Source organism: Aspergillus mulundensis (genome assembly GCF_003369625.1).
Source record: "Aspergillus mulundensis strain DSM 5745 chromosome Unknown scaffold_0, whole genome shotgun sequence".
Taxonomy (NCBI): domain Eukaryota; kingdom Fungi; phylum Ascomycota; class Eurotiomycetes; order Eurotiales; family Aspergillaceae; genus Aspergillus; species Aspergillus mulundensis.
The window spans coordinates 2,306,035-2,374,244 of NW_020797888.1; the positions used below are offsets into that span (position 1 = coordinate 2,306,035).

The 68,210-nt window shown below is 44.3% G+C and overlaps 18 protein-coding genes across 18 annotated transcripts; 8 read left to right on the forward strand and 10 right to left on the reverse strand.

Moving 5' to 3' along the window:
- Window positions 1-11,105: 11,105 nt before the first annotated feature.
- Window positions 11,106-14,472, forward strand: DSM5745_00544 (rRNA-processing protein UTP21; the record flags this gene model as incomplete). The annotated part of the gene is made up of 5 exons (XM_026742560.1): window positions 11,106-11,234; window positions 11,293-12,801; window positions 12,856-13,122; window positions 13,186-13,824; window positions 13,894-14,472. 5 exons carry the CDS (start codon window positions 11,106-11,108, stop codon window positions 14,470-14,472), a joined length of 3,123 nt encoding a protein of 1,040 aa, XP_026608405.1.
- A 99-nt stretch (window positions 14,473-14,571) lies between these two features.
- Window positions 14,572-16,495, reverse strand: DSM5745_00545 (uncharacterized protein; the record flags this gene model as incomplete). Its single annotated transcript, XM_026742561.1, has 3 exons — window positions 14,572-15,290; window positions 15,375-16,183; window positions 16,236-16,495. The coding sequence occupies 3 exons, from the start codon at window positions 16,493-16,495 to the stop codon at window positions 14,572-14,574; spliced, it is 1,788 nt and encodes a 595-aa protein (XP_026608406.1).
- Window positions 16,496-17,081: 586 nt separating this feature from the next.
- Window positions 17,082-18,219, reverse strand: DSM5745_00546 (uncharacterized protein; the record flags this gene model as incomplete). The annotated part of the gene is made up of 3 exons (XM_026742562.1): window positions 17,082-17,303; window positions 17,375-17,785; window positions 17,836-18,219. The coding sequence occupies 3 exons, from the start codon at window positions 18,217-18,219 to the stop codon at window positions 17,082-17,084; spliced, it is 1,017 nt and encodes a 338-aa protein (XP_026608407.1).
- A 479-nt stretch (window positions 18,220-18,698) lies between these two features.
- DSM5745_00547 (putative AP-3 complex subunit delta) lies at window positions 18,699-21,851 on the forward strand (the record flags this gene model as incomplete). The annotated part of the gene is made up of 5 exons (XM_026742563.1): window positions 18,699-18,825; window positions 18,879-19,075; window positions 19,131-19,514; window positions 19,576-19,804; window positions 19,855-21,851. The coding sequence occupies 5 exons, from the start codon at window positions 18,699-18,701 to the stop codon at window positions 21,849-21,851; spliced, it is 2,934 nt and encodes a 977-aa protein (XP_026608408.1).
- A 2,421-nt stretch (window positions 21,852-24,272) lies between these two features.
- On the forward strand, window positions 24,273-26,318 carry DSM5745_00548 (uncharacterized protein; the record flags this gene model as incomplete). The annotated part of the gene is made up of 4 exons (XM_026742564.1): window positions 24,273-24,277; window positions 24,333-25,770; window positions 25,831-26,110; window positions 26,173-26,318. The coding sequence occupies 4 exons, from the start codon at window positions 24,273-24,275 to the stop codon at window positions 26,316-26,318; spliced, it is 1,869 nt and encodes a 622-aa protein (XP_026608409.1).
- Window positions 26,319-26,992: 674 nt separating this feature from the next.
- Window positions 26,993-30,656, reverse strand: DSM5745_00549 (SacI domain and endonuclease/exonuclease/phosphatase family protein; the record flags this gene model as incomplete). Its single annotated transcript, XM_026742565.1, has 7 exons — window positions 26,993-27,447; window positions 27,503-27,831; window positions 27,880-27,989; window positions 28,040-28,339; window positions 28,391-30,020; window positions 30,072-30,276; window positions 30,326-30,656. 7 exons carry the CDS (start codon window positions 30,654-30,656, stop codon window positions 26,993-26,995), a joined length of 3,360 nt encoding a protein of 1,119 aa, XP_026608410.1.
- Window positions 30,657-31,400: 744 nt separating this feature from the next.
- On the forward strand, window positions 31,401-32,451 carry pxr1 (telomerase inhibitor/ribosome biogenesis protein PXR1; the record flags this gene model as incomplete). Its single annotated transcript, XM_026742566.1, has 3 exons — window positions 31,401-31,423; window positions 31,478-32,378; window positions 32,431-32,451. The coding sequence occupies 3 exons, from the start codon at window positions 31,401-31,403 to the stop codon at window positions 32,449-32,451; spliced, it is 945 nt and encodes a 314-aa protein (XP_026608411.1).
- A 394-nt stretch (window positions 32,452-32,845) lies between these two features.
- On the forward strand, window positions 32,846-34,163 carry DSM5745_00551 (diacylglycerol acyltransferase type 2A; the record flags this gene model as incomplete). Its single annotated transcript, XM_026742567.1, has 2 exons — window positions 32,846-33,081; window positions 33,137-34,163. 2 exons carry the CDS (start codon window positions 32,846-32,848, stop codon window positions 34,161-34,163), a joined length of 1,263 nt encoding a protein of 420 aa, XP_026608412.1.
- Window positions 34,164-34,718: 555 nt separating this feature from the next.
- DSM5745_00552 (putative kinesin family protein (KipA)) lies at window positions 34,719-37,541 on the reverse strand (the record flags this gene model as incomplete). The annotated part of the gene is made up of 2 exons (XM_026742568.1): window positions 34,719-36,748; window positions 36,794-37,541. 2 exons carry the CDS (start codon window positions 37,539-37,541, stop codon window positions 34,719-34,721), a joined length of 2,778 nt encoding a protein of 925 aa, XP_026608413.1.
- A 1,675-nt stretch (window positions 37,542-39,216) lies between these two features.
- Window positions 39,217-40,397, reverse strand: kin28 (TFIIH complex serine/threonine-protein kinase subunit KIN28; the record flags this gene model as incomplete). The annotated part of the gene is made up of 2 exons (XM_026742569.1): window positions 39,217-40,235; window positions 40,283-40,397. The coding sequence occupies 2 exons, from the start codon at window positions 40,395-40,397 to the stop codon at window positions 39,217-39,219; spliced, it is 1,134 nt and encodes a 377-aa protein (XP_026608414.1).
- Window positions 40,398-40,828: 431 nt separating this feature from the next.
- Window positions 40,829-41,581, forward strand: DSM5745_00554 (mitochondrial 37S ribosomal protein mS41; the record flags this gene model as incomplete). The annotated part of the gene is made up of 1 exon (XM_026742570.1): window positions 40,829-41,581. One exon carries the CDS (start codon window positions 40,829-40,831, stop codon window positions 41,579-41,581), a length of 753 nt encoding a protein of 250 aa, XP_026608415.1.
- A 396-nt stretch (window positions 41,582-41,977) lies between these two features.
- On the reverse strand, window positions 41,978-43,700 carry DSM5745_00555 (cytochrome P450; the record flags this gene model as incomplete). Its single annotated transcript, XM_026742571.1, has 4 exons — window positions 41,978-42,049; window positions 42,102-43,166; window positions 43,211-43,408; window positions 43,455-43,700. 4 exons carry the CDS (start codon window positions 43,698-43,700, stop codon window positions 41,978-41,980), a joined length of 1,581 nt encoding a protein of 526 aa, XP_026608416.1.
- Window positions 43,701-44,322: 622 nt separating this feature from the next.
- DSM5745_00556 (CAMK family serine/threonine-protein kinase) lies at window positions 44,323-46,476 on the reverse strand (the record flags this gene model as incomplete). Its single annotated transcript, XM_026742572.1, has 6 exons — window positions 44,323-44,936; window positions 44,982-44,998; window positions 45,055-45,185; window positions 45,238-45,830; window positions 45,880-46,375; window positions 46,435-46,476. 6 exons carry the CDS (start codon window positions 46,474-46,476, stop codon window positions 44,323-44,325), a joined length of 1,893 nt encoding a protein of 630 aa, XP_026608417.1.
- Window positions 46,477-47,190: 714 nt separating this feature from the next.
- stt4 (1-phosphatidylinositol 4-kinase STT4) lies at window positions 47,191-53,615 on the forward strand (the record flags this gene model as incomplete). The annotated part of the gene is made up of 9 exons (XM_026742573.1): window positions 47,191-47,523; window positions 47,581-50,256; window positions 50,304-50,412; window positions 50,463-50,928; window positions 50,988-51,359; window positions 51,416-51,671; window positions 51,728-51,925; window positions 51,982-52,269; window positions 52,317-53,615. 9 exons carry the CDS (start codon window positions 47,191-47,193, stop codon window positions 53,613-53,615), a joined length of 5,997 nt encoding a protein of 1,998 aa, XP_026608418.1.
- Window positions 53,616-53,917: 302 nt separating this feature from the next.
- DSM5745_00558 (uncharacterized protein) lies at window positions 53,918-54,293 on the forward strand (the record flags this gene model as incomplete). The annotated part of the gene is made up of 2 exons (XM_026742574.1): window positions 53,918-54,120; window positions 54,182-54,293. The coding sequence occupies 2 exons, from the start codon at window positions 53,918-53,920 to the stop codon at window positions 54,291-54,293; spliced, it is 315 nt and encodes a 104-aa protein (XP_026608419.1).
- Window positions 54,294-55,311: 1,018 nt separating this feature from the next.
- Window positions 55,312-56,139, reverse strand: DSM5745_00559 (uncharacterized protein; the record flags this gene model as incomplete). The annotated part of the gene is made up of 1 exon (XM_026742575.1): window positions 55,312-56,139. One exon carries the CDS (start codon window positions 56,137-56,139, stop codon window positions 55,312-55,314), a length of 828 nt encoding a protein of 275 aa, XP_026608420.1.
- Window positions 56,140-57,204: 1,065 nt separating this feature from the next.
- Window positions 57,205-59,252, reverse strand: DSM5745_00560 (putative YT521-B-like splicing factor; the record flags this gene model as incomplete). Its single annotated transcript, XM_026742576.1, has 5 exons — window positions 57,205-57,729; window positions 57,802-57,878; window positions 57,939-58,343; window positions 58,403-59,053; window positions 59,135-59,252. The coding sequence occupies 5 exons, from the start codon at window positions 59,250-59,252 to the stop codon at window positions 57,205-57,207; spliced, it is 1,776 nt and encodes a 591-aa protein (XP_026608421.1).
- Window positions 59,253-64,523: 5,271 nt separating this feature from the next.
- Window positions 64,524-68,080, reverse strand: DSM5745_00561 (putative ARF GTPase activator (Csx2); the record flags this gene model as incomplete). The annotated part of the gene is made up of 5 exons (XM_026742577.1): window positions 64,524-65,886; window positions 65,941-66,031; window positions 66,095-67,766; window positions 67,829-67,959; window positions 68,017-68,080. 5 exons carry the CDS (start codon window positions 68,078-68,080, stop codon window positions 64,524-64,526), a joined length of 3,321 nt encoding a protein of 1,106 aa, XP_026608422.1.
- Between the last annotated feature and the right edge of the window lie 130 nt (window positions 68,081-68,210).

Below are 68,210 nucleotides of genomic sequence, written 5' to 3' on the forward strand. Positions count from 1 at the left end.
ATTTACCTTAAATACTTAAAAACAAGAGTTATCTGCCTTAAATATTTAGGAGTTATTAGGCTAACTATTATTATTATTTATAATATTTTTATTTTTAAAGTTATTATTAAAAATAAAGTTATTTTTTAAGTTTTTTGCGTCCATGTTGTTATTAAACTTTATTATAGTTAGTTTAGTTTTTTTAATTAATTTTAATTTATAATTATTAGCATGCTTTATTAGTGCACTTTTAGCTATTAATTTTAGTTTTTAATATTTTTTTATTTTTTTAGCTTTTAAGGCTAGTAAATTTTATTTTATTATTATTTACTATTAATAGGCCTTTATTCCTGCTATATTAAGTTTTTTAAAAACTAGTAATAAGTATGTTTTAAATAAAGGGTTTAGTAAATTTTAGCCTGTTATTTAATAAAAACTATAAATAGCTAAATTATTTAAAAGTAAAAGGTATAAATAGCTACCTCCCGTAGCTTAAGTAAATTTATTATAATTTATTTTTTTTATTATTTATATAACTAGGCCTTTTCCTAGGAAGATAATTTAAATAAAAAAGTTTAAAATATAATAACTTATTATAATAATTAAAAATAATAATTAAATATTATTAATTTTAATAATTTTTATAGGGTGTAATTTTAGCCCGGTAATAAAGTTAAATATAAAATTTAAGTTTAATAAGCCTAGTAAAACTATGTTTTTTAATCTTTATATTTTAATAAATACTAGGTTTTTATTATATAAGATTATTTACCCGCGATATACAAGAAACTAGTATTTATTATATATATAAATTTATATTATTAGGCTAATAAGCACTTTTTTTGCCTTAAAACTTTTATTAAAGTTAAAATTATATAGGTATTTTTTATACCTAGATAATTTATTTATTATATAAATAATAAAGAATACGCTAAGGTCTAAGACTTGCGTTTTTTTTAAAAAAAAAAGCTATAAATTTTAGGATTTTTAATTTATTTATTTAGTGTAATTACAAGCTTTTTCCCTACTTTTAAATTATTTAAATTTATCCTGTTATTAACTGCCCGTGTTTACAGGTAGTTATAATTATTATTATTATATATTTAATATATTAGGAAATAATTATAGTAATTATATTACTTTTAGCAGTGTTTTACGCAGCTTTTTTTTTTTTATTTTTTTTTTATTAATAATATTAATATAATCCTATTTTTAAGTTACCCTAAGTTTTTTTATGGCAAGAGCTTGTTTAAAAAAGGTTTGAAAGAGGTAATAAAAAAAGGTAATAACTTATGCTAAAGTAAGAAAAAAAGGGAGCTTAAAAAAATAAGAAAATTACTTAAAAAAAGTAGTTTTAATTATTAAAGTAAATGTAAAACTTGTTTAAAAAAAGCTTAAATAAATAAAAGAATTACTTAAAAAAGGTCTTAATTACTAAAATAAGCTACGTAAAAGATTTAATAACTTAAGCTCTTGCTTAAAAATAAGTTATGTTAAGTAAGGGAAAAGCTTGAAAAAAAAAGGTTTTAATTACTAAAATTAATAATATAAGAAATCTAACAACTTAAGCTCTTGCTTAAAAATAAATTATGTTAAGTAAGGGAAAAAAGAGCTTTAAAAAAGCTAAATTACTTGCTAAAGTTGCTTGGCGGGATAAAAAAAAAGAATAAATTAAAATAATAAAATAGGTAATAACTACTTGCTAAAAAAAATAAAAAAACTAAATAAATAAAAAAACTACAACATGGTGTTTTAAAAAAAGATGGTTTTTAAATAAAGTAAGGTAAGGAAATAACACAAGTAAATTAATAATAAAAATATTTACATAACCTTAAAATAAATATAATAAATTACTTTAAATAAGTTTTATTATATTTCTTAACTAGCTTTTTTATATTATTTAGTTTTAATCTTAATAGCCACTAGTTATTTTTTACTTTATAACCTATTTAATAAACTAGGTACTTTATTACTAGGGTTTATTTACGCCTAGTGTATACTATTTTTTTGCTAATAATCCTTTTAACCTTATAATAATTTTTATTTATTAGGAAGCTTTTATTAATTATTACGCCTGGCTTTGCTGGTTATTATTTAAAAAAGTCTTTTTTAAAATATTCCAGTATTTATATAAAAATAATAGGGTGGATTTACTATTTTTTAGGGAAATTTAACTTATAAGCTAATTAGCCTACTTTATATATAATATAAAAAGGACTAGTAAATTATTAACTAAGTTTTTTTAATATTTACTTATTCGCGGGGATATTATATTTTTTATAAAAATATAATAGTACCTTATTATTTATAGTAAAAAATGTTAATTAATATTTATAATTATAGTGTTTTTTATTTAAACTGCGGTAAATAATAAGGCTTTATAAGTATTTTACTATATTATAAAAAAGTGGTTAATAAGTTATTTTAATAGGTTTTATTTTTAATAAAGTGGGCGGTTATATAATAATTTATAAGGGCTATAACTAATAAAAAAATTTTTTAAACTATTTAGCGCGGCCTATATTAAAAATAAAAGGAATTTTTATATAGTTTATAACTTAGGGTATAATATTAACTAGTAATAAATTATAGTTTTTACTATTTAAATTACCTTTTTAAACTAGCTATTAATTTATAAATAATATACTATGCTATATAATTATTAAATATTAAGGGTTTTAAAAATTGCGCGCTAAAAATTTAAAATAAATTTTAATTTTTAATTTAAAATAATTTTTTATAAAATGCCCTAGTTTTTTAACTATATAAATAAAATAAAAGCTATATTTTAATTTTTAGCTTTTTACTAAAAGCAACCCGGGATTAGGCTAATTTATTTTAAAAATTTATTAACTAAAACTAGGATCTAATTATGTTTTTTATTAATTATTAGTAAATTAATTATAAAGTTTATAGTTAATGTTTTATAGGAAGCGTTAAATATAATAATAAAATTTAAAAATTTATAGGGTTTATAATAAAAAATAATTAATAATTTACAAGGGCACGCCGCGATATATTTTTATATTTTTATTATTTTTTTATATATAGCTAAACCGCGTAGTTTAAATAAGTAAGTATTTAAATTAATATATTTTTACTAATTATAAATAATTATAAAAATATTTTTAAGTAGTTCTTGTGGGATTACTAACCAAAGCTTTTTATTATTTTTTTATAAATAAAAAAGCTTTTTAATAATTTTATAGGAAATAAAATAAGTAGTATTATTTTTTTTACCTTAATTAAAATATTAATAATAGCTATGTAGCACAAGTTATTCTTATATTTTTAGTAAATTTTATATATAAAATTAAAATTAACATGGACCTTTAAGTACTTAAGTTAAACTAAAGTAATATTTAAAAATAAATATTTTATTAGCGTGTTTAGGTTAAAACTTTTTATTATTACCTTTATATTATCCCTTAGTAGTTTAAAAAGGGCATTAATAATAAGGTTTATTTTTTTAGGCTGGTAATATATAAGTAAATTAAATTATTATAAATATTATAAGACATGAACCAGGCAGAGGTTTAAACCTTTAATAGCTTATAATTAAAAAAATATTTTTTTAAATAGCTTAGGTATTATAAAGTAATTTAAGTAAATAATTACTAGTAAAAAACACGGAGCAGCCTTAATTAAGTAATAAGTTTTTTTTATTATTTAAATTAAGTAAAAGGTCTTAATTTTTATTAACTAATAATTATACTTTATAAATATTAAACCCCTACTAAAAAATAAAACTAGTTTAATAATTAATCTAGGTAAGGGCTTGGAAGGGTTTATATATTTAAAAAAGTTTTTTATATAATATATTATTATTTTATGTTTATTTACTGCGGCGTTTAAATTAATATAAAGTTATTTAAATAAAATATAATATAAAAAAAATTTAAAATAAGTAAATTTAGCCTAAAGTTTTTAATAAGCCTTAACTTTAAGAAATATTAGTTTAAAAACTAATATTTTTATTATTTATTATTTCCAAGGGTGCCCTGTTAATAAAAATCCTTTTAAAAAATATACCTTGTATTTTTATAGGGGCGTAATTATAAAGGTATATTAAAAAATATAATAATATAAGTACCTAATTATATTAAAATATATTTTTAATTAATAAAAAATATTAAGGAATTAAAAATACTATATAATTATAATTTTTTTTTATTTATTATAAGTCTTAAAGTATTTACATGCTGCCTAAGTAATTAAATACTTAAATAAGTAAAAAAACTTTTTTTTAGGTTTAAACTAAAGTTTAGGTCTTATAATTACTAAAATACCTGGTATAAGTAGCTTATATACTTATTTAATATTTTTAAAGTAATAATAATATTATTAATATAGTATTTATAAAATTCTTGAAACTTTACTAGCAAAAGGTTTATTTATTATTAAATAAAAGTAACTAAGTTTATATAGCCTATAATAATTATATTAAAATATTTTTAACCTTGGTGGCTTACCACTACTAAGTAATATTAATAATTTTAGTATACTAGCTATTAATAAAAACACGCCTTAATATTAATAACTAAAATAAATTATTTACCTTTAAGTATATTTAAAATCTTAATTTATTTTAGGACTGGATATAAATTAGGCTTAAAAATAATATTTAAGTATTTAATATTTATTATAACACGGCCTTTGCGTACTATTTTTTTATTTTTTATTATATTTTTTTAAATAATAAAAATAAAATAAGTGCTTAAAATATGTTTTTTTACCCACTTTATCTTATTATTAACATGGAGTTTATTAAATATTTTATTTATTAAGTTTTTATTTTTTTATTTTAGTTAATAAACTTTTAGTTTTAGTTTTTAAAACTTTTATTTATTAATTAATAATATACTTATTTACTAGTCCTTTAAAATAGTTACTATATTATTATTTAGGGAGTTTCCCTAAATATAATAATTTTTTATAAGGTAAGAGATTTTTTATATAACCTTTAGAATTTTATAAATAAAGATTTTATTTTATAAAATAGTGGTTTAAAGGTTTTTAAATATTTTTAAAAAAAATAAATATAAAGGTGGCTTGGGAGGCGGTAGCTTAATAAATAAGTAATTTTTTAAAAATTTACATAAAAGTAATTACTTACTTTTTTAAAGATTAATAGCTTGTGTAGCTAAAGTCTAGGTAATAGGATTAAATCCTATTAAATAAGTATTTTTATTACTAATTTATATTATTATAAAAAAGTTTATATTTAAAAAATAACCTAGTCTTGTCCAGCGGCTAATAATAATAAGCTAAAAAAATAATTTTTAATTTTAATTTATAAAAAAAAAAGTTAATTAGTTAAGTAAATAGCATGTAGCCTAGTTAGTTACTTAATTTAAAAAAAAATTTTATTAGGGGGAAGCAGCTTTTTTATTATTACTAATAAATAACTTTTATAATAGGGTTATAAAGTTACTTAACTAGTAAAATATATAAGTATTATATATATTTTATTAGGTTTTACCTAAATTTAAAAAGGGAACTTTAGATTTTAACAAGCATGTACTTATTTTTTTTAGGTTTATAAATTAATTTTAAAACCTTTTAAACCTAGCGTGTTATTATTAATAAATAACTTTATTAATAAGTTTTTAATAATATATATGGTTATAGGGATTTTTTTTAATATTAATTAATTATTAATTTAGCTAGGTAAATAAATATTAAAAAATACTATTTTATTTACCTAGTAAAAAAAACTAATTTTAAATACTAATATATATTTAGCTAATTTTAAAGTTAGGCCTAAATCCTGCATTATTTAGTAGTTAATTAAGGTTTTAATATACCTAGTATTTAAGTAAACCTTATTTATTTTTAATTTTAAGTTAATACCTAAAAAAACTATTAAATATTTTTATAATTAACATGGTTTATTTTTTATACTAGTTTTTACTAATATCTTTAACTTTATTATAGGCAGAATCTTGGTATTTACTAGTAAAGTAGTAAAGTAAAATTATTTTTTATATATTTTAAGGTATATAAATAAAAGATTTTTAAATTTAAACTTTTTACTATACTTATAGCATATAGTTATAATTATATTAACTAGTATAGCTTTATTTTTATTAAAGTCCGCGGAATTAAAATTTTTTAAAATATTAATTTTAATAAATTTGCTAGTATACTAGTTTTAATTTTTAAATAGCTTTTTAAAGTAAGTAGTTAACAAAGTTTTAGCTAATTTTTTAAAATATATAGCTAAGAAAGAAGGCAGGATAAAATTTTTATAATAAATAAATAATAAAGCTAGGGCTCTGGCATAAAAAGCTGCTATTATAAATATTATTAATAGTTTAGTATAAAAAGCATGAGACCTAAAATTTAAAACTTAGGTGTAAAAAGCACTAGTATTTAAATTAATATAATATAATTATAATTAAAAAGCAGGAGTAAACTAAGCTAAAAAAGCCTTATATTAATTTTAAGGTTATTTACTAGGTCCGCGCTGTTAGTATTAATTATTAAAGTTTTTTTAATTTTTATTTTTATTATTTTTATTCCTGGCTAAATACTTATATTTAGATTTTTAAGTAGCTTAGTTAAAAATAGGTATATTTTATAATTTTTATTAATAAATAGGTGGCCAAGGTATTATTTATAATAATAAAGGTAGTAGTTAAACCTATAGTATATAGTTTAGTCACGCCTAGTATACTTAAATATATGGTTAAGGCGCGGCTATTTATTTTTAAAAGTGCTAGTTAACTTAATAAAAATTATAATAAGGTTTCTTAAGTTTTAATAGTTTATTTTTTTACTTATTATCACGGGCTTTAATAATATTTTTTTAAATATTAAATTTAAAGTTAAAAATATTTAGGAAATTTACTACCATGGTGCGGTGCGTTGGTTTATTAATTTTTTAATATAATATATTATTTAACTTACTTTAAGCTAGGGTTAGTTAATTAAATATATTATTAATATTTACTAATTTTATATTTTTTAAAAACTTTTATATAAAGAAGCAAGGGGTTTTTCTAGCTTAAATATTAATAAAATTATAGCTTATTTTTTAAAAATAAGTTATTACCTTAACTAATTAAAGTTTAAAATACTTAATAAGCTTGGTAATTTATCCCTATTTTAAAAAAAAGTTTTATAGCTCTTATTTATTTACACGGGATAACTTAGTAATATATTACTTTAGGGTAGTACCTTTTAAATAACTATAAATATTAACTTTTACTACTACTTCTTTTTTAAGAATTGCCATGTTAAAAATATAGTTTATAAAAATATATATATTTTTATAAAAGGTTTTTAACCCATACTTTTTTATTAATAAATTTTTATTATTAACTTTATTAGGCTAGAAGTAACTAATATTCTTTATTTTTTAATAGTATTTTTTAGCGTAATTTTAGCTAGCTAAGGCTTTTTTTTACAGGGAACTAGTCTTAGTTTATTAGCTAGTAAAATAAATCCACCTTTACCTTTTTTATATTCACGTCCCTTTTTTATGTTTTTTTAGTTTTAGTAAAAAGGATTTAAAGGTTTTAGTTCTAGTTTTTATTTTTAAGGTGCTTGCCTTTTAAAACAGGGTTTTAGCTGTTAAACTAGGCTAGGGACTTTATATATATTTTTAAGATTTTATTTATATATATTTTTTAATTCCTGCGTTTTATTAGTTTAATTATTTTTTTAAAAATTTTTAAAGTTTTTTTTAAAGATTTATTAAAGGCGGCTTGCTTATTATTAATAATTTTTAAATAGCTATTTAATTTTTATTATAAAATTAATTTAAAGTCTTTATTTTATTAAAAACTAGGATTAAAAGGCAGCTAATTTACCTGTTAAAGACTAGGATTAAAAGGTTTAGGATTAAAAGGTTACTAATTTACTTATTATAAGCTAAAATTAAAAGGTTACTAATTTGCTTATTATAAGCTAGAGTTAAAAGGTTATTAAGAATTTAGATTTATTTATAAATTTATATTATAAATTTAAGAACTAATATTAGTATTAATATTAATATTAATTACACTATTTTTTTTTATAATTAATAAAACAAGGGGATACTTAGGTTTAGTAATTAGCTTTATAAAATACCTAGGTTTAGTAATTAGCTTTATAGGGTGTTTAAATTTAGTAATTAGCTTTGCTATTACTTATTTTAAATAATACTATAAGTAATAGCTAGTAATTAATTAAGTTTATTAGCTTGCTAGTTTATAAGCTACTAAAGTATTTAGCTATTACCTAGTAAGTTTAGTTAAAAATATAAATAAGCTAGTAGTTTATTAAGGGGTAAATAAGCTAGGCTAAAAAGTAATAACTAAAAAAGTAAATAAACTTATAAATAGCCTAAAGAACAAAAAAATATTTATAATAAAAATAAAAATTAATATAAAATATTTACTAGTACTAAAGTTAGTTAGCTAGCTAGCTTTATTAATAAGTAGTTATATAATTATTAAATTATAATTATTAATTATAAAAGTTTATTTTTACCTAGTTAGTTTTAGGCCGGAGGCTAGTTTTAAACTAATAATATTATTAATATATGTTAGTAAGTTTACTTGTGTATGGCCTAAAGATTACTTTAACTTTAGTAAAAATAAATTTAAGGGTGCGGGATAAGTAATTTTTTAAGCTTTTTATTTATTAATTTATATATTTCCTATTTTTTAACTAAGAGATAGTAGGTTTTTTATAGCTTAATAAAATATTAACTTATTAATATCCCACGCCGGGGGGTAGGTATATTAAGTAAAAAATAATATAACTATATGGTGTATTATAAAGTTAATAAAAAATATTATTTTTTAGTTAAACTTTTTTATAAACTACTATTTAACCTGCTAAAAAATCTTTAATTAATATACTAATATTATTAAGGTATTATTCTAGTTTATTTATATTCCTTTTATGTTGTCCGGGATTATTAACCATTATTTAAAAGGTAAAAAAAATAAGTTTACGTATAGGTGTTTATTAAGTATTAAGAAATAAGTTATAAAAAAAATTAAAAAAGTAAGTTTATTAAATTTATTAGTTAGTTAAAAAAAGGAAAGATTTCTAAGAAAAAAAACAAAAAATAAACGCCTATTAATTAATATATAGATAATTTTTTAAAGCTTGGGAGTTTGGTTAATTACTTGGCTTAATAAAAAATAACTAAATAAATAAGTAAATAATAAAGTAAATATTTAAAAGTAAAGATTTAAAAAAAGTGCTACTAGGCCTTTTAAATACTAAGAATTACTTGGTTAGTGCCTTTTGGCCTAATTTTAATTAAAATGCCTAATTAAATTATTAAGTTATTTACTTAACTAGTTATGTTCTTGGACATGCTACCATTATTATAGGTATATAATTTATGGATTTATAATATTATTAGTCGCTTTTGTAAAAGGCTAGCTATATTAAATAAAGAAAAGGGGTTAGGGCGGTGCCCGACAGCAGTATTAGTGTGCTGTTGGTGGCCGATGTTGACAATTACTTTAAAAAATATAAAAATTAAGCAAGTAAATATAAAAAATATGTTAAAAGCGCCTTTTAAAAAGTATATAATTTTTTATAGCTTGTTAAATTAACTAGTTACTAAAACTTAATTAAATATAACTTATATAATATTCTATTTATAGTGCTATATAAATTTACCTTTAAATTATAATTTAAAGGCCATAAAAAAACTTTTTAAATATTTTTAATATATAAAATTTAACCTTATTTTAGGCCTTTAACCTAATAAAAAAAAGATTTATATTAACACTTTATATTAAAATTATAAAAATAAAAAGTTATTTAAAAAATTTATTATTTATTATATAGGTTTATTAGTTTACTAGGGTATAAAAAAATAAATTATTATTACTTTATTATTTACTATTATAAACTTTATTATATTTAATAAAGTTATTAAAAAAATATTTTATATTTAAAAGCTTGTTATAGCGCTAGGCATTTAAAAAAAGATTTTTAAGTTAATAATTATTAATATAAATAATATTAATAGTATATATATTATTTAAAAAATTAGGTTTAATAATATAGTTAAGTAAATTAATAATTAATACTTTTTTATTAAAAATTTTTATAAATAGGGTATTATTATATTTAACTATATTAATAATAAAAATTTTTTTATTAATAATTTTATTAAGTTACTTAATATAATTAACTTTAATAAATTTTAAAAGGCCCTTAGGCTAGTTAGTAAAAATAATAAGTATTAAAAAATTTAATATTTTATTTTTTATATATATTAATTTTAAAATACAGCATGTAATATAATATAAAAATACTTTATATTTAAATTATTATATAAAGCTTATTTTTTTTATTTAAAAAATTTTACTAGCTTTATAACCTTTTACCTAGGGGGCCATGTTAAAGGTAGCTAGTTAAAAATTAAAAAAATAAGTTATTTAAGTTAAGTAACCCCGCACCGCTGCCCACTATCTAGTGGCCATGTTATTCTTAGTTCCTTAGTACTCTTTTAATACTATTAGAGTTCTTTGCTCATCAAAGGCTAATATTGTTTTATTTAATATTATTAAAGCTAGTTTATTATTATTTTAAAATTAATATTTTAAGTAACCTAAGCTTTAGCCTTAAGCTATTAAGGCTTAATATATTTTATTTTTATATTAAGTTATATAACTTAACTAAGTTACTATTATATAAGGTTTTAGTTATTAGTTAAATAAAATTAAAATAAATCTTAAAAATAGGCCTATATATAAAGTATTTTAAATTTAAATTTATTTTTTAATTAAAAATAGCTTAAGTATAACTTAAAAATTTATAAAAGTAGTTTTAAAGCTAGCCTTTTTTTTAAGTTTTTAAGTAACTTTTTTAATATTATTTAATAAGGTTTAAAATACTTTATTCTTATTACTTAATTTTTTTTATCTTTATTTTTATTATTAGTAAAGATCTTTAAGACTTGTCGGTCTTACACAGACAGAATCTACTTGCCCTTAATAAAGGAAGTACACAAAGGCGGTGAAAGGCAGCAGAGCGACCAGGCCCACCAAGCTGCGTACTCTGCCAAGAACCAAGATCTGATTTTCTGATTAGTCATTATCTTTAAATTCAGAAACTTCTTCCGACAGGGCAGACACATATTGGAGCAGCGGTACATTTACGTGAAAATGACTTTGACTGAAATCAGCAATAATAGCTTATCCTTGCCCCTTGCCAAGAGACAGAAGATAGCCGTTGATGATGCCTCTCGCAGGGATACGCATCGTGCTGGATCTAGGATCTTCTCACCATTTCGTGTAAGTGGCCGCTTCTTCTAGAAAAAGCGTATTATCTCTTCTGACCAATGCCAATTAGACGCTTGGATTAGTTTCACCCACATCTGTTCCATTTACATGTACGCGACTGGGGAAAACTACATTTCAGATCACAACGTGTGTTGGCCGCTGCCTGCATACCTATGACCTACGTCAAGGACTGAAGCTGGTTTTTATCAGCCGTCCACAGACCCCGCGCGATATAACTGCTACATTCTCGTGGCAAGACAAATCATTCGCAGCATGGGGAGTTCCCGGGCCTGGCGGCTCTGGCGGCATCTGGGTTTTCAAGCGCGGCAAGAAAGTTGCGGCGCTTGAAGCTCCCATCGAGCTTCCCGCGCCCATCGAACATCTGGTCGTTTTCGGTTCTTGGATAGTCGGGTGTGGTGGGCAATCAGTTAGCGTTTGGAAGAATGGATCATATGAATATTACACGTCCCTTTCTTTTGCACGCTCTGAGGGCACCACCGGTGGAGAGGCTCATGCCACTCATATATCTACTTTACCGACCTATCTCAACAAGATACTCATCGGCAAATCAGATGGAAGCGTGGATATCTGGAATGTGAAGACTGGAAGCCTTATCCATACCATCTTCGCGGCTTTCCCCAACGCTGGCCCGGTTACTGTACTTCGGCCGAGTCCTGCGCTCTCAGTTGTCGCAATTGCCTACAAGAATGGGTCAATTTCCATTCGAAACGTTGAAACCGGCCAGTCCATATTTTCGTTCCAGCCACAGACGCCGCATGCGCCAGCCGTAACGTCCATCACTTTTCGGAGTGACGGCGCTGGTGCTGGAGAAGAGGGCCGGCAGCCAGGGGCCATGGCCACCGCCTGTGTAAGTAACGGCGACATCACTCTTTGGGATCTGAACCGTGGTGGCCGCGTTGTGGGTACTCTTCGTAATGCCCATAAGGTCTCAATGGATGACCCCGGCTCAGGTATAAACCATATGGAGTTCCTCGATGGACAGCCAGTTATTGTTACGACTGGAAAGGACAATGCGCTGCGGACATGGATTGTCGACGAGTCTCCATTTTCCCCAATTCCGAGGCCTTTACACTCAAGGAGCGGCCATTCAGATACTTTAACAACTATTTCGTTTTTGCCGTCGTCTTCTGACGGCTCCGAATCCACAGCCAAATGGTTGTTGAGTGCGAGCAAAGATAGTAGTCTATGGGGTTTCAGTTTGCGCAAGGACAGTCAAAGCACCGAGCTATCTCAGGGCTCTGGAGATCAGAGAGCGAGGAAGCGTGGTGTTGTTAATCCAACTACGAATAACGATTATCCCCTGAACCGGATAAATTTGAAGGCACCGGAAGTCACATGTATCGCATGCTCCCTCAATCGGGATGGGGGAATGGGCGTCACTGTATCATCCCCAGTCTGGTCTAACCCTAAAACAACCGACACGGCGTCCTCTAATAGAACAGGATGGGAAAGTATAGTGACAGGTCATCGTGGCGATAAATATGCTAGGACCTGGTTTTGGGGCAAGAAGAAAGCTGGACGTTGGGTATTTGAGACTGGTGATGGAACCGATGTCAAGGTAAGAATCAACATTCAAGGAGTAAAACTTTCCCCTGACGCATAGTTTTGACAGAGTGTTGCCATATCTCAATGTGGAACGTTTGCAGTGGTTGGATCTGCAGGTGGCAGCATTGACCTGTTCAACATGCAATCAGGTCGATACCGCCAGAGTTACCCGGCCAAAAGTTTGAAAGTGAAACATACAGGGGGCAGTGATGCCGGATCCAAAGCCAGGCAAGCCCGTACTGATTCAAATCGGCATACAAAAGCAGTCACTGGCCTGGCAGTTGACGGGTTGAATCGCGCCATTGTTAGCTGCGGGTTGGATGGCAAAGTCAAGGTGAGTGCCTCAAAAAAATCATAGTCTGCAATCCTTATTGATGGCGTATCTACGCCGCCATAGTTCTGGGATTTTCAATCCGGTTCGCTGGTCCAGGAACTTGACTGGTATCCAATGACGGCCATCACGGCCCTGCGATATAGTAGCACAAGCGACCTAGTTGCATTCAGCTGCGATGACCTTTCCATACGCGTGGTGGATATGGAAACACGAAAAATTGTTCGTGAGCTGTGGGGCTGTGCAGGCCAAATAAATGACTTTACTTTCTCGAGCGACGGACGGTGGATAATTGCTACGTCTATGGACTCCGTTATCCGGGTGTGGGACCTGCCGACTGGCCATCTTATTGATATCTTTCGTGTATCCAGCACGTGTACCTCTCTGGCCATGTCTCCCACTGGTGATTTTCTAGCCACTGCACATGCGGATGGGCTGGGTATTGGTCTCTGGTCAAACAGGAGCCTGTTCATGCCGGTGTCCACCCGAAATCTAAACGTGGATAGTCTCCTGGAAGCCGATCTCCCTTCTTCTGCTGGCGAGGGTGGCGTTGGCCTCATCGAAGCGGCTTTCCGACAAGATGATGAGGATCGTGGTGGCGACGGTCCAATCTCATATACAGGCCAGCTCAGTCGAGAAATGTTAACCTTGAGTGCTATCCCCAAAAATAAGTGGCAGACCCTGGTTTACATGGATTTGATCAAGGTAATGTTCCCTTGCGTTTCGACATCTCCCGCGATCCCTGTCCAAACATATGGGCTAACATCTCTATAGGAGCGGAACATGCCTAAGGAGCCACCGAAAGGTCCCGAGAAGGCCCCGTTCTTCCTTCCTGCACCATCTACCTACGGTGTGTCTGACCACAATGCGGATGCGAAATTAGATAGGGCGTCCACCGAACTGTCACGCATTGCCAAGTTGCGGCTCTCTAGAAGTACCAATGCGGGATCCCGGTTCACATCGCTTTTACGAGCAGGTTCTCTGTCTGGAGACTTTGAGTCCTTCTTTTTGGAAATGAAGTCTTTGAATCCGTCTAGACTAGAACTTGAAATCCGGTCACTGGATCCGCAAGTGAAAGGGGAGCAGTCTGAGTTGTCTGCCTTTGTCTTGGCTTTGTGTAATCGTCTTGCTACCAGAAAAGATTTTGAGCTCGCCAACGCATGGATGGCAGTATTCCTCAAAATACACTCCGATGTTGTTGCGGCTTGCTGTGACCCGAATGAGGGTGCAGACAATAGGCTGGGTGAGTCTCTTGATCTTTGGAGACGGGTACAACAGACCGAGAGCCAACGCCTGGCAGGTCTAGTCGGCTACTGCCGAGGCGTCATTGAGTTCTTGAGGTCCTCCCGTTAGCAAAAGTTGCTTGTTTCTAGATGCCGGTTCACGTTTACACACATTCAAATTATCTTCTTCCTTATTTCCCCCGTCTATTTCTCGCCATATCCTAGGCAACTACTGCTCCTGAAGTAGCTCGTAAATGTTTGATATGTGTGTATGATCAATGGTGCCCTTCTCAGTGGCTGCGGTAAGCAAGAAAGATGGGGGCTCAGATTGCGATGTTGCATGAATTCGGATTGTGCACGTTGGTTTGTGTGCTTGAAACAGGCACCTGAATGAATCTATAAGCTGTGGAGCTGTGATGTATCTCGAGTGTAACGCGGTGCGGTGACAAGCAGGATTCATCATGATATGCAACGGAGGGAGGCTTCCCAGTGTAGACCTCAATTTCACTATTTCCACGTTCTTGGGATGTAGGACGTCAATGAGTTGTTTTAGGGTCCGTAGGGAATATAGAATCGCATGCATCTTTGCTGTCAGGTGGAGATCCTCCCATTCAAGCCGTTCTCCCATGTAACCAAGTCTGAGAAATTGTTCCAGTTTCTGAAAATCTCTTTGGCTAAGCTCGGCGTCTGCACTATAAGCGTTGCACAGAGCGAATATTCTCCAAAAATTTAGTGCATCACTGTTTATTTGCAGGGCTATCTGCAATGATTCCAGGCGGGTTTGAAGCGACATTGCCTGAGCCGATATCCATTCTTCATCATGAAGTTCTATTTTGTCCTCTGCAATCCGCCGGCCGCGCCGAACATATTCTGCTATGCAGTAATATCTCTCATGGATAGGGCGGAAGTTATTCAAAACCGAATAGGCAAGTTTCCGATATTCGCGGCCTTTCACCCAGGAGCATTGTCTTGTATGGTCTTCATTGAGGATCGGGAGATAAACACGCGGGTAGTCTACAACTGTAAACTTACACCGCATCTCGCACTGCCAAAATAATTCCGATATCCTGGTATCGAGGATCCCACGAGGCTGTTTGATGTCTTGACTTTGCCCATATACGTCATTCACCTGGTATTCACTTGCAAAATGCTGGTAGTTGCATGCTTCCGCCGTGCCAGTCCGATTCTTCGTTTGCAGAAGTAACTCTGCCAAACCAGTTGCTGGCTGGGCTTTCAATTCATAAGCTAGCGATAGCAAACTGGAAATTCCCAGCCGTCGGGCGGCCAGCGAAGGGCGCAGCATGGCAGCCTTAACTCGAGATATTGATGAATGCGTCGAGTCAGATCCCAACTCAACGGAATCTAAAAAGACTACCGAGCCTTTATCTCCGAGATCATAAAGGACGAGATCTGAGTCATTTGTGAGGACACAAGAGTCCATATATCTTGCTGCGGAGGCACAGTACGCATCAGCTTCCCCCGACACCATGGTTGTTTTACTTGCCCAAGGGAAATCCTGAAGCCCAAGCGAGTCTAGAGGAAAAGCAGCTCCGGTAGCATTGGTGATATTCATCCTGTTCCAGCGACATTTCAGGTCTTCAAACACCGCTGGAACTATGAAAGGACTGACAGGAGCTTTGTCGTACTTAGCAGGCGTTGATCGCTTGCGTAAAACTTTGTCAAGTCTGACAGTTCGATTGTCGTTATAAGCATTGGACGTGTTGAAGCCATTCTTGGTTTCTGCACAGAAAAGCTCGAGCCTGCTCCTTTGATTTTCAAGGCGCATAACCCGGGTTTCGCGCTTCCGTGCAGGCAAGGCACCGTCGAAATAGATGGTTTCACTGGAGCTGGTTAGCTGAAGCAATTTCTGGCAGGTGATGCGTGTGTGCATACATCTCAACGCCGAGCGCCTCCAAATGCATCAAATATAGCATGACCCCACGGCTCACTTCATCGCAGGTGGGAAGGGCATCAATCGTACTGCAGCTGGTCGCTGCAAACCATGACAATAGACGGGAGTACACATTGTACACCAGGCTGGGCCCGTCAATCACAACAGATCTTATACATTCAAGATTGGCATCCGCGTCATTCTGAAGCAGGACGTCCTGGCAGAAGGGATGCAGATGTCGTCTCAGGCGCGGAATACCCATTGGTGACTGAAATATTTTTCTTGATATTATGGGAGAAAAGTAGCTACTTATGGCTGAGAATATATGCACTTTATGTTGGCATAAATTACACCACTACGGTACCAATAATCTGGAGCCCCAAGATTTAGCGTCTCCATAATGTGCCGTACCGTACGATCGCAATTACGTAGCATGGTAGTACACGCTCTGGTCCGCACGGATTGAATCCCATTATACTCCGTAACCGCTCGCCTCTAGCCATTATGACTATGATATTACCTGAAGAGCTAGGACAGCGGAAGTCAATACATCTTCGGCCCGGGCCTACCTGTAAGTTCTGCGGCCATTCGGGCCATTTTAGTCGTGGTTGGGTTAGCCCGTTTTGTAAGAGGTCTTCCGAGGACTGAGTCTAGACTGTGGTTGATGATGGAACTGGTGGGTTTGGCTTGTACTGGCGTCAATTTATCAAATCCACTGATAAGACATGAATTGTTCGGCGCAGGTGATCACGAACCAAAGAATGTCTCACCACCCTATATGCATGAATGGAAACAGAATAATACCAATGTATAGACATTACAAGCCACAGAGTCGGCTCACTAGAACCCTATAGACGTGGGTCGGGGGAGCCATTAAGCAACTCTTTCACGGCCGCAAGCTCATTCTCCTCATAGTCACGACGATGGAGCTCAAGCGAACACTGTGTTGTAAGGATGTGCGCAAGTTTTCCCATTGCTAAAGCATGCAGGCGCTTGAATGATTGCTGCTCAAGCGAATCGTATCCATAAGTTGTTTTTGAGGCACCTTCAACTGATGTATGCGAAGTGGCCTAAAAGGCGCATCAGTCTATATCGCGAGGGAAACAACTGATAAGTAGAAAGCACGGAAGTAGCTGCTTACCAAGGCTAAGCCATAAAACCCCCTTAAGTAATCATTACAGAGCTCAACACTCCTGCAGAAATGTTGAATAGAAGACTGTAATGGCTTGTGTACGCCATCATTCCCCAATGAATTGGCGTAGACATAAAGAACCTCGCCCAAGCGAGCGTGTACCTGATCAGAGGTCAACAATCTTTTCTGACGGTCGGCTGCTAGAGGACACACATTCCAGGCATGGGGCACAATCAATAACGCCTCTTCAAGGCTAAATATTGCCTGCAGGCCCATCCCTTGTGACTGGTACAATTCTGCAAGCTCACACCAGGCCTCGGCGTCTGTTGGTGTGGCTTCAAGCAGCTGTACTAGGCTAGAGATAGCATCTGTATATCGAGACAGCGAGCGAAGCAGTGCAACCCGGCGCTTCAAAATTGGCTACCCATTATAGTAAGTATTTAATATCCCACAGGCGCATATGCACGGACCAAATTCACGGGGGTTTGAGAGAGGATATCGTCATAGTTCCGGAGGCATTGCTCTAGGCCAGATTGACCCTCTGCAACAGCCTCATCATATAGGCTTCGTAGTGCGGCCACTCTCTCATTGGGAGATCCAAAGCGACGCCCTAAGCGTTCGAGGCATGACAAAGCACATTTGTCGTCAGCAGATTGAATGCATGAGAAGAACAATTTTTCGAGAGAATCAAATTCGTTCGGAGTTTCCTGATCTAGAAACGCAGGTCGACCACCTCCAGGTAGCCTTCCCGCAGGTCGTTGGCCGAAGATGGCGGGCGCTTGCTGTGAACGATGGAGAGCTGTCTTAAGACTCGATCTGTGGCTGCCAGTGAGCATGAAAGCAGCCATCGACATTTCTGGCAGTACAAGTATGCAATCTCAATCCCGAAGCAAGAGGCGGAACAAGTGGTGGAATGTGGCTATACTGCTGTGACTTACGTACTGGTACACGTCCAGGGTACGGCCGGGGTCTGTCTTTTCGGGTCCTTCCCGTTCCCGTGACTTTTACTACGGTAACTCCGCAATCTGACGTACCTCCGACCCTCGTACTCCGTAGGACCTCCGAAAAGGTCTGTAATAAGTGCAGAATCAATACTAGGACCCCGGGGCCATCGCTACCCTTGAACTCAGTGTAAGTGTCCATGCGTGCACACTGAAAAGATCTACCAAGGGTTCCATGGCCAACATTTGACAGGAATCGGATCCAATGACATTGTCCGGACGTTTCGATGCAAGTTGCAGAGGTCTGAGGTTAATAGTTGCTTGACCACAAGGAAATCGCGCAGCATGTTAGCAATCCCCGGTCTAAAAATATCAAACAGATCTGCTCTAACATGTCCAGGTTCGAGAAATCATTGTATGACCTGATTAAAGGTCTGAGAAACCACAAGGGTTCTGAGGAAGACTATATCCAGAGCAGTCTTCGAGAATGTAAAGCTGAAATTCGCTCTCAAGACATGGGTAAGGCAGTCATGTACATTGTTCACATCTTATCCTGGCTGAAGATACCACAGACAAAAAGGCTACAGCTCTTTTGAAGCTAGCGTATCTGGAAATGTTTGGATATGATATGTCCTGGGCGTCCTTCAATGTTCTAGAAGTGATGTCATCCCCCAAATTCCTTAAAAAAAGGGTTGGCTATCTCGGCGCTCTACAGAGCTTTAGGCCCGAGACTGAAGTCCTCATGCTTGCTACTAATCTACTCAAGAAGGTCAGCAACTCGTCTTTCCCTTCTATGTACGAGCCTCCTAACACGATGGTCGCAGGATATTGTATGCCCCAATCTGCAGATAATCTCCCTTCCTTTGATTACTCTTCCGAATATCATAACTCCGGCTCTCGCCATGTCACTGCTTTCCGATGTCTTATCCCGGATATCTCACTCCAATCCCTCCATCCGAAAGAAGGCAGTGGTATGCTTGTACCGGCTTGCATTGGTTTATCCGGAGGCTTTAAGACTAGCATGGCCCAAATTAAAGGACCGCTTGATGGATGATGGAGAGGACAGCAGTGTTACCACTGCTGTACTTAATGTCGTATGCGAGCTTGGATGGCGGAGACCTCATGATTTCCTTCCACTTGCCCCACGGTTCTTCGAATTGCTCGTAGAAGGGGGTAACAACTGGATGGCCATAAAGATCATAAAACTTGTGAGTTATCGGCCTCGCCGCTTTCTTTTCAGTGCTCACCTTTCTGTGCTGACCTACTTAGTTCGCAACTTTGACGCCCCTAGAACCAAGGCTTGTCCGAAAGCTTATTCGGCCGCTCATAAACATTATCCAGTCAACCACGGCTATGTCATTACTTTACGAATGCATCAACGGGATTATTCAAGGCGGCATTTTAGAGGGCGAAGGGGCGCTAGAGGACTCACATGAGATTGCGGACATCTGCGTGTCAAAGCTCCGAGGCATGGTAGTTACGGATTCTGATCCCAACCGTAAGTGGCCCCCTGGCCCTATCTAGGTGCCCTTTCTAACGGAACATCAGTCAAGTATGTAGCGCTACTCGCATTCAGCAGGATTGTAGTATCTCATCCTCACCTGGTCTCGATGCACCAGGATGTCATAATGAACTGCCTGGAGGACGCGGATATCTCTATTCGGCTTCAGGCCCTGGAGCTGGCGACTCGTATGGCCGCAAAAGACACGCTTCAACCTGTTGTCGAACGACTTATTGGCCAGCTCGAGGACGCCCAACGACATACAATCACGGGAAGTGGTTCAGACGCCGAAGATGCCGAAGGTGCCGCAGAGTCAGCCGATTACGTCGAAGGCAAAGAGCTACGGAACAACAAGGCCTACGTTCTTGTTCCTGACGACTATCGGATCGAGATTTTGCATCGCGTCTTGGACATCTGTTCCTACGACAACTATTCAAGACTAATCGATTTTGATTGGTATGTCAATATACTGATCCGACTGGTGAGACACCTTCCCACCAATGCTGGAGAAAAATCTGTGTATCAAGCTCTTGAAAGTGACTCTAAGGACGACGCGGCAAGCCGAATTGGATTGGAGATGCGAAACATTGCTGTTCGCGTTAGGAACGTTCGAATGGAAGCAACGAGAGCCGCTGAATTCTTGTTGCTCACCGATAACAGACCATCGGTGTTCGCGAATATTCCTATTGTACACAACGGCCTACTCGGTCCGCTGGCTTGGATTGTTGGGGAATATGCCCAGTATCTTTCGTTTCCCGGCCAGACACTCCAGTCGCTAATCGATGTATCTACCATGTTCCTGCCTGGGAGTGCCCTTACACTTTTCGTCCAGGCAGTTCCAAAGGTTCTGGCTCGCATCATCAATGATAATGAGAAAGCATGGAGCCTAGCGCAGAGGAGTGAAGTCTCCCTTTTTCTGGCGCGGATCGTGGAGTTCCTAGAAGCCCTCGCGGCTCATCCGGACCTAGAGGTACAGGAAAGGGCTATTGAATTCCTAGAAATCATGCGGCTTTCTGCCGATGTGATGCATACAGGCACACAGCAAACACAAATGCCCTACTTGCTGTCGTCGGTTATTCCCGGTCTGTTCTCTGGGCTCGAGCTGAATCCGGTAGCACCAAACGCACAGAAGAAAGTTCCTCTGCCAGACCAACTTCGCCTGAATATACCGTTCAATGGCAACGTTCGCAGGCTGTTTGATGATGACCATGATGGTAACTACGCACAGTACAATGACTTTTATTATGTCCGGGAGACTCAGCTGCCGACCAAACCGCGAAGCGGGCTCAGCATGGTGGGAGTACAGCCGAATCTCTATTACCAGGGCCCAAATGCCTATGAAGCAGCTACTACGAGTTTGCGGCCGAAGGTAGATTGGAAGCAACGCAACAAAGAGGATCCGTTTTACATCGGCGCTGACGAGCAGAATGGTGTAGCAGCACCAGTGGAAGACCGAGCGCCGCGTACTGTGAACAATGAGGTCTTGGATGTCGACTCAATCCCAATAGTTGATCTAAAGATAGGCAGGGTTGAAGGCCCATCTACACCCGCAACCGCCTCATATGATGCTCGGGGCAAATCGGTCGGACAACCCAAAAAATACGAAGTCATTCCAGACGAAATAATTGGGCTCGAGGCAACAGCTGGTTTCGATTCTCCTGATGAGCCCGCGAAGGTGAAGAGGAGTTTACTGCAAGTTGACTCCAGTGGTCTCAAGGATTTTACTCTGGCAGAGGATGAACTCACTAGCATGGGTGAGGTGATTGGAAAGGCTGAGGATGATGTAGAGATGGCCACAGCAATGAGGAAAATCGAGAAAATACGACTGGAAATGCAGCGAGCGTCTGAGCGTGTAGAGCTCGAAGGTTCCCCTTCAGATGGGACGCTTGTTAAGAAACGAAAGAAGCCAAAGAAATCCAGTCATGGTAGGGCTCGCGGAGTTGACTCCTTCCAGAAGAAAGACAGCCACACAGAGCCTGGCAATAATTCGTCGTCGGTGCAAAAGAAAGCAAGGAAAAGAAGAGAGGGGCCGCCGAAAGAATAACTCAAGTACAGCCCGGGTGAATTAATGCTATCTGGAAGACGAATATACACAGAGCCTTGGTTTCCATCGATGCCACTCTCGTACTCGGATGGGCTTGGGGTTTCAGCAGGTCAGTCCGCTTAGGCACATCCAGGCCCCATCGACAGCGAATATTTGATGCGCCTGGTGTATTCTGAAATATAGCGCTTGTGTGCGACTCTCCAGGAAAGTAAATATGGGTGGCGTGACAGTAGTATTTTCGAACATGCCAACTGTTCTGGGATGCCAGTTCTATGAGGGACCGGGGCCCTATGCCAGCAGTCGATTAAATATAGAGATTATTGCAGACCATAATTCCGGGACGACCCTCAACAATTCGAAGATGAGACCACCGCAGACAACGAAGGCAAGAAGAACTGTTAGAACTTTAGCAAGGTCTTTGATCTCAGTGGCCCCGTATGCATAGAGACATACCGACCCAGCCCGTTGACAGCGAGGGCTTTGTGCTGTGTTTGACCGTAGTTGTCTTCGCTTTTCCACGCTTGGAAGCCTCATGTTTCGCAAATTTCTCATTTGCTCTTCTTTGCTGTGGTGTTTGGGCCTAGTGGACTGGGTCAACATCCATTCGTTCGTAGGGAAGCACGGAGGTGGAAATATACCATGTTGTGATGGTTGGGTTGTTCACAGGGCAGTGCAATGAGGCTTGAACAGGACTGGTTATGCTAGCGGAACAGCTCTTGACTTTAGTCAAATTGGAGTAAAGGTGTCGTGAGTGCAGGAATTGATGATTCAGTTGCTCGCCAGAAAGTCTGAGAGGCCACGTTGGGGGAACGAACTGCTGCCGCGGAGCGCAGACAAGGGGTACAGCCTAAAGTAATCCGGAGACAACCTCGGAAGATGACTGAGTTTCAATATAATGTCTCACATACCAAGTTGGGGAGTCAATGGCCACTACTGCTCTACTGATGATGATATAAGTCCATACAGATTGAGTATTTCACCTTGAAGCTTCTATCTGCCTCCGCCGTGGATTCGGAATCTTTTGCCGCGATTTCATCACGTACGTGGATGCTTGCTTACCAGTCAAGTACCTACCGCTCTGCAGACTCACATCCATCCATGGGATGGATTTCTCACTACCTACTCGCAGACCACCTGCAGTGCAGAAGGAGAATCTGGGCAACAGCAAGTATGTCCATGTCTCTGCCCATTGGCGATGCAGGTCTCTAGACCCCCTAGAAATTTCATGGTAATGTATGTGCCTATAGGGCTTTCATGAACAACAGTGATTGCTACATGGTGTGGAAATGAACAAGCAGTAACTAGTTAATAATAATCACAAGTATATATATAACCGGCATTAGCTGTAGATATATTTTATGTGACTACTGCAACTAATAGAACCCACCAGAACAATGCAGAATAAGATATGTACTCTTGAAAGGTTGCTTTACAATATTTTGAAAGTCACAAGGGAGGTTGATGATTTGTGGTTCGTGCGGCTCGTTACTACCTAGATATCTATGGGGACTCGGGGAGAGAGATGTGTAAAGCCTTTTTGTTCGGTCAAGACGATCTATCCAGTCTACCTAGTAGGGAGGAGAAATCCTGTCACTTAACATGTGGAACAGACAGCAGTCAAGGTCATTATTATTATAACAAGTATTGTTGTTAACTGGTCGTGGGATCCCCAGTACTGAATGTTGATTGGGCATTGGGCAGCAGGTCAGGTAGTACTTAGGTACTCCAACTGTCAAGGGTTATTATTCTAGATTCTGTCCCTCTGCATGCCAACAATAGAGAACAAAAAAAGGACATAAAGAGGAATGCGAAAGAAATTAATAAACAGCCGAGCCTAACAAAAAGATCCCATAACATATGTCGATAGGGATTCTTGCTCCAGGTAAGTCCATGCCCAATACTTTTCTGATTGCCCAACTATGAATCATCAGGCCGTGAACTACCTGACGGTATCCCCTCCCTGTCCTTGCTACTGCCTGCCATTTTTATCCCCTCAGTATATCTTAACCCCCCCACCTCCCCCCGAAGAACACGACCACCTCGTGACTCTCCTCCTTGATTTTGATTAATCTGCTACAATCCTTGTTACTTTATAACGCGCCATACTGCGCGCCTTGGATTCAAAAGCTCAACACTAACAGTGAAAGTGAGGCCCTGACCAGATACAAATGGATTATGAACTTAACACCAAAAACAAAGCATCTGTGACAACACATCATATCCTGAACTACATCTTTTTCTCCTGTTACCTTATATTCGCGGATTGCATTTCCAAAGAAACCAAGAATAGCTTTACGGACACTTGCTTGACTCAGAACCGGACAAAGGGAGCCCGGTCCTAGAACACCACTTCTCTTCACACATTGAAAACCAGGACTCAGCAGGTGTACAGTCAGCAACCCAAAACATTAAGTAATATCAATGACGTGCGTTACGAAGGATCTCATCGGCATCGCTTGATACTCACGATCTGCTAAGCAGGTTCAACATCACAATTGGCCCCAGTCCACACGACTCGGACGATTCCTCTTTCACCGACGAAGAGGGCTCCTCGGGGGTCCAGGTCTCGCCGCCTTCCGAGTCGGAAAGCCATGGTTATCATGACCCGTACGATGAATGGACGAATTTACCTTATCCTGATGAACTGAAGCCATCTGACTCAGGTTCTCGAAATCGAACATCCTATCGAACCCAGAGTCGCAATCCAGTCCACCCGCCTTCCACGTCTACAAGTCGTCGACGTTCAGCCAGGCGTCAAATTGTTCCAGAACGGGAATCATTCCATCGGCGATCCCGTCGTCATCCTTCGCCCGATTCCCCTGAGAGTATGGACTCAGCGGAGGAGTACGGTGATCCGTATCGCCGCAGATCCCAGGAGCGGTACAGATCCCAGGAGCGATATTGGCCTTCGCTCGCCCAGGGCTCAGGATATGCGCACAGCCCGTCTCCGGGGCCATCCTATGTTTATCCGAATGGCGCGGTGCCGCATGCTCCCTTCGCACCCCCCACTGGTCAACATACGCCATCAGACCAGTTAGTTAGACTCGGATCTCACAGCCAGGTCGGGCATTCAAGTCAGTATGGCCATCCCTTCTACGGGTATAGTCACCCTGTGCAACAACCTCACGGCCCAGGCGTTTCTCAATTCTACATGCACGACCACCACCCCGGGACCCACGGGCACACGGTAGCCTCAGGAGCCCATCGCAGCGACGGCCACAACCTACCACAGTATCCTTTTCAGCCCTCGGGGCCCTCTCATGGCGCTCCGCCCTATGGCGGACCTCAGATGAGCCATCATGACCTGGTTCCGTATGGTACAGGGGGCTTTTATCCATTCCGAGAGCCGTACGCTATGGTTCCCAGTATGATTTCTCCCTACTTTAATCCTTATGCTCGCGCACCGTCTCCTCCTAGTCAGGCCGAATCCGCTGGAGCGCCCGTCTCTCCAGAACCCGCTCCGGCTCCGGCCCCCGCAGATCCCGCGAAAGACGAAGCAATCGCCAGGCTCGAGAAATTGATATTGGACGAGCGAACGGAACGTGAAGCCCGCGATGCGCGTGAAGCTGCCGCAAAAGCTGCCGCCGAAGCCGAAGCTGCCGCCGAAGCCGAGAAGCAGCAACGTGCTGCCCACGAAAAAAAGCTTGTCGAGGAAGCTGCTGCTGCTGCCAAAGCAGAGGCTGAGCAGAAAGCTGCTGATGAAGCGGCCAAGGCAAAGAAAGAGGCAGAGGAAGCGGCAGCGAAAGCAGCTGACGCGGCGGCAGCCGAGGCTACGGAGAAAGCCACTGCGGACGTACAGGAGAAAATCGCAGCTGCAGTAGCAGCCAATAAACCTCCTGACAAGAAGCAACCTATCAAGTTTAAGGATGCCCTTGGTAGAAAATTTAATTTTCCCTTCGACTTATGTTGCACTTGGAAGGTAAGCATGCACGGCACCTATACCATGAGGGCAACCGACTGCTTTCTAACTTTAATTAAGGGCATGGAGGAGCTTATCAGACAAGCTTTTCTTCACATTGAGGTGATAGGACCACATGTTGCAGAGGGGCATTATGATTTGATAGGCCCCAATGGCGATATCATCCTCCCACAGGTTTGGGAGACTGTTCTTGAGCCTGACTGGACCATTACTATGCATATGTGGCCGATACCAGAAAAACCGAAAGAGGAGCCGGCTCCGCCTCCAGAGGGTGGTGCTCCTGAAGCTGACGCAGTACCGCCTGGTGATGCTGCAGCTGCCGAGCCGCCGAAGAAGTCGGGTGTGTTCATATGTCCACGAGCATTAAATCTACCAGCTGAGCCACCTGCTAACGTTACTTAGGCACCAAAAAATCGAGGCCAAAACCTGGCGACCCTAGCCCATTTGCGGTGTGGATGGTAGGAGGTCCAGCCCGCTTCAAGAAGCAGGCTTTAAAAGTGGGAAAAAAGCCTAAAGCAGCCGATCACGCTGTATTGCGTGTTGTCTGATAGGGTCAAAAGCTATGAGTCTCGGTCACAGCCCCAAGCTGTCCATTTAGCCAGTGGATTCTTGTGGATGGAGACGGGGAACAGGAGCTCTCAATATCCGTTCTCAGGATCTCCAGTACAGGACACAAAAACTTACCAGATGGAGTTTGCATTGGCCCGTTTCCCGCCGTCCTGCTCCTTCAACAGATCCAAACGGTGCACCGAATCTTGAGCTTTCCTTATACAGGGCTGTCTGCTTTAGACAGGCATGACTTTTCCTCTCGTTTTCGAATGGGATTGGTTTCTCATGCCATGGCGAAGTTGGTAATATTGCTGGCGTTTGTTGTTCTTGTGGGAGTATCAAAACAATCACTTTCATTGGAGTTGGAAAAGTATTTTGAGGGAACTATCCTGCTGATATACCCATAGATCGTTGACAGCGACTTCATTCTCTATAGCGTGCATTTGTATATGTATATATATGCTAGGTGTTCATTTCTCTTTAGCTCAAATCGGGAGCATTGGTCCGTTACTTTTTTCTTTTCTAAACTTCGATCTCAGTGTATCAGAATCCCAAGGGCACTCGTTCTACCCGCACAACTATTACATTAATCTTCTTTGAGAGTATATTGCCATGTATGATATAAGATCGAAATAATACCCAGCAATGGTGCCCAGATGCCTTTGTTATATGTTCATTGAAGAAGAGGCTTCCAGCTGATCTCATCGCTGACATTACCGTCAAGTAATCCTGTCAACAATGACGATTTGTGGGTATCCTTTGCGACGATCTCTGGAACGGGGGCATCACTGTGTGCAATTTGAAATGGGTGCTCAACTGCTGCTGGATTCTGGTTCAAGCCGAGTGAGCTGGGTTTAGGGGGCACCGGTGGTGCATTTTTCTTTGAACCATCTTCCGTTCCTCGTCGGACAGGCTGTGGAAATTGGGGCGTAGCCGGTGCTGTTGTACTCCTGGGCGGAACCGGAGGTTTTCTGAAGTTCGCGTCGCAGGTATCTGTAGATTTCCTTTGTGTCACGGTCATTGGACCCCATTCGAGATTCTCAGTGGGAGAGAAAGGATTGGATGTACGATAGGTATCCAATATATAACCATTGGCTGGGGGACGTATGGATGACCTTACGGAAGCTCCTGAGAATCATTAAGCTGAAAGCACAAAGTAGAATTGTGGGTCGACAGAGCCTACCGTTGTCGAGCCACCATTTACGATGATCTGAGCTAGGTGGAGGAAGCCCAGTAGTCGTTGGCTCAATGGGAATAAGGACACCGTCACTCATGCCAACCGGCTGTGGCTGGGTTTCGAGGATTTGCGGGTTGCTTCTTCGGCGAGCGTGGAGCGAGTGCCTCAAGTTCTCTTTTCGAGCCTCATCGACAACGCTAATTGTACATGTGAAATTTGCCCACACTGGACGATGGTCAGAAAGTCGCAAATGGGAAACACCGTAGTTTAGCTGTCTCAAGTCGGGCCCTCTCCACAGTATTCTGTCACACCATGCGGGAATACGTGCTTTCTCCCTTGGAAAATGTTATTTCTGCACCGCTGAGAACAATGGAACTACTCACGAGGTGTCATAGGTGTCTTCTCCAACGTCATATTTGTACGTCGGCGGAAACGTGACAAGACCCTCGTTATAGAATTGGAAAGCCCGGCCCGCGAGCATCTGAAGATTTAGCTATACCTGGCTGTCAGCGCGAGTATAGACGGGACGGAAAAATCACCTACTTGGTCATTATCATAGAGCTTTTGGTAATTGGCCTGTTGCACTAGGTCCCTAACAGTCTGATTAGGTAGACCAATTCGATAATTGAAGTCGCCCAGCCATATAATAGCATCATGGTCCTCGATAGACCGATTCCTTTGAAAGCGGAGTCCGCGACATATAGTTTCATAGTCATTGTTGCGCTCGTCATAGTTTGCAAACCCAGCAGCTAAATGAGCCGTTACAAAGCAAAGCCTGGTATTTGAATACTCAAAGCGAATGGCACAGCCTCCTTTGTTTCCAGCCATTCCAGAAAGCCCAGTCTGCGAGAGGGGGGATTAGTGAGGTATGAATAAAAACAAGGTTCAACCCACCTTCTTAACACTTCCTTCAACGTTTTTTATGTCCTTGAGTATATCCTCACGCACGTAGATCATCAAAGCCGCTCCAACGAGCTGGCCAGACCGTAAAAGGACATATTTTGGGGTTCTTTGAGCAGCTGCACGCTGATTCAAGCAATCCATGACGGCAACCTCCCAGGATTTACGGGTTGTAGGGTCTGTCGACATGATCTGCTGGGGACTCAAGACAACAATTTCTTGAAACGCAACAGCAAAGACAGTCGGATCCATGCGTTGACCAGTATATTTGGGAAACAGCCAAGGGCTCAATTCAGTATCTGGTCCTTGAACTCGCCCATTAACGTTGAATGTTCCGGTCCAAATGTTGGTCGATTTCCTGGAAGTGAACTCTGATGCTCTTCGATCAAGCTCGCTAGAAACCAAATCATTGACCGGGTCATAGAGATGCACAGGCATCTGGTCTGGCAGACGGCCTAACAGTAGATCTATTGTCTTCTGCCGAGCCTTGTCGGAAAAATTGTTGATATACAGCCTGGTGGCAGTTTTACGCGCGTCCGCTAGGGCACCTGCAAGAGACATCTTCCCGTGCCGCGTGTATGAACTCCTAAGAGCGCCAGTACCAGCATATATCTTGGATAACGCATCCCCATTATCTGCCCAAAGTGTGGAGTGTCGCAGTCGAACATCGGGGCTTAGCACACCGTTTTCTTGCATCAGGAACGACTCAAGAGCCAGCGAACTGATGATGGTTTGCACGAGGTTAGTTCGGTCGAGGCAATCCAAGCAATTAGTACGGAAAATGCCCTCTTGCTGTAGAATTGTAGTGGTACCTCCGGAGACGCTATCATTCTTCGCAGACAGACGACCTTTCTTAGAAAGAAAGTACGCAAAACCGTCCAGAGAAGGTATGAGCTCGTGCTTTATTTCGTTCCCGGCCCCGTACCCCAGCGGACCCCGAGCCTCCGCGTGGAAATCAAACTCTGTAGTCCGTAACAAAGCGTGATCTGAAATTGAACTTTCTGCTGAAAGCTTTCTCTTTATATGCTCCCGAAACCTCGTAGAAAGTTCAACTTCACCTGGTTTCGATTCGCTAAGAAGATTGACAACGTGGACAGCGCCGTATTCTAGCTCCAAGGATTGGATATGCTTATCGAACGCGTGTTGAGTAGCCTCAATAGATCGCGTCACCTCGATTTTTTGCTGACCGGGTAAAAGCCCCGTGGCTTGCTCCCAAAACACTGGCACCGAGCCACGAACCTGGACATAAGAGAAGGCGACACCGGAAGGTTCACAGACCAAAACTGTTTCTGTCTCAACGAAATTGGCAACGTTTCCATCATCATCGAGACCACGCGCGTTGAATCGAGTACCCGCTCGCCGAGAGGACAAACGAGAGATTATGGTTAGCAATGAGGGCAAGTGTTTTTTTCGTACTGAAGATAGGTCATTGACAGCGGCTGGAATGGTCAGCGTCCCGCAGAATCCTCGAATCACACATGTGAGAATCTGAGAGGAATCGAGAAGTTGTTTTTCGCGTGGCGATAGGTGAGATCTGAACAATAGTAGAGGTTGAATCATATACGCGTTCCACAACATATCTTTGTCAAGGGAGTCGATGTCAAAAGCCGTCGACTTGTCCGAGCTAAATGCATGTTAGTCTACGTCTTTTTTTTATTTCAAGCTGTTAGCCTACCGGTCTTGCAGACGATCCGTAAGATTGAAGTCAAGACTGTAGTAGAAGCTACCATCGGTCAGGAGTTTCTTGAGAGATAAGAATGGATTTCTCGTCGGGCCCGGTCTAGCATCAGGGCCTGCATTTGAATATAGGTCCTCGTCGGCTAATGAAGATTCCGTGTCATAATAGAGACTAGACTCGTATTCTGAGCGGTTTAAACAATCTTCTTCGGTTAGATAGAGAACGACAGCCACATGACAAAGGTATCTTACAGAAATCTACGTCTTCGATTCTTAAGACAGATTCTCCGGGTCTGACAGTGGCGGCCTTGGAAGAACGCGTAACAACGCAAACAAACACATCCTGGTCTATGGTGATCAGTCCAAGGATTCCATAGCCAGACCCCAAGGGTCGGTAGCCTGTCAAGTCTATAGAAGATAGACTAGCAAATTCCACCAAGCAGCGCTCAGTGTTAGGGCTCGCCGGGAAGTCAGTACCAGCTGATTCCACTAAGCTATGCTGGAAGATCAACGCATCGTCGGATGTGGCCACAATAAGAGTGCGAACTGGGTGGTCCCGGCTGAAGATTCGAATAGTAGGCATATTCAAGTAGGAGCTCGATGACGGCTGATCATCGCAAACGGCCGGACAGCGGATATTTATTGGAATGGCGTTTCTTTCTGCTTTTTTTGCATATCAATCGGACACGCCTGTAGCTTGTCAAAGGGCGCTGTGTGGGGGGTAGGGTAGAGGTAGGCGGATACAAAATCGCAAAGCAACTAAGAACAGCAGGTTCATAGGGCAGCAGGGCTGAACAATTTCAGAACTGAGTAACACTGGTAATTACTCAAGCCACCAATGACACTGTTCAAACCCTCATTAAACAAGATAGAGAGTGACGAATGGTTGAACTCTGAATATGGGATTATGCGCAACCTTTCAAGACATTTTAAGCTTTCATGAAGTAGGTCCATTCCAAATTCTAGAATTGTGCTATAGAGGAGTGTAAGTCGTGTAGAGTTATTATTATTTTTGGACCAGCAAGTTTGAACTGACTGGGCTCAGTGGGCTGTGACTAAGACAGAGATCCAAAGCAGTCAAGTTCGGCTCCCCTACCTACTTGCGGAAAGCGGTCAAGATAGATACCGCGGCAGGCTTTTCCCCCTCTGCCTGGTATCTTGTAAATCTAGTCCCTACAGCCCGTAAAGACAACAATATCTTCATGGCCAAACAGCAATAATAAAGCCAACAGTGCTTCTATTGTGTTGATTCATTAACTTCACTGTTGTTTTAAGTCTATTTTGTGTCAGTATTATTGTTACTGCGTGATCTCTATTTGTGAAAGAAATGGGGTTAGCAGCACCCCGGAAGTATGTTCTGCTGAGTGCATAAGCCAACATTCCACTGACAAAACTGTTAACCAGGAGAACCAAGATTTCTCACGATCCCAATAATACCAATTGGTCGCGATCAACGAGTGGTTTCGGACATAAGATTCTCAGTTCCCAAGGATGGACGCCAGGAAGTTTCTTAGGAGCTCGCAATGCCGCTCATGCTGATATGTTTACTGCTGCAAGCGCGTCGCATATCAGAGTCTTTGTGAAAGACGATACCCTTGGTCTCGGGGCCCGGTCTAAACGGGAACCGCTGGACGAACCCACCGGCCTTGACGCATTCAAAGGTCTGCTTGGTCGACTGAATGGGAAATCGGACGCCGAATTACAGGTTGAGCAGAGAAAGAGGGACGATGTGAAACTCGCTCGTTATGCTGCTACCAAGTGGCAAGCTGTTAGGTTCATAAGTGGTGGTCTATTGGCGCAAGAAAAAGAGGTGACAACCTTCGAGAAGGCTCGCAATCCACTGGCGGACGCAAAAGAGACACCCTGTCGTATACCAGAAGTGAAGATGAAGGCTGCGAACGCTACCGATAATGACTATGGAGAAGAGGTATCGGATGACAAGACTGAGAGTATCGATGCCTCTGAAGATTCGGGGTCCCATAACCGGCGAGAAAAAGACAAGACGGACAAAGACAGCAAAAAGAAAAAGGATAGAAAAGACAAGAAAGGTAAAAAAGACAAGAAGGATAGCAAGGATAGGAAAGACAATAAGGAGAAAAAGAGAAAGCGAGCAGAGCAACAAGAAGACTCCGACAACCCTCTGCAAACGCGAACCATGGAGAATGGTACACACTCTAGCAATGAGCAGGACCAGCTCCCGTCAGATACAGTGAAGGAACGTCGTCCACCCGGGAGACACATGATTAGAGGACGGTACATTGCCCAAAAAAGGAAGGCCGTGATGGATGAGAAGTCTTTGAACGAGGTAATCCCATAATATCCATCTCGGGGGACTTGCTTGAGGCTAACGGAGCTAGATCTTCATGGTAAAATCATAAACAGCCCTTGTATATACTCACCATATACCCCAATCGACCTGAGCATTGCCCTTTCGGGTTCGGGCCTCCAAAAGCTTGTATAGAACACAGTGTTATAGGTCTATATTAGGTAGTGGCATATACAAGATCATGGACGGTTTAATTAGAGAATACGTAAAATGTATAAGACCGAGACCCCTACGGAGTATTGCAGGTGACGGGCTTAGAATCAATGACTAATCAATATGGTCATATCAACTATGACGACATTGATATCCTAATTCCCGGAGGGAAAGTGTCTGAAGAATCCTCGCAAGCCAGGCCTTTATCTTGCCTTCTCCTTGATTGGTTACTTGAGGCTATACAGGTCTCATTTGTATTACGTTTATTGAGTTCTACCCTGGAGACGGCCTGAATGGACGAAGACCAAGCGACGCAAGGTTCTATCATGGAACCTGACTTTACAGCATACCCTTCCCATCACGACAAATCAGCCTTTGCAAATAGGGAAATTGTGAATCAAGTGCCTAGAGAGGGTAGTGGAGTTACAGTGGATGGCTCGTGGAAGACACCTGATATTGCGCATCGGTCAGCCCAGGTCGTCAAGTCAGGAACCGCTAAACAGCCTTCGAAAGGCTATGAGAAATATGGGTGCGTTAGAGATGCCCAGAAGCTCATGTGATGATGCATTCTAATATGTTAACAGAATTCACTGGGCACCACTCAATATCCGACTTGAGCGTCGACTGCAGACCCTTGTGGTCCTATGCCATACCTTGACAATTGCTATATGCCTTGGACTTTTCTTCTTCACCTGTGCTATTCCATTGTCATGGCCCCTCCTGGTGCCTTATCTGATTTATATATCGTTATTCTCGAATATCGCTACGTCGGGCTCGCTGAAGTATCGGAGTGGTTTTCTGCGATCACTCCCAATCTGGTCACTTTACGCCTCTTATTTTCCAGCCCGTTTACATCGCTCGGAGCCTCTCCTGCCGACAAGGAAGTATATTTTTGGGTATCACCCACATGGAATCATATCGCTCGGCGCATTTGCAGCATTTTGTACCGAGGCCCTCGGTTTCTCGAAGCTGTTTCCCGGCATAACTAACACATTACTCACCCTGGATTCCAATTTTCGAATACCATTTTACCGAGAATATGCTCTGTCAATGGGTCTGGCCAGTGTCTCGCGTGAATCATGTGAGAATCTTCTTACTAAAGGCGGAGTAGATGGCGAAGGCATGGGCCGCGCTATAACAATTGTTATAGGCGGTGCGCGAGAATCACTCAATGCATCGCCAGGCTCATTGCAACTTGTCTTGAAACGTCGTATGGGATTCATAAAGTTAGCCATTCGCACTGGTGCTGACCTTGTACCGGTGTTGGCCTTTGGAGAGAATGATCTGTATGAACAGGTCCGCTCGGATAGCCACCCTCTTATCCACAAGTTTCAGATGCTGGTGAAACAGAGTCTAGGATTTACTATCCCACTATTCCATGCTCGAGGCGTCTTTAACTACGATGTTGGCTTAATGCCATACCGCCGCGCGTTGAATATCGTTGTTGGTCGGCCCATACATGTCATTCAGCAACAGGACCGCAATAAGATCGATGACGACTACATAAACCGACTTCATTCTGAGTATGTGGGGGAGCTTGAAAGGCTCTGGAAGGAGTGGAGGGAAATTTATGCCAAAGACAGAGTCTCTGAAATCGAAATAGTGGCATAGTAGATGTATGTCATTCTTGGGGTTTGACCGATTTCTCCCGTCTGATAATAACCATGTGAAGACACGAATATACAGCCTGTTTAAATGTGATGCATAAACCGCTGGCGGTACTGAGCTTCGCGGAGATGTTATAATATACCACATATGACTTGGTCAAGCGTTTGTTGTGTTTAAGCTTCAATTGAGCTTCGAGGTTTGCAAGTAGGGCAACCAGTAACTCCTGCTGGCAACACCGCATTATCCCTTCTGGGTGGATAATCCAAATGCTTGATACTGGACTTGAGAATCCAGGAGGAGAAAGATGATTAATGAGCTCTATGACAAGAAGTAGATAAGATCATCGTCTTGTTCATCTGGAACAAGATCATGAGGAAAACTGGCCATTGAATACTAGTGCAAGAACGAAATGGTAAAGATGGCGCATAATAAAAAAGACAATCTGGGTATCTATAAGAACATCACAAAGAATATTGACAGACCAATCGCTCATGACAAACACCAGGGTTGGATCTGTTCTGTAACAATAATCACAATCACAACAAGAAAGGACACTAATCAGACACCCGGGCGACTGTTCGAGAGCACCGTGCTTGCTGGCCTAGAACTTTGAACTGGAATGGCCGGGCCTGAATCGGATGCCCTTCGACTTTCCGGGGCTACTCTGACGCTGCCGCGGGAACCCTTAATCAAATGGCCACTTTCAACACGATCTTGGATCATCTCATCAAGGATCCGGGAAACTTCGTCCATGCTTTTTCGCTTTGTCCCAGGGTCGAGCTCAGCCGAAGGAGTTGGACGCTTCACCCCTGAATCAGGGGCCGGGGATTCTCGGCCAGGAGAACTGGTGGCTCCCTTGTCTTTAGTACCAGCCGATTGAGTATCTAAGGTGAGCTGCGCCAGGTCGCGATGTCGAGCAGCCGAGCGAAGGGCAGTAAGCATGCGATCCTTATCGTCCAACTGAAGGCGAAGCTCGTTGATTTCCATGTCCTTTTCTCGGAGCTGGGCAATAAGGTCGCTATCATCCGAATGTTTGATACCCATTGACATGCGAGAGTGACTAGAACGCCGAGCCTGAAGCAGCCGTCTTTCTAGGGTTGCAATGTATCGATTTTTGTCTGTGAGGTCGGCCTGAAGAGCGGTAATCTGTCTTTGAGCGCTTGCTTTCCCATCTGCAAACTCGCCCATCGTATCCTCCTCATCCTCATTACCTAGGTGTAAGTTCATAGGAAATTCCTGGCTATTAACAGAAAGGAAAGAAACCGGTCGTATGGACGAATGCCCATAACCGCCGAGTGTGGATTGACTCACGGAAGAGCGCAGAGATCGAGAGCCCGGATCTATGGAAGACAGTCTGGATAGTCGGCCAAGAGCAGACATGGCGCCCTGTGTATTGACACCAGTAGATTTCGAGCTTAGAATGAGCCGGTTCAAATGCTCTATCCGTTCTTTGAGTGCAGTTCGGGCTAGCTGCATTTCCAGCATCTGCTCTTCGTGGCGCTCCTGCGCCTCCTGCTCCAGTTTCTGTTCTTCCAGTTTGAGCTCTTTTTCAGCTTGGACCTTCGTTTGACTTTCGAGTTGACCGCGCAAAGCTTGAATTTCCACACGGTACCGTTCGAGAAGCACGCGGCTGCCTGCGTCACCTCCACCGCCACCAAACGCCTCTTCTGCCCTTTTGGCATGACTGACAATATTGTTTTTTGCCCGAGCAGCAAATTTCAGAGTGTTCAAGGTTTCCCCCGAATTTGCATTCATCATACTGCCCAGCTGGACGGTACAGAGGATACTGACCAGAGAATTGCCAGACAAAGCTGGCTGCAACAATCTCGTGAGTTTACTATCGCGAAAAGGCAGGTGCTTTCCTTCTGATTGGGAAGTGTTGCCTTTGGTCTCCGACAGCCTTGAAATGATATTTCCCAGAGTCAGAAGGCTCTTATTAATATGTGCACCTTCCGTACGTCGCTCCTTATCATCAGCCGCTCGCTCAGATCCTGCGAGATCGATCAAGCTCAATGTTGATACTCGAACCCCACCGGGGGCTAGGCCGGATCTCCTGTCTTGTGCAGTACCTGTAGGCACTCGCTCCCTACTTTCAACGACAATTTGAACCACTGCATGACTTCGCGAGCTGCGAGCGTTGAACTGAGTACTGCCTGTCCTCCTCGCGTGGTCACCTCTTGCAATAACGCGGAGAAGCTGTGTTGGACTCTGCACAATTTCCTCTTTTAAAGGGGTTGCATACACGCCCCGCTTGCTGTCTTCACGTAACTTAATCTCCTCCTGTGACGCAACAGCCGAACTGGCGGAAAGAAGATCGTGGATCTTCTCATTGTAAATTTCGAGGTAGCTGACGCGAAGTAAAAACTCCCGATGTGGGGTCTCTCTGATGAACGAGAATATGTCCGTGATGGCCAATGGTATCACTCCAGGAGAGGTTGCAGTTCCTTGCATCGAAAATGTTTTGCCAGTTCCGGTCATGCCATAAGCAAAGACTGTGCCATGGTAACCCTCCATCACTCTTCTCACCAGACGTTTGGCAGCGGAGTCGTAGACCCGAGCGTTATTTTCAATCGCTGAAAAGACGTTGTCTAGTAAGGTTAGCATGACCCAAGTCTCGAATGGCAGTGGCCCACCGTAGTAGTAATCTCCGCCCTCCTTCCCGTTATACACAAGTAAGCCTCGACGAGAATCCACCATCCATTCGGGATTGGCCGAGCTCTCGCCGCTGACATTTGGCCTCACTCTGACACTGACTATGACATTTCCCTTTGTCTCCTTTGATCTAGCGTTGGATCTTGATGTCCCAGCTGTTTCATCGCCTTCATCAAACGTAGTGGCACTTGTCGAGTAAGATCCTTCCGCAGAGGAGCTTCTGCTCTGGGAAGGTGAGCCCTCCAATTCCGCGTGCGGAATTGATTTTCCCTCTCCTCCCATGCTCAGTAATGAATGTGTCTTCGAGCTCCTCTGGCTAGCAGTCCCAACACTGGGACGCGAACCCCTCTTTGACTTCACGCTTCCAGACGACTGTAAACCGTGAGGGGCCGCCGTTGACGATGCGGTGGAAGGCCGACTTCCTGGCCTAGGTGGTTGAGGGAATGCCGCTATGCTGATTGTTCTTCGCAGAGATTTGTCCGGACTACTGGGAACTCTGGCCGCTGAGGTTGATATGGTAGCGCTAATATTGGTTGTTGAATTGGATAGTGGGGACTTGCTAGGTGTCGGTCTGGGACTGGAAGGTGTGCGCAATTTGGAGGGAGATGCCGCCCTTGAGGATTCGGCGGATGCAGGTAGACTTTTTCGCGATTTCGGCGCTGGCAACTGGGGTAATGCGCCCATTTGTGGGCCGGCGGCCGTCCTCGGTGGCTGTGGCAGTGTAGACATTGACTGTAGCTTGATGATCAATATTTTTAATCACGTAGTCAGCCTATGTATGCCGGGTGCTAAATGGTATGCGCTCAGAGCCAAACAACTCCTGCGGCCATGGGCAAAACAGGTTATGAAAGTAGGCTTGGCCACGAAAAGCTGTAGTTGGCGCAAAAGTCAGCTAGTTAAAGGGCAGACTGAGATATGACATTCCATTTGACATGTTGTTATATATGGAGGTAAATGCTTTTGACGTTTGCTAACGCCTCTTGAAGGGGGCTGCTGCATTGCCCAGAGAATATATGGCGTGCACAGCGACGCCATGATGATCGAAAACAAGAGAAACTCACGTTTCAGGGTCAACGTTCCCACAACCAACCCTCTTGAGTCGCCGGGTGGCAGCTTGAGATAGAATTGAGGGCGCGGGAGAGCGAGAGATTGCTGGAGCAAAGAGGGAAGATAGTGCCAGGAGATGATGAAGGCGCCCCCTCGTCAAGGGCAATGAGGAGAAAACTGAAGTGAAGTGTCTTTGCAAGTGCGAACTGCAAAATGCGGAAAGGCTTAAGAGAAGCGGAAGCAGAGAGCACTGGACGGGTATCGCATTGCTGTGCTGTGAACAGTACGCGGTAGTGACTGGCTGTAGTTGTCACCCCACATTTGCTGGGCCGTAGAAGAGCCTAAAGAGGTCGAACCCCGGCTCCCCTGCCTCGATCAGTCGATTCCCCTGAAGTTTGTATACATGCTGGATTCGACTATAGGGCCTCCCGGCCTACTGCTTGTCCAGGCAAGGAGCGCGTCCTGCGGGCACTAAGTTTGTAAGTGCCATTTGCAGATTTGCAGCTTTACATACACTCTGTATTTTACCTTTGATTTTTGCTTCCTTCTGGAGAGGAGAGGAGAGAATCATCCCTCTGCGTTTCTCCTCCCTGTCTACTTTGCGCTCCGATACCGCTTTGTTTCATTATGTCTTATATCCCCCATTCTTACTGATATTGCTTCTATGGAAACAAGGGTTCTCGAGTCTCAAATGATGATTATTACACAGCGCATGCTCGACCCGGACGGCCATGCAGGCTTACGGAGTTAGCCTGCTGCGTAGTCTATATATTATTGGGGTTGACCGTTCGAGTCCGCTTGCAACCTGGAGTCTCGGAAGCACAGACTTAATCATTGGTAATGAATTCTTCTTCTTCTTACCGTATCGGGCATAGGTTTGTTGATCTCATTATCGAGTCTTTCGTCTAGACCAATAAGAGGACACATGTGCCTCGATAAGCCCCGATTTTGCCCCTGGCGACAAAGATAAATTGAAACACAAGGGAGAAAAGGGGATCAACCATGCCCATGTGAGATTCTGTGATATGGCCAGAGTCACAAATGATCACTACTGGCCCAGTTCACTCTGGAAATAGTAGTCATCCTGAGGAGTCTTTACTAGTAGTCTAGTACCCGACCCCTTACTAAGCTTTATGAGATAAGTCATCCCATATACATGCGCAGACATGCCGCAGCGGCTCGCACGTAGTCCGTATCCGACTCCCGAGAAGCCTATGACTGCCTGCGGAGTTGGATCATCCGGCTGGGATCAGATGGCATGGTGCAGGAAACTCGAGCTTCGGCCGGAAGAACGGCATGTTACTGCGCACCTCTGATCAAAAGGTTGAACCGAGAAACGCACTCCGTATAAATTGTGCTACCCCTTCATGGAGCCGAAATCCAATTGCCGAGCAGCATTCTTGAACTGATCATCGAGCTCCCCGCCGCGCCTCGTCAAGTCGTCTCCCATTTTCCTTGTGCCACCAGATTTTCGTGGAAGGTATTCCTTATTCGTTGGCCTGGGTTCTGCGGTCCACCAGCTGTGCTGAAGGGCTTGGTATGCAGTGCTTCTCTTCCTTGGATCCAAGGAACACATAGACATGAGTAAATCTGCGCCGACAGAACCAGCTGTCGGGAATTGCCTGAGGAAGAACTCTCGGCCTTGCGTTGGCACGGTATGATTATTATCCGCAGGGATAAAATTCGGTAGCTTTGACACGCCAGGCCAGTTCTCTTCGGTTGGCGTGCCAAAAGCTTCGCAGATTTTAGTAATTTGATCAAGATCAGAGTTCCCGGCGACAAACGGCACTCGTAGAAGGAGTTCAGCGAATACCATCCCCACAGACCATATATCTACAGCGCCAGAGTATTGCCGAGCACCATAGAGAAGTTCAGGCGGCCGGTACCATCGTGTAATGACTTGGTGCGTCATGTTCGAATAAGGGTCCGCAAATGACCTTGCCAGACCGAAATCCGCCAACTTGACTTCCCCATCCGAGGCGATAAGCAAATTGTTCGGCTTGATATCTCGATGCAAGACAAAGTTCTCGTGACAAAACCAGATCCCCCTGGTCAACATCCCCATCCATGCTTTCACATCAGCAGCGCCATAATGTATATCGCTGTCTTTGATGAGCATCTCCAAATCACCGCGTGGTAGGTATTCTAAAACAAGGTTGAGATTTTGGTCCTTTGACGAGAATACGTCATGGAGCGCGATGACATTGGGGTGGGAGAGTTCCTGGAGATATTTAACTTCGCGAATTGCGTCCATGGAAAGTCCATCTCTGTACTCCGTGTTGACTTTGATTTTTTTTATAGCCACAAATGATGTGGGATCCGTCCGGATGTGCCCGAGATAAACTACAGCGTATGTACCTTCTCCTAGTTTCTTCGCTGAAAAAAGGTCAGCTTGTATACAGCTTGGTTACTGAGGTGGATACCTTTTATGTACTTGTGCCTGACCTCATCATTCATCTGTTCCGTAATCTCACGATCAGCAACTTCCTCGCTGGCTCGGCTTTGGAACGACTGAGGAGCTAGAGGCGAGACCGCCATTGTTTCTGTAGCGCAAATGAGCAAAGTCCACAGCCGGTCGAGTCCTTGAAGCGAGAACCAAGCTTTCACGGTTATCTCTGCTCCGTCAACACTGATGGTAAGCCAAAAGACGCTCCAAGAAGATCAAGAACAGCGATCACTATGAATGCCAGAGTGGCAATACCTGTCAGGGTCGCTGGAGGTTGATATGGGCGGAGATACAGCAATCGTCGGAGTATTGTTAATCCCGGGAACTCCCTGAGCTCTGCCAAAATTTTGCTCCACATCATCATAACATATCCGAACGACAGCAACACTGACGGGCGAAACATTTTACTTTATAATCTGTTTCTGCATCCTGGGCCCTCAGTACATTTGCCGCGATCAACGCCCACTAAAGTACTCTTACCACCCGAGCAAATTCAACAACCTTTGTCTGCCTTCTAACCAGCATGGCGCTTCGCAATCCGTTCTCAATTTTTGGGTCATTCAGGTCACTCCACTTAACGCAACAATGCCTACGGACTGTGCACACTGAATCTAAACGCTCGCGCTCAAAGCCTGCTCCTGTACCAACGCCGTTCGTTCCCAATGTCGAAACATTCCTCAAACTCATCGGTCGCGACATGTCAAAGCATGCCAGCAAATTCCCCTCCTGGGACAAATTATTCTCCATGTCTTCCACCGAGCTTCGGGATGCAGGGATTGAGTCAGCAGAACAACGACGCTATCTCATCCGGAAACGCTCTAGGTTCACAAAGGGTTGGTACGGGCCTGGCGGAGATCTCGAGCACGTTGTGGACGGCGCCGCACAGTTGCGGGTTATGGAGGTTCCTTTTAAGGCACCGGCGACGAATACCGAAGTCCGTGATTCCACCATCGTTGACTTGTTGAATCACTCGGCTACTCTTACTCCGGGGATGAGGCGGGTTATCGTAAACCTACCGCCGGATGCGATTGAGTACAAACACGATCCGTCAAAGCAGCTAAAGAGGTTTAAGGGCATGAAGATTCATAACAGCGTGTATATCGCTGGCCCTTATTTACAGCCAATAGCGGGCACCAATGGCAGCGCAGCTATAATCAGAGTTGAGGAAGGAATGTGGGAAGACAAGCTGGGGCACAAGGTCGACGGGGGTGAGAGAAGACGGGCTGAAGTCAGAGCCAAGAGGAGAGCTGAGGAAAGGAGGAAAGAACGGGCATGAACACTCGTCCTAATTTAATGGACCTATTTGTACTATAGCCTTGTTTAATGGAAAATTGTTTTTTTAGTATGGTAAGTACATTGCCCTCGAAGTCTTTAAGCACACCCGAGGTCGAGTTTTGTACATGACTTCCGTTAAAACCCGAGTACATGATATTCCCCCAATTATTACAAGTGTAGATAGAAATAGTGACATGTCTGAAAAAAGTCAGACATGAGCTGTGAAAACTAGACCGGCATAATGTACAATATGTTGTTGTAGGTTGGAACCAACCTCCCTGCTTTCCATGAGCGTGGCACCGGACAATGCACTCTGATAAATTTATCTGTTCAGCCCTTTTCTGAGGCGTAAGAGAAAAGCGTGAGAAAAGAGCATGTATTAAGCAGATTTAGTATATCACGCATTCATTGCCCGTTTGCGCTTCTCGTACTGCACAAACGATTTACCTGCAGGCCTTGAGAACAGAGACTGTGTGCAAATTAGCCAAGATCATAAATGCTAAGTCTTCCCTTGAACTCACCGAGTAATCTGTCTCTGGGACAGATGTTTTGTCCGACTCAGAGACAGTGTCAAATTTGAACAGCCGCACAAGAGCGGCAGTAATAGTGATAAGTTGAACGTAGGCAAACTGCTCACCGATGCATCTGTGTCTCCCAGCACCGAATGGAAGATAGGGGCTATTGGTTCCCTTGCTAACAAGACCATAGCCGTAGTCGATCTTCTCCTCATCCTCGGCAGAGTTGGCAATCGGGTTCCCATCCCAGCGGTGAGGATCCCACTTCAAGGGGGTTGGAAAATATTCATCGGACCTAGCTGTAACTCCAGGAGAGGAAAGCACGTTGTGTGATGTTGGAATGACATAGGAGGTTCCGGGTACAGGCATTGGGCTTTTCACTGCCCTGATGATGGAGTGGATAGGTGCATGGATGCGCAGTGTCTCTTTGATTATTTTGGAATGAAGTTCCAACTTTTGGAGATCATCGTACGTCAGAGGCATTTCAGACCCCAGAACCTTCAATTGTTCCTGATAAAGCTCCTCCACGATTTCCGGATGCCTTGAGAGATGAAGGAGAATCCACGACAGCGTAGAAGAAGACGAGTGCTGGCCAGCCATCAGGAGTGCGATCATCATGTGAGCAATTTCTTGATCAGGTAGCGGTGTGCCATTCTTGTAAACGCAGGACATAAGGTTCCAGACCATGTCCTCAGAGTCCTTCTTGTCACCGGCTTTGCGACGCGCTTTGATAATCTCTGTATAAGTCTCGGCCATTTTCTTCTGAGCAGCATCACGCTTCCGATTGTGTGGAAGAGGCGCGTAGGGTAACATGAAGTTGATGGGAGCAAATCCCATATCAAGGTCGTGATACAAATCCGCAAACGTTGAATCGAATTTGTCGCGGACCTCCTTTCCTTGGAGAGAACGCGAGGCAGTATATATCGTTATCTCGGCAACCGTCTTGGACACATCAAAAACGCCCTTCATACTTTCAAAAACCGGAGAGTTCTGGGCAAAATCCTCAACCTCCGAGGTGATCAACCGGACGTAGGAACGGAGCGCGTCCGAGGTGAGGCCGTATTTCACAAACTATCTCGTCAGCTTCATTATACAAATAACAATGACAAAAATACCTTCTTTTGCTCCATGAGTTTCGCGTTGGGACAGTCGTATACAACGTGGCGTCCAAAGACAGGGGTGGTCAGCGGAGAATAAACTTCCTCAGCACACACATCCTTGAGCTTTCCATTCAGAATGAAGTCGTTGCCCTTAGTACCAAGATAAACGGTGGTCTTCTTTCCTAGAAGAATGAACGTGAAGATATCTCCGTACTGCCGGCAAGTTAGAGATGTAACAAAGGAAAGAAGCCATACATACTTTTGCTCGACAATTGAAAAAGAAATTGTAGGGGTCAATGCCGTAGCTAATAGTACTGCCAACAAAAGGGAACCAGTGAAACACGACCGGGGGCTCATTGGGGTTCTTGAAGATAATTTGTCGCAAGACGTTCACGACAACAGCGAGAGCGAAGATGCAAAGCAAGGCCAACCCAGACAGGGCCCAAACCGGCAGGCTCGAGCAACGTTCACAGACATGGTCGAGTACAAGCGCGACAAGACCCATGATGAAAGAGACCAGGCGCAGGAAGTCTCGCCAGAAAGGACAGCAAGCAATAATAATGAGTGTGAATTGGAGGCCTGCAAGCAATGGGAAAAGTTGGGATGGATCCGATCGCGCCCGGGCCTCCTTGGGACGCTACTAAAGTCTTGCCCCTGTCCGTCTCCTGGCAGCAGGGGCCACTGCCGCCACCTCACGCCACACCAGGCCCCAGGCCCCAGGGGCCACTGGGATCCACGACTCACGGGTCTTGTTTTAAGGAGCACTAGTACTACAATGCAGAATGTACTTCGTAGAGTGTAAGTATCTACTCCGTTGGTCGCAAGGTCAATATGACTGGCCTAACACCTCCAGCGGGAGTCATGACCCGATCATTCATCGCCCTCCTGTAATCACCAGGCCGGGTTCGTTCCACTGTGCTGTTGCATAAATACTTCGCTGTTGAGGATTATGACTATCCACCTTTGGATCTCCTACACACGGTAGATACTATGCATACATCAAGCGAACCCAGCAGCTCTAAGCATTGACGGCCGATGCTGTGTAGAAGAAATGCGCCATTTCCAAGTGTTGCCGCCTTCGCAGAACAACAACAACAACAACAACAACAATCTCGCTAAAATGTAAGTCAATTGTACCGGCTTGTCGGGTCCTCTTCGTATAGAACAGGATCGCCGCGCTCCCCAAGGTTGACAAAATCCTTAGGACCACTATGCTCATAAGGGGAGGCTTCATCTTTTTTCTGGTTGTGCATGCGCTGACCTGCTGTACTTGTCATATTTACCTGACTGCCTCGAGTCTTTTGCTGACTGAGATGCACGTCATTGATGCTGCTAAGGAGCGTCCGCTCCCGTGCAATCTTTCTCTTAGAGAAGTCCAAGTTCACCAACGCACCGGTGAGGCCGTCTGTACTATCAGCCACGCTGGGGTGCTGGCATGTGAGCCACGGATGTTCAAGACAGTCGTCCACGGTGATTCTTTTCTCAACGTCGACCGTAAGCATTCTGTCAATAAGATCCAAGGCTGGGTCTCCCACGGAATCCCAATACGGGGATGGGTAGTCAAAACGCCCTAGTTTGATCTGCTGAGCCAGCGTGTAAGGGTTCTCTGGTGTGTAGAGCTCGTCGGAGAATGGCGGAAACCCACAGAGGCATATGTAGAGAACAACGCCAAGCGACCAGATATCAACGGCCTTGGTGTATTTTCGACGGCGGGTTTCTTGGAGAATTTCTGGAGCAACATCTACAGGATGAGCACGAAATCAATAACAGACTATTCAAGACTTACAACTTGGTGTACCACAGCTGTAAACAGGAAGTGTTGTCAGTAGTCATACGCAATGGATCCTAGGCAAACATACAGCGTGGTTGTGAATGAGTCTTCACCAATTATCTTAGCCAGACCAAAATCTCCAAGCTTTACATTCAGCTTGTTATCGGCGACTAGTATGTTCTCTGGTTTAATATCTCGATGAACAATTCCACGGTCATGCTGTCATCCTGTTTAGCACCATCCGCGACTTCTCAGTGATAGGAGATTTTACCAGATACTTTAGGCCCTCAAAAAGTTGCAGGAAGATGTGGCGGGTCTCATTCTCTGTAAATTTTTGCTTGCTTATGATCAAGTTGAAAAGTTCACCTTCTGGAGCAAGTTCCAGAACGAGATATACCCCGTCGCTTTCGTCAAAGGTATCCCTGAGACAGAGCAGGTTCCGGTGACTAACGCTCATTAGGAGGCCAATTTCTTGCATCAACGAGTCGTTTTGAGACTTTTGCGAATCACCCGTCCGTTTTTCGAACACCTTTACCGCAAATTGGGTTCCAGTAGTGCGCTCCACACAGAGGTAGACCGTTGCAAAATGCCCCTTTCCAAGCTGCTGCAAGACACGATATTGCTGCCGAAAACCATTGATATTTTTTGTTCGAGGAGCCCTGAAGACGAATCGCACCTCGTCCAAGATAGTCACCTCATCACCGTCCTCCAGTTCGCGATGTTTGTTTCGACCAACGATCGCATCGTTGATAAACGTGCCATTACTTGACAAATCCTCGAGGATAGCCACCGTGTCGCCCCTTCTGTTCTCCGGAAACACCAGAAAATGGCGGTTGGACACGGTCGGGATATTGAGAGCCAGATCTGAGTTGTGTCAACGACCGCACACCTATCGGCGGCTGGCTTTACTTACCACATTCGGGGTGTCGTCCAATCAGGTATCCCCCAGGGCGTCGATGGGTTGAATTCTTGAACTGCTTCCGAGACCCTTTTTGGGAAATAGACTTCGACCCAGTGTCCAAACAACCATCGCGTTTTCGAAGCACAAGAGCATCCCGGACCTTATCGTCAAGTGGGATTAAGTAGCCCCAGACCCCCTCGGCAGCTTCATCTTCAACCTCGTCGGCGAATGCTCTGGGAGGGTAAACAAACTGCGAGAGAGCCTGTGTATCTCCTGGAGGGGATGAAGGTGCCTGATGGATGTCTGAACTTGAAGGTGACCGCAGACGAACTTGGCTTGGCGGAGTAGCTGTCACCTCGTTTCGTAGGTCCGTAGCCGTAGAGTCATGGTGCGTTAGAGGAGTAGGGAGGTAGGACTGTATGACAGGGGTCTGCAACTGCTGCTGTGAACTGATTCTCTCGGACCGTCTAGGCTTCTTTTGGTCTTGCGAGTCAGAGTCGGCAGTAGCCTGGAGGACGAGCATATAATTAGCAGCATCTAATATAGCTTGATATGTAATGTTCCTACCCTGCTGCGCTTCAGAGAGCTCTGCTCAATTCGTGGGACCATCGCACTTTTGTTCACCTGCTGGCAAAGTATGCGTTTAGAAAGATTGATACTCAAAACAGTCAGAAGGAGCTTAAAAATATGAAAATTATGCTTTTTATCCGGCAAAATGGGGAGAAGTAGTATGTCGTAACGAAATAATGAAAAGAATTCTGGGTTTGTTGACCAATCTCACAATATCGCGGCGTCGAGGATTTGGAGGAAGGAAAACGCGCTACGTACTGAGTAGTGTTTCAAAAGCAGGTACATCATCCTACGTAACCACGCGTAAACAAAAAGCTGGTTCTTTTGTACATCCGGATCCAGGCAGCAACCGGATCCTCAGTATTTTATTCTTTACAATCTCCGGAGGGAGAGCTCACTCGCCAAAATATTGGATAACTACCCTGTAGACTAGGTATCCCGTACTTCTTGCTTATCTTCCGCCCTGTGGCTGTCCCGAGGTCAGAATGTGGTGCTCCTCGTGCGTACTAGGATACCTAGTAACCAATGCGGAGGGCTGGATCCAATGCTTTAGGTTAAGCATTCTATCATTATATCAACCTCAGACATACTCCGTGATAGTAATGGTTGGTGAAGCGCATGGAATTGGAGACCGAGTCCGGAGCTGGACCACTGCCACAGTGCCACTGTAGTAGCACGCCCCACATGGATCTGTCTCCAATCTCCATAACATCATACCGAGTCCCATTGGATTCCTGCCCCTGGACGCTTCAAATGACCAGGAGCTTGAGAAGACACAACTACAGGACAAATCTGGTCTCCGATCAACCAAAACTGCCATCGAGGCTCACATACGATGGACGAGTGCGCATTTTAGACAAACTCTGGCTTGATATCGACCTCGCTGACAATCAGAATAGTTTCAGTCCAAGTATTCGAACCTCCGCCTTGGAGAAGCTCGCAAATCTCGCCGTCAGCGCTCCGGAAGACTGTGGCGAGACTGAGATTGACCAACTTACGCGGCAATGCCAGCATTTGAAAAAACGTTCGAACGGCTCATTAAATGGCGTCTTGCACAATCAGTCTCCGGTGTCCCGGGTGCCTATGGTTCGTCTCCCCCATCAGAATAACTGGAAGGCAAGGTGCTTGGGCTGATTATCCAAGGATACTCGCGAGTTATGCGTCTTGGTCTCTCTCTGCAAGGCCGCCCCCTCCGTCGCTAAAGAGGAACATGCATCGCGATTGATCTCACAACTGTCCCAGTACCTTCCAGAGTCCCATGGCCAGCTTTTCCGACCTTCGCCATTTTTACACGACATCAGACCGTCCCCGTGGGAAACTCTTTCCTACCATCTTACCTTCGCTCTGCTCCACTTGGGATCAAGTTATTCGCCTTTGCGCCAGATCGTCCTTACTTCTGTGGACGAGTATTTATATAATTGTGCTGAGGCAATTAACATTTTGGTATCAGCTCACTCCCCAGAAGACACGCGTGCTTCTCCTCACGAATCTGTCAATATACTGGCGATTTGCATCTCAATTGTTGGTTTTCTGAAGGCCGCAGCCACATTCAGTTCGTTCTGGACAGCCACTGAAAAGTTGCGGATGGTCGACCACTTGCGGTCGATGTTCTCCGAGAAGTTTATGATAGCCATTGAGACTGCCTCGTCTACGGTGCGCAGTGCAGGCACCGTGGATGGGACATTCCGTGATTGGAGGAGATATGCTCGCCGTTACACCACGAACGGTCGGCCTCTGGGCGCTATGCTTCTGCAAAAAGGCTACATGCGCTTCATCAAATCCTGTGTCACTTCGCTCGTTGGAGCGAAGGACATGTCGGATGACGAGCTTCTGGATGACTACGTGGTCGGTGTCGGTATTGCTAGGAGCCATGATGAGGCTGAAATATCCCTTGTTGATCGGTTAACCAGCATTATTGCTGACGAAATTCAACTTTTGGAGGACGGCTCTGACTATTTGCAAGTTGGCTCACCTGGGCAACAGCGACTTGCTTTTTCTGTCAAGGCCCTGGCGTTGATGGGGTATCTCAACTGTATCATCATAAGCGAAGATACAGCAAATATTGAGGATTTTCTGTCATGGCTGGAAGATACCCTTATAGATCCAAACCAAATGTCGTGTCCTGAACTTGCGACCACAACTCTAAAGTGCCTTACGATCATTTCCCGGATGTCTGTCAACAGCGCTTCCTCTGGGAGTCGTTCACTCCTGCGTTTTATTGTCGAGGGTGGTATACATGCAGGAAATATAGGCCCTGTGGCTGCCCGGTGTCTTTCTCAGGTCCTCGGTGTTCTCTCTCAAGATTCTGTCATAACAACTCTTTACTCCTTAGGGAATGTGCTAAGTCCTGGGTCTGGCACTGACAAGCCGTACCCAGGGCAGGCGAACGGGGTGCCCTCAATTACCCAATTCGAACAGACCAAGAATGGGAGTATAGCTTCTCTTTCTGTGATTGAGACGGAAGACAATACGCCATACCGGAGCATTGTCCATGCAATAGTGACAATCGCAACCAGCTCCCATGACGAACAGATCAGCGCGCTGGCGCAGTCGATGCTTCTACAAAAGATCAGCAAACTCAACACTGCAGTTGATGCCTGTATAATCAAGGAGTCAGCGGCGCTCTCTATTACGATTGGCGCAGCTGAGTTTCAACTTCTGTTGAAGTTCTATGACCGTGTTTTCCGCGATGGCATCGCGAAAGGTTACGGCAATGTGGTGAACGCAGTCTTGAGTGCAATGACTTATCTTTCCGTCTCGCTGAAAAGGAACTCCCCTCTTTACAGGTTGTACCTCGTCCATTTGTTGGAAAGTCTCGTGAACAAGGGAGATGCAACGGACCTTGAACATGAACGACATAAAGATATCACCCTTGCACCGGAGGACATCAGCCCGCTCCTAAAGCCTCTGGCATTACTGGTATCTTCTTCGAAAGAGTCTGGAGACTTCCCGGAACAATATGACCAGGACGTTTCGACTCTGTTCCGGGACGCGTGGTTCAATATCGCTGTCCATGGAATATCACTCAGTTCAGCTGTCGGAAAAAGTCATCATGAAGAGCTACGCTTGCTAGCAAAACATTCCCCCACGCTTGTGTCTGAGGATCAAATGGACATGATTGAGAGCGATGTCGAGCTGAACACGGTCCTTAGGCGTGGATTGGGCCCACAACGGCATATTGAGCAAAAGAAACAGTTGGTCAATGAGATCCCTCACCGAGAGCTCGACATAAAGCGTTTGAGCTACCCAAAGGCGGTGTTCTTGAATGCTGCCTTGCTGCTTGAAAATCTTCGTGCATACTCGGGGACCTGCACCAAGCCGATGAGTTACTTCCGGGACCCAGCCCTGGCTACAAGCGAGATGGCGAGCTGCATGACCGCCGTCGCGGATAAGGTTGTCGGATGTTACCTTACACTGACTCTTTCCGGAAGAAAGGAGGGTTTTTCTGTCCCTTATCTATCAAAGGAACTGGCGGGCTTCTTCATAGCCTGCTGTCACCGCATAGAAAGAATTCAGAAGGTGGCTATTCTCTGTGCAAACAGAATTATAAAGGAATGTCCATCAGCCCTGTGCGATAAACACTCTTTATTTGCATTACTTGAGCTTCTGACAGTTATATGGAGATCTTGCCATGAAGAGGAACTGGATGAGTTTGAATGGAAACCTTCATTCACTTCCCTGATAGGTCATGTTAAGGTCGATCTTCCAGATAATTACGGTTACAGAAGAAGGACACTTGAAGTGTTGCTTGAACGGGCAAGGGAATGGATAACAACTGTCATGGACATTGCGCCTCTTGATGTCAAAGGCCTCCTTCAGGTATGTGTTATATGAGCCAATGAACGCAGCAGCTAATTGGATATTAGACTTATCTATCTGCGTCTGATGATAATGATGGATATGGTGATGTTTCAATGGGCCGCTCATTTGCGCTTGAAATGGGCTCATTGATACCACAAACCGACCACCGGCTCGGTAAGCGTCCTGCACATGTTGAGATGCAGCGCGGCTCACTTCAATTTCAGGATCTATTGAAAGTCCGGGGGTGACTAGAGTTAACATTGCGTCCAATTTCATTGCCCAGCATACGGCTCGTCAGAAGTATCGGCGTACTGATGGTACTATGCCACCTTCGGATGGTTCGTCACTACCCCCGTTAGAGCCGAGTAGGAGCATTGAGAAATCACTGTTTGGTATTCACACAGCAGTCCGCTCGGGACGTCAGGTCACTCTCTCAGGGATACGAGATACCTTGCAGCGTGCTGCTGCTCTACTATGTGGTAGCAATGCTGCCAACGTTGCAATTGCTCATTTTCTGGTTTCGTTGCCGTTCCAGATATTTTCCAAGGAGTCCATTGAGATTGGTGTGTCCCTCTGGCTGGGTGTGATGCACGAGAATCCCAGGTTGGAGCCAACAATACTGTTTGAGGTGGTCCATCAATGGGAGAACACGATCTTACGTAGACAGAGACTCTTCGATCCCTCTTTCAAGTAAGTAAAAACATGCCGATATTCAGCCAGTTCGATATTGATGTATGGTTGTCATCCAGCCATATAGACCCCATGTATGCCAAAATTGAGCTTCTTCCGACAAACAAAGATTCGATGCTTCAACAACAGAAGCTGGCACAAAACATTCTTGCACCGCATTTACAAATCATCCAGCTCTTTGAGAGCCATTTCAACGCCGTACGACTGGGAAATGCTCAGACCCAACGTCTGTTCTGCCGTTTCATTGACCGGACGACAGTTGGTCTGCTGCATGCTAGCAATCATCCTCTAGCCCGAGAACTGCATTTCCGCATAGTTTACTTCTGTCTGAAAGTTCTCAGACATTGCACCTCCCTTGACAATGTCACCCTCTGGCGACTCAAGAACCAGACAATGTCCGCTGCTCTCAGCTGGTTCACTCACCCGCCTCGGTAAGCTTCACCTCAACCGTGCTAATATGATACCGCGGCTTATACCATGTACTTAGATGGTCCTTTGGAGGGAACAGACTGCAGCTGAAGGCTGAAGATAAGATTCTGAGCGATGTTATCACTGCATTGACCAAGATGTCCGATGTTGGCTGCAACACTCGATGGCCGTATACCTCGCTTCAGGCGAAACAGGACCTTCTCCAGGTGCTTTTAGAGAACGAAAGAACAAGGCTCAAGGTCTGGTTGTTTCCGCTAGAACCTGATCGGAAACATAATGCATCCCAATCTTCCCTCAGCAAGCATCTCACGGAGGTTCGTTTCAATGGTTCTTTTCCTATTGGCCAATCAGATGCTCACACTGCGTCTAGGAGAATATGCTGCGAATTGCCTGGGGTGAAAGTCCGGGTTTGGCTATTCAGCTTGCGACGCGTTCCTCATCCGGAAAACTTAACAGTGACCTTCGGAAGCTACTTCTTAGCTTTCCTGAGAAAGCTATTGATGAGCCAAGCAGCCTTGAGATCTTGTTCGGATCAGCCCTGCCGGCTGATGTTTCGTCGCAACTCAAGGTTGGTAGAGAGATATGGTAGATGTTTTATTGTGTTTTGATTAACGACTTTTCTAGTACCTGCTATATTGGGCACCAGTCAACCCCATTGAAGGCTTAACTTATTTTTTGCCTGCCTATGGCAACCATCCGTACATCCTGCAATATGCGATGAAGGCCTTGGAGAGCCATTCCCTCGATGTTCGATTCTACTTCGTTCCGCAATTGGTTCAGGCTCTTCGCTATGATGCCCTAGGTTACGTTGAGCGGTATATCCTCGAAACCGCTAAGCAGTCTCAATTGTTTGCACATCAAGTGATTTGGAACATGAAGGCCAACTCGTATAAAGACGAGGATTCTCAAATAGTAAGTGCGAAATTGCTTTTTGATCCTTTTCACTGACAGGGCAATAGCCGGACCCTCTTAAGCCCACCTTGGATCGATTCATGGATACCCTGATCACAAGTTTCACCGCTGAAGAGCGCGATTTCTATGAAAGAGAATTCTCCTTCTTCAATGAAATCACTGGCATATCCGGCAAACTTCGCCCATACATCAAGAAGAGCAAGCCGGAAAAGAAGGAAAAGATTGAGGAAGAGCTCCGTAAAATTAAGGTCGAGGTTGGAGTTTATCTTCCGAGCAATCCCGACGGCGTCGTCGTTGGGATCGACCGCAAGTCAGGAAAGCCTTTGCAGAGTCACGCAAAGGCACCTTATCTGGCGACTTTCAGAATTCAGAAAACACGAACCCGGTGGGATGAAGATGACACCAACGGCCTAGGGTCGGCTTCTTCCAACGCAAACGAGCTCATCAAGTCTTCACAGTATCGTCACTCAAACTCGCACCAGAAAACTTACGAGGTCTGGCAGTCGGCTATCTTTAAAGTTGGCGACGACTGCCGTCAGGATATGCTAGCTCTACAGATGATTGCTGCCTTTCGAAGCATTTTTGCTAATATTGGCCTCGATGTGTGGGTGTTCCCATACCGGGTAACTTCTACAGCACCAGGGTGTGGAGTCATCGATGTCCTGCCAAATTCAATATCCCGGGATATGCTAGGCCGTGAAGCAGTTAATGGGCTATATGACTATTTTGTCTCCAAGTATGGAGGCGAAGATTCGATACAGTTCCAGGAGGCGCGAACGAATTTTGTCAAAAGCATGGCCGCCTACTCGGTCATCTCCTATCTTATGCAGTTCAAGGACCGGCACAATGGCAATATCATGTTCGACGATGCCGGCCATATTATCCATATTGACTTCGGGTTTTGCTTTGATATCGCGCCCGGCGGTGTACGCTTTGAACGCGCACCATTTAAACTCACATCAGAAATGGTAGCCGTGATGAGTGGCACTCCCCACTCGCACGCTGGCAGCCACGGTGGCTCCAGCAGTGGACGCCTACCAGGAGGTTCTCATAACCCCACGCAGACGCAACCATATCGATGGTTTGAGTCTTTAGTTGTGAAGGCTTTCTTGGCATCACGGCCATATAGCGCCAAGCTGTCGCACATTGTGTCATTGATGCTAGACAGCGGTCTGCCATGCTTCAAGCCCGAGACGCTTAAACACTTCCGTGACCGATTTGTCCTCGAAAAAAGTGAGCGAGAGGCGGCAGAGTTTATGCGAGAGCTGGTGCGCAAGTCTTATTTGAGCATGTCTACGAAAGGGTATGATCAGTTTCAGCTACTTACAAACGGCATACCTTATTAGAGGATTCGCGAGCTATTTCCCAAGTCCATATTATCATTTAACGTTATGATGGCTGTGCCAGTAAACAATATATCAAGTATGTTTTCTCTACCGAGTGCCAATGAGACCCTGCATGTTGGATAAATCTGGGGAAATGAATATTGACGTCATCACCAACATACATACGACCCCGGTACCCACAGCGGGAATCTCCGCAAAAACGCTTATATTTATTTTTAGGCTTCGCAACTACGTAGTACGTGGGGCCCAACGATCTGGACTATAGTAGCAGAACTTTACCGTCCCGCTATCGAGCTAAAGCCATGGCCATGGCCACGGCTTCAAACGCATATACTTCAAGCTTCTTCACCCCCTTAATAACGGGGGACATTGATTTTGCTTATGGGTATGTTTTCGCCGGCTGCCTCTTGGCTGCTGTGCTCGTAGTCTACTTCTTTGTCCTCGAGGCCAAAAGAAAGACGCTCGAAGAGATGGACATGATGTACGGGATGCGCGTGTCTCCCGGGTAAAGCAGCAAATGGCTTCCTCCGCCCCCGGAAGAGCGTGGCGCAGGTTCTAAATCGAAGGGCGGCCCGTGATCTTGCCAACGGGGACGAGTCGAGCAAGACGGGCCAGGTGCCAGCACATCAGGCTCAGCACATTGACCAGGATGATGCTGATGTTGGGCCCATAGCGTAGACATCCGTTACCTTTCTGGGAATGGCGCTTTATTTGTTCGTCTTTCAACTTTGTATATCTGCATCGTTTGATTTGGTTATTGCCAGACACATTGACTTCTTCTCTGCGTGTGACTATTCTCGGCTGTGTTCGCGGTTTTGGTTATTAACCTCGAGCCAGCCTGCGCTTTTTGAGTTCAAATGGGTACGGGCAGGGCCATGTGAAAGCCAGACAAAGGAGAGCTGGCAATCCAAACTTGTTTCGAACCCCAATTCTAACCGGTCGGCCTCTCTGCCTCTGTAATCGAGGCTTGCCTGTCTGGTAAGTCGCTCCAAGGGTCATGGCCACGTAAAGGCGCTAATAGATTGGATGCGTTTGAAAGTGTAGGTCACACATACTGCGGTTAATGGCTAGCCCGGCGAACAGCCGTACCGTGTAATTCATATTGCATTTAAACTTAGTAACTCTCAATATCATGACGCTATGTAATCCTCAATATTAATAGTCAACGGACTTCACGTCCGCACCACGAGTAAGATGTACGAGACCGGAAATGCACAAGAGGCCATCAATGGATCCCCAACCGGCCCGGCGCGCAATTTGTTTTCGTGGCAAACAATCCCGCCCTTACAGCGCATCAACGCCTATCCAATAATACAAGGAATGAAACTTAGCAACGAAAAGATGATAAAAACGGGACGTGCGACTTGGCCCCTGTCCAGCAGCGAGAGTTGTCTTCAAGTCGAATGAGAATACATATAAATCGGCAACTTCAGAAGCAGCCCAGTATCAAGATGCACAATCGTCATTGAAAAGATGAAAGAACCATAGACAGGGCAAGGTGGAAGGGATAGATCTGACGTGCTGGTTGGGCTGAAACGGGACGTCGACTTCCCAGGTCACGGTCAGGATAGTCATAGAATGTATGATTTGTAATCATTTAATCATAGACTTGTTGAGTGAAGGCCATACTCCGGTGTCATCAGACGGGAATCGACGGCCACGCATCTGGCAGCTCAAAGATCACGGGGAGCGACGTTTAATCCATAAAGTCACCCCGCAGGATCTTCTCCTGGAAAAAGTCAGGCTTGTTGCTTTGTTTAGGTTGCTTGGTAATTTCCCGCGCCGGCTGATCCATGGATGCAATGGATGCAGACCGTCGGTGTTGGGCCTGCTGTGCCTGCTGAACTTGAGCCGAATTTGGAGATATAGGACCGCGTTCGGCCCTTGCTCGAAGAGCTTCAGACCAGTTGAAGCCCTCGCCTATGGGTCGCCAAGACTTGTTAGATATATCGTTCTGGGGAAGACCTTTATATGTACTTGCAGATGATGTTCCCGAAACGCCATTGTTGATTGAAGGTCTAGAAACGCCGGCACACGATGCTGTCCGGCGCTTCCCAGCCGCAGGTGGTGATACAGGAGGAGAAAGGTGGTATCTACCGTTGCCAATGCTTCCAGCGCGGGCATCCCTCAATGCCTGTGCACCAAATGAGAGGCGGCGTGCAAATGGAGACGTCGGCATGCCGCCGGGGGGTGAGTTTTCATCCTCCACAATGGCTTCTTCAGGGTTCCCAGGGCTGGACCCCACAGAACTTGAGGTGCTCCCTTGCCGGAAGTTTCGATTCCCAAATTGTAAAGTCTGAGTGGGCGAGCCAGACAGTCCCAGGGTTGTGATGGAGAGCCTGCGTCTTTGGTTTGATTGAACATTAGCCATAGCGTTGGCCATGGGCCCAGTTGAGGGACCAGTCAAGCCCTGGTTTCCTGATTTGTACTCAGGAAAAGAAAGGCCTGACGCTATGGACGCTCGACGCTGGCGCGAAGAGGATGGGGGAACGGAGATTGGAGGGGTCGAGCTGTGATTCGACATCGTAGTGGGGAGAAGCAACGGTAAAAAGAGTTGAACGGGTCGCTAGGAGAATAAATACGCAATGTGAAGGTCAACGATAGAGATAGGTACAGTCGACTTCGTATCAAAAGGGTTTCAAGACGGCATCAAGCACGCGAAATCAACCCAGGTTAGAGTTCGATTTCGGGGAGAAGAGGCACAGTTGAGGATTGAGTGAGGAAGTGTGTTGCCAGATTGAAAGCTGTGTCAATGGAAGGGAGTTAGCCCGACATGATTCGGCAAAGTGGGTGGCGTGATGTGGTACAGAATGTCAATCAAACGAGGGTAGTTTCGCGGTGATACTGATATGATCGCAATCAATGACAGGGATATAAAAGCGGGAAGGCGACGGTCAAAAAATAAGGGAGTTATATATGAGACAAGAAGCGGGGAGGCGAATGTATTATAGAACATTGAGGGTGAGGTGCAGGGGTGGATGGTTGCTATTACGGACCTACAGTAGCATCGGTTCCCTCTGGAACCGGGGCTTGAGAAGAACTCCAGTTGTGCAGATGTTGGGAGACGTTAATCGAGAAGAGAAGCAGATAAAAAGGGGGAAAGGAGAGGGGCGTTGAGACTTGAGAGACAAAGAATGTTCTCGAGGACAAGGAGAAGCTGGAGTCAGTCACTTTTTACCCCACAATAACCACAAGCGACAATCAAGCTGGAAGCTAGAACAAGCTAGTCTACTCTGGGTAAAGAAGGAATGTCGGGACGGGAGCCTGGACCTACGTGAGGTCAAGATCCGATCAAGCATCAACTGCAACTGTTCTTCATCATCCTGATTCACCTCGTTCATCGCCTATCATATATATGTGTATATGTATTTTCTATCCAGATCTATACCTCATATACTGTATATATCTCGTGCTATGTACATAGTTATCCCATGTCTATTCCTTTTTTAGGCCGTGTTCGTGTTCGTGGTCTTCGTTTTGATACCGTTCATTTCTTGTCGTGTTTCAAAGAAATCTCAAGGTATGTAGAAAGCAGGTAAAGATGTAAGGTCGTGTTGTATGTGTAGTGAGTGGTGTGAGCAGTGTGAGGTCATCCCGAGGACTCGGGATGGAAAAGGAGCACCAGCTTCTCTCCAACGGAGAACTCAAGCTCGGTGCCGTCGCGTGCTATTTTCACTTCGCGATTTGAATTCCACGGGTTGCGTAACCCTCGTGTGCGGTGGAAGGGAACCCTTTCGGTGGAGAGCCACCGGATTCGAAATGGTTTTCCGATTAGCTGAAGCTCAGCGGGGGCCTGGGGCTGTTGTTCATCGGGCGCCTGATAAGCGTTCTTAAGCGGCCGGGGAAGGCCGTCCTCATCCTCCGATGTGTCTGCTTCCCAGAATATTGTACCCCGCGCAACGTCGTTTATGATGCGCCCGTTCGGTGCCGAAGTTGATGCAGGTGTCGGTGTGACATCCGGACTGTCTGGTTCGTTGGAGGTATGATACTCAGGGCGTGGCGGCATCTCGAGAGTTAAGCTTTCATCGTCCTTGATTGTTGACATCATCCGAGCGTATCCATAATATTCGCCTGACTTGTTTGCGGAAAAAATAAGGTAGACAGTATCTGCGCTCTATCATCATCTCATTATTAGCTTTGGACAATCTGATCGTCTACTGTATACAAAGTCTGGAAATATGCTCACCTCGAAGGCTCGGTTAAGGCTCTCTTCGTTGTGGGTCTGAGTAGCCCAGATACCACTTTGCCAACTGAGTTCGAGATCTTCGACCGTCAAGCTTTTTAAAATGAAGTATCGGTTAGGTACTCGCGTGGAGTACGAACCTTCCCGCCCTTCATCTTCCATAGCGGTGGTCTTTACCATCTCTTCCGCCTCCTTTATCGAAGGTTGATCTGCTAGACCCGTGAGCTCGCTATGCGGCCCAGGGGACATCAACCCCCGGCGCACCCGACAAACCAGTCGCGCCCCCCGTAGCCTCGTGTCGTGGAACCTTGTTAAAGCCCTAATGCAGGCCTCTTCCGTCTTGTAGTTCACGAACGCACAGTTGCTTCTTGAGATAAGAAACACGCTCTCCAAATCCCTCGTAGCGTCTTGCGAAAAATGGTCTTTGAGTTCGACGATATTTGTGCCTGGAGCGAGGTTTCCGACCCATAGAGCATTGCCGGATTGCTTCGGTTTTCTCGGCGGACCTTTCGAGGGGTTCGACTTTGATGGACGTGGGGCAGAATCTAATGATACCACCGCGATTAGCTCCCCATTCACAGAATAAACTAATCTGCGAGTCTACCTGTTGATGAACCCTGAGCAGCAGATGATCTCATATTCATTGATCCATCGACAATCGTGATCCGCTTTTTATCCTCTTTTTCTCGGGCCTCATTCGCTCTCCGCATACTCGAATAAGATTGGTTATGCGGTTGCAGGGAAGCCCCCGACATACTCGCAGGTCTTGAATGATGCCCCTGCGCTGCATACACACTCGGGTGGAAGTAGCCATGCGCGTATACATCCAATGAATTTTGAAGTGAGCCATGACTGGGAGTACTGGGAGCCACTGGGGAAAATCCAGCGGCATTCGAAATGTGAGTTCCTGGATGCTGATGCTGTTGCTGCTGAACATAGGACATGTACATCTGAGCATATGGAGCGTTGAATATCATGTTCGGATTGGTCGCGGGAGCGGGAAACGATTGAAATTGTGGCATGCCGTACATGAGGGCGGGATTGGGACCGACAGTTACGAACTGTTGCTGCTGCATACTGTGCTGGTCAAATGGAATTGGACCGGACGGGTAGCTAGGTAGCGCAGACGCCATATTGCTCATGCCCAGCACAGATTCCGGATGTGCATAGTTGCCAATCGGGTTCATATAGTTGTGCGCTTCCGGATAATGCTGTATATTTTCGAATCGGGACGTCTGACGAAAGGATGCGGCTCCTGGATGCGACGTTTAGCGCGAATGCGCTCTCCATCATGGGTATGTTATCGCCAGCAATAGCATAAACAAGGAGAACTTACTCGTTTGTCGAGGAGGCCCGCTGGGGTCGGTTGACCTCCCCGATGCTGACGGTGCTCTACTTTTCCCCTTTGCCTCACGAGCTGCTTTTGGTCGGTTTGGAGGAGTACCGCCGTCCATCGATTGCGGTCTGTCAATGCTTGAGGTCGACAGTACGTGCAAGCGGGTTTGACGTGGTGTTTCGATATTTTTGAAGTCCCACCACTGCCCTGCTAGCGTTAGCAAGCAGCAATGGCACCGCCTTGTCAGGCAAACGTACGTACCTTATCGGAACCTGGTGTGGTCAAATGATCTGACAAAATATATTATATAGTATGTATATAAACGATGACAGGTGTATGAAAGAGCCTTTTTAAGGCATGTCAGTGCCGTTTGACGCCAGAATATGCTTAGCACAAGAAAAAAGACGCTATTCAAACATGCGGTTGTTGACGTGGGTGTGTCAAAGGGCGGAACATGAACCGGACCTGTACTGTGACAGACCTTTCCCTCCACAATGCTCGCCTCGATACTGCGGTGGGTGTGTTCAGATCCTTAGGAATTTGAAAGCAGAGTTAAGAGACAAGAAAACGGGGGCTGAGGGTATAGAGCCACATAGTAAAAGGCTCGCACAAATTGAAGTGGGAGAACTGAAAAAGAGTGGAGAATGGTAATGGCACACAGGGGGGATGAATATCAACGGGCTAATTTGGGGGAACTGTTCACAGGGAGGGGCATGGCTGCTGCTGCTGTGGCTAGAGAAGCCACAAAAACAGAGCTGGAGCCGGAGTCACAAGTGGTGAGGGCAGCAGACTCGGAAGAGCAAGGAGATGAGAATAAGACATATCTCTCTTTCTCTCGCAAACCAGACGTTCCGGGTGCAAGAATCGACATGTCAAGGCGAGCTGGAGGTAAAAGTGTAGGAAGACGGGTGGTTTCTGGAGCCCAACAAGGCGGAAAACCCACGAGAGCTTGGCTCAGCCAGCTTCTTTCTTGACCATTCCAGATCAAGAGAGCTTCCCAGCCCAACCAGGAAACGCCGTACAAGGATTGGAGGGAGCAGCGGGAGACGGATGCTTAGGTATTGGCCGGGAGCAGAGCCAGGCACGCCCCTTATTGAGGCTTGAAAGCATGAGGCCAAAGGCAATCCGCGCGTGTACGGAGTATGACAAAGATGGCGGAAGGGGAAGGGGGGGGGGGAACAGCCAGAAAAGGAAAAAGGAAACAATGTACTCACCACACTGTCTTCTACTGGAACAAATCGCAAGCAAAAAAAAAAAATAAGCGGACCAAATCCGAGGCACTAAATAGAGGAGAAATCAATCAACCCTCCGCTCTGACATGATCCTACCAACCATCAGTATACGCTATCGTGACTTACATGCAGTCTAGTTACGGACGGGGTTGGCTCTGAGTACTGACAAGCGGTAGTTTGCCAGTCTGAGAGATGTCGGTCAGGAGCTGGAAATCGATCTCAGTCCGGGTCCCGGCCGAGCAAAGAGCGGGACTGCTTGCGTTTTCCCTGGGCCGTAAGCGCGCTCCTTCTAGAGCCGAAGGGGAAGAATGTATGGGGATGAGGAGCTTGAAAGGGCCCCCTCCTCGAGTCCTTTTGCTAGACTGTTAGGCGCCTCAGCCTGTCGTCGGGTCCAGCCCCGGCCAATGCAGCGGACCTTCAGGAAGAGATCCCGGCAAATCAAGCCCTGCACGCCCGGTGTGGATAAGGCTAGAGGGAACTGCCACGGATAGTGAAACCAATGATTTTGAATAATTAGCGCGCAACGGGCCACTGGAGAACGCGGCCTTCTCAGAAGATGCCCCCCGGCGATGGGGACTGACCGGAAAGCGAGGATGTCACGAGTCACAGCTCTGAATGGTAGTCTAGATAGCAGTAGACACTCACAGAGCCCAATAGTCAGTATTTGAGGGTTGGGTTGAGTCTCCTTTTGTGGCTGTGGCCCGTTCCTGGATGGAGAAACCATCCACTCCGAATTACAAGATCGGGGCCCCGTTTCCACTCGGAATTTGCCTTCAACGGTTCAACCTCCTCTCACGCCACAGCGATCAATTTGGCATGCAAAGATCGACGAGGGTTCGATCGACGGATTCTGCAGGTTATTCTTTGCGTTCCAACAGTAGAGTATACCTTGACGAATGACCTAGCGAACAGCCTGAGTTAAGTTGGAGGGCCCAGGGGAGAATGCTTGCCACACGGAATGTTCCTGAAGAGTCTCGATCCCTCAGACCAGGCAGTGATCAAAAACAATTGACTGGGAGATAACACAAAAGCGCAGACTGTTCTTATTCTCGCACACAGCTGGGACTGATGTCACAGCAAGATAGGCTTCCACATAATACTATTGTATTCCGCAGTGAAGTGAAAATTTGGCGACATAAGATGGCTTGATCGTGAAGGCATGATTGGGCATAGCCAGAGTGCATCGGACCTGGCCAGATCCATGGATCACCTTTTGACAGATTATTGTTTAGGGAGGATTTCCGGAGTGGACCATTGGGCAATTTGCGAGAAGTTATGGTAGTAGATCTTCGTTACCACAAGCGTTGACTCAGTCAAAGGGCCAGTAGTGGCAAATCCATATGCAAAAGAGACGGTGTACTCCGTGTGCTCCCAGGAACAATGTGCAGAGGACGCAGTGGCAACATGATAAAACCAGGAGGGCGGATTTTATATCCCCAAGATTCCAATTTGACAGCGGACTGCAGGTGGCACTGCGGACCAGGTGTTCTATACTCTAAAGAGTACGCACCGTCAAATGCCCTCAGGCTTTCCGGTGGGGACTGTTAAACTGTTCCTGGATTAATTCCTGAGGGCATTCCGTGGCAGTGTGGCTGATATGAGCGCCACCTTTAATAACAGTACCTGAAAGAGACAGGCTGAGGAGGGAAAGTCTCGACTCCCAATGATGCACGATGGCGGCCACCCACCACCACAGACTATCAGCTCCGGGAATCACGGTATGTCAGAACAGCTACTCTGTAGTGGCAGGACTTCCCAGAAACACTAGAGGCGGAAGAACACCATCAGTCAGTCAGACGATTATTGAGTGCAAACTGAAGAGCTGTGGCACTGTGGCAGGGCCGCACTAGGGCTGATTGGATCCCTGTGGGCCACTGGTCAGACTGACAGAGCGAAGCAAAACCGTTCCTGTTCAACATGAATAAATTGAACTCCCCTGGGGAAGTGAGAACTGAGAATAAGATGCCGGGGCAGCCGGGCAGCCCTTCGTGGAATCTGATTCGTGGATTCGGTACGAGATGCCGACCAATCGCATTAGACCCCACTGCTTAGACCTCATATCGACCCGAAAGGGAAGCTACGCGACCCGGGGGCAATAATCGGACCATTGGTAGGTACAAGGTATCAGAGGCTGCTTGCCACAAGCCCACTGTGACCGGTGGATCTTTCTTACTCCGTAGAATGGTGTGGCATCCGTCCTCGATAACTCTCATTTTCAGGTCCTTCCGTAGAGAGTGTACCTACTCGGAGCGTGCCTTTCATCCCAATCTCCATTTATCTGAATTATTCTGAGAGTCAGTCTGCAGAGTGCGTGCCACAGTGAGTTCACGTACTGAGTTGGATAGGCACAATATATGTCATGCTTAAGGAGCTCAGAGTACAGTGTGCGCAGTGCTTCCTGCCGGCTATGATTGGCGGGTCGATCCGGCTGAGTCCAGCATCCACATATACCCGTTTACTTGCCTTACGCTTGAGATCTAGTTATAGCTAAATCCCCTCTATCGACTCGAGATGCGGCGGACCAAGCCGAGGTTATTGCCGTGCTTGTGGGCTCGAATTCGTGCTCAGTGCCCCTGTGTCCCTAAACTCGGCGATTTCTCAGCCGTTTACTCCGTACTTGACGTTGAGGTGAGCCCTGCTCGGCCTTTCACTCAACGCGGATTCTTTATCCGCTGAGTCTCTCAGGGCAGCTTGATTATTAGTTTGACTTAACCTTATCAATTGTCTACTTCGGCCTATTTTTGTCATAAACAACGGAGCAAGGGAACTCGCAGTCCCGTCTATCCTTACCTTGTTTAATTGGTAAAGACAGCAAGCTTGCCACACTTTTCCCACACTGGAAACTCCAATCCTCGGGGCATTCCATATCATGCATTTAGTTCAGCCTAACGTGCTTGAACCCCGGTATACGCGTTGCCTCTGTACAGCCACCACACCTGTGCTACAAGAAGGGTCAGTGCATCCTCCTATAATATTAAAGACAAAATTATCCAACTCTCCACACGCGCGGCTCTGTTCGTCTCCTCAGTTAATCTACCTCAAGCTCGGTAGTGGTCAACTGGAGATGAATAGGCCCAGCGAGTACGTGTTGACTTGCGGGTTCTGTTTCTCAATCCGTTAGCAAGCAGCGCCATCGCCATTTTCGAGGAGTTGTATCTGTATTCACCAGTTGGTTGCTTATCATGTCCCCGCTCAGTATCCAGGGAATGGAAGAGGACTGGTACGTATACGTATGTACATGCTCACTATATTTTTGCATGACGTCATACCGTAGGTACCTAGACGCTCACGGCTGAGTCACACGGGATATGCGCGTGCGTCCTCGAGGTGCATCGGGCTCAATCTTCCTCTAGATTACTCTGCAAAGACCTACGGTAGCATTATGATAGGGCAGCTGATTTCCGACAGTCCGTAATATTCTTATCTGGTACCAATATCCAAAGTACAGCCTATTCCGTACTGTTTACCGCGGAAGTACGGATATACCTAGATTATAGGACATGGTCAGCGCGCGGATATCACTAGAGGCGTTCCAAGTCGAAAACTTACCCTCTATTGTCAGAAGGATGTGATCAATCAGGGCTCAAGGTTGTCTACTGCAGCTTCACCCTTGTAATAGCGTCAAGAGAGCAAACGCTGATGGTTGGAACGCGGGGTCCGGTTTGACCAGGTACGGTGCCCTCAGCTACTACCCTACAGGTGCTTTACGGGAATCAAGAACACAATTTGAGGAAACCTAGACGACTTTCCTATAAAGTACCACTGAGACCGAGTTCGACCCTGGTCAACTCACAATGATGTCCACGAAAAGAGAAACGTAAGGGTGAGGATATACCATGATCAAGAATATCAGGCCTGACATCTTCGATCAATCCATCAATCGTCTGTACTTGAAGCGAACACCTGCATAGGCAATGTAGTTATCCCCACGAATATGTTAGCAATAATAGTAATACGGCGAAGATGTTTTTCTCAGTAGCAATAATCATTATGTCCGCCTGGACCCATCATTAAGTGTAATCGGTGTATAAATAGATCGTAATTGGAATCAATCCGCCAAACTGGTGTAGGATCCAGGAAGAAGGGAAGCGAGACGCGTCATGAAGTAAGAATAGATATCGGTAGGTATAAGGCAGGAGGGATAGGAAATATGAAGGTTATCGATCAATGCCCAGCGAAGCAACTTTACCAGCAAACCTGGCTCCAGCACTCCCTCTTTTATGCAGTTTCTCACGCTCTTTGTTCTCCAATGGACTCGGTGCATGTTCGCCGCTTGTTCCAGGCCCCCGGAGGGTAGGCAGTGATCCCAGTGTATCTGGCGGCGATGCAACAGGAGCTGGATGACTCAAACCAGAGAGTCGTGCGGTTCGCTGGTTGAGGTATAACTGAGCAGCTGGTGAAAGAGGAATTGGCGGGGGTTGGGAAGGGATCTCGGCTCCATTCTGTACTAGGAGCTCAGCGACGGGGAAAGGGATCGTTTTGGCGGATGTACTAGGTCGAGAGGCTATACTTGAAGGTGTTGAACCGGGTTGGGCCGGATCAGCTGCAGCTAAGGCGAGGAAGACAGCGTCAGTGCTACGGGAACGATCGGCGACGTTCACATTGGCACGGAGAGCGATGCCGTACAACACCCCTTGAATATCGTTCCTCTTGATTGAGGCGAGAAGTGTTTCGTCCGCTGTCGGAAATCGTGATAATGGAGACGGCAGGGGTTGGACGAATGTCCTTTCCGCATATTTGGCCGTGATGAATCTGAGCCGTTGTTCTCGAGTGGACGAGGACATAGGCTTCTGAGACTGGTCTAGAGTGGCCTCCCAAACCATATTGCTAACGCGGTTTCCAACTTGAAGAAGAATCTCAACGATATCGTTCGAGAAAGAATGGACATCCAATGTGAGTGATCGAACTTTGGAGATGTGCGTCCCCAGAGACCGGTGAATGCCACTGCACTCAATACACAAAACGATCCCCAGGTTTATGGAGACCCACTCAACTTTGGAGGTGGAGTTACAGTCCGCGCACCAGTGGTTGCCTTGGTCGGCGTCGCGAACCGCTTGTAGTAGCTTCGAGGGATTATCTTCATATCCCTGCGAATCGCTGCGAACATAGCTTGGCCGGGCGCCAACTGTCGTGCGGCGGGTCACGTTGCTGGAGGCAGATGGATGGTGGGAGTGATGGGAAACCGAAGAGCTCTTCCCCGTCAGCACGGAGCCTATGTCACGACCGATGGATGGTTTATCGCCATCGGATACTGGGGGTGGATACATGCTACGTCCTTCAACCGCGCTCTGTAGAGCGTTGTTGATCGCCCGGATCCAATTACCCATATCGTCCTCTGAAGTCGCTTGGTAAATGCGCTTATATTGCGGAGTGATGACCTCGAAGCAAAATCGCCGTTCTGCATTCCGAGCCTCTCTTACCGAGGCCATCCGCAGATCGATGGGGTCCATGTGTAAGTCAAGCTTTTGTTTCCAGTTGCTGTATTCTGACAACTTGCCTTGGTCGAGAACAATCCAAAATCTGGCGAAAATTAGCACTTCCTGTAAAATTATAAAGGAGCATTTATGATCTTACTTATGCCAAGCCTGCTTGTTGATTCCCTTGGGATCAATATGAGAACCCGGTCGAGATAATGCCCAGAGCAGCCCTTCTTTCCTTTGTTGGCCTATTCCAAGGTTAGCGTTGATAACTCCTTTGCAGATATAGTCAGATATGCCAAATAACGTACAACTCGGGTTCATTACTGAGGTCACGGCGGATGTCCCAGCCGGGGGGTTTGTGGGAGGGGCTGTCTGAGTTGACGTGGATGAATTGTTGCTCGTGACACTTCGTAGCTGCGACCCCGTGCTGTCTGCGCGACCCAAGTCGCCCTCTGATTTCTGATTCCCATTGCCGCTACCGACTAACGTTGACGCAGCGCTCGCGCTGGTGGGCGCGTCAGGCTCAAGGTACGTGTTGCTGCTTTTCTCCAAAGCTCTCCGTTTCTCTTCCCTCTCCGTTCTCTGGAATTGGAATTCCTTGTCGGCTTGATTGACCTCATGGATAAGAGCATCAAGCTGTGGCACCATGTCGTCCACGTGTTTGGCAGCAGCGAGGAAGCTCTTCGCCTGAGTGTCCGCATATTTAGTAAGATGAGAGAGAACCTCCTGCTCCTTGCGGCCACCATGAAGATCCTGCATGAATGATGAATAGTCGAACCGTCTTAACTCAAAATTTCGCCGTTTCGCCTGGTACTTAGAGTCACTCTCCACTCGCTTTTTTTCCTTTAACGAGTCCTGCCGTTGTCCGAGGTATCGACCAACGTAAGCATAATAGTCCCGGCTTTCTTCTTCAAATTCTTTCTTCTTAGCTTCCGCTTGTTTGATGTCGTTAGTATAGAGTTTCAGAAGGGGTTCAATAACCAGCCTTTGAAGCTGTAAGGCGTTAAGGCGCTCGTAGTTCAGTATCTGCCGCGAAATCTTTTCAAAATAGTGGTCCAATGCTGGTTGGATTGCGTTCGCGTTAGACGTAGACGCATCCCCAAGGGCAGATAAAAAGGCCTCCACAGCTTCATTGCAAGCGGTCTGGGCTTGATGCGCAGCCTCGGCCTTCTTCAGGAGCTTCTTGATTTTTGCGCGCATATTGCCAGTCTTCTGCTCTAGCGCCTTCATGGTAGCACGGAATAGAGGACCATCTTCGACCGCACTCATATCCTCACCCGGACGCGAATGGGGAAGATCTACCTTCACGGGGGCCGGAGCTGCGGAAGTTGAAGGCGCATCATTTACCTCTGGGGGTGTCTCCGGTACAACTTGTATTTGAGCGGTTGACGATATATCTGCATCGCTAGAATGTGATAAAACTGAATGCGAGGAGGGAACTCGGTTGCGGATAGGCATGTGGACATCCAGATTCGGGGAAATAACCTGCGGACTCGGCAGAGCGCGCGCGGTATTTTGTACCCAAAACGAAAAATAGGCGAGGGTATTGAGCCGGTTCGCTCTTTGGTCGTAATCCAAGAAGCTGCAGCTATTCCGCCAGCCACCACCCTTGTCTTCCGTGCCCTTCGGGGGCTTCCACTTCCAGGTCCAGTCAAACTGGACAGATGGGCTGCCACCGGTCGAGAAATCCCCCACAAGCTGGACATTCGAGTTATTCTGTAAATTCGGATTCGCGTGGAATTCCCTTGTGACCAGATTGTCGAGCTCTTTTGAGTTGGGCGCATGCGCGAAGGTCAAGCCCGTCAATATGGTGTCGGCTACTTCGGGTAATGTCGTCGAAACCCCGTTAACTGTCGAATTCGTCACGTTCCCAGTTTGTGTTTGTCTTAGAACAAAGGTAAATTTGAAAATGAGTTCATCATCGTTGTTTAGGCGTAAGAGGAACGACGGGGTGGGAGCAGACGGAGGAGAGTCCGGGTCCTGTTGTGTATTGGGATTGTGAGCTAACGGAGAAATTGCCATGCGACGATCGTCCATATTACCTGTATATACTCAACCAAGGCATCATCGCCAAGGTCTCTTCTCGCATTATACCTAGTCGCGGGGAATGCGTTTGGAACGAGGTTGAGGAGTACACGGCGAGAATTAGATATCGTCACAGATGCGATCGTTACTAGTAGAATCAGATGTCAATCGCAGTCCATCAGCCGCCCGAGCAGAAGAAACGCACATTTGTTCTGATCCTTGAAATACAGGCACCCTGAGTCGTCAAGTCGGCTTCCGACAATCCCCATGGTAAAAGCGCTGAAGGTGTCAAGTCGCCGGTCAGAAGATCAAGTCCGAAGAGGAAGCCGGGGAAGTTAGAAGGTCACCATCGGCGGTCTGTGATCGATACGGAAATCGAGGCTGGATCCCAACGAGCTG